At 39.2% G+C, this 72,089-nt stretch overlaps 1 protein-coding gene and 1 pseudogene across 3 annotated transcripts; one reads left to right on the top strand and one right to left on the bottom strand.

Moving 5' to 3' along the window:
- Nucleotides 1–13,215: 13,215 nt before the first annotated feature.
- On the bottom strand, nucleotides 13,216–15,011 carry LOC309870653 (tyrosyl-DNA phosphodiesterase 1 pseudogene; annotated as a pseudogene). The gene has a single exon. The product of its transcript is annotated as a tyrosyl-DNA phosphodiesterase 1 pseudogene (transcript).
- Nucleotides 15,012–37,275: 22,264 nt separating this feature from the next.
- DEFB129 (defensin beta 129) lies at nucleotides 37,276–39,566 on the top strand (the record flags this gene model as incomplete). 2 transcript variants are annotated; one of them, XM_082743825.1, is made up of 2 exons in its annotated part: nucleotides 37,276–37,333; nucleotides 39,064–39,566. In XM_082743825.1, 2 exons carry the CDS (start codon nucleotides 37,276–37,278, stop codon nucleotides 39,549–39,551), a joined length of 546 nt encoding a protein of 181 aa, XP_082599951.1. In that variant the 3' UTR covers nucleotides 39,552–39,566. The 2 variants fall into 2 exon arrangements, 1 of the variants encoding a protein (XP_082599951.1); XR_014315056.1 differs by lacking the exon at nucleotides 37,276–37,333 and adding an exon at nucleotides 38,603–38,720 and having other exon boundaries at nucleotides 39,064–39,141.
- Nucleotides 39,567–72,089: the final 32,523 nt, after the last annotated feature.

The raw sequence follows: 72,089 nt of genomic DNA, 5'->3' as shown, positions 1-72,089 counted from the left end.
AAAAATATCATTGAACAGAAATATAGAGACAATCTACAGAAAGAAAGACAGACTTCATAGGTAACACGATGTCAATAAAAATGTATCTATCAATAATCAATCTCAATGTGGATGGCCTAAATGCCCCCATAAAACGACACAGGGTTGCAGACTGGATAAAACGACAGAACCCATCCCCATGTTGTCTACATTTTGAACCTAAAGATACACCCAGGCTGAAAGTGAAGGGATGGAGAAGCATCTTTCATGCCAATGGGCCTCAAAAGAAGGCTGGGGTAGTGATTCTCATATCAGATAAATTAGATTTTAAACTAAAGACTGTAGTCAGAGATACAGAATGACACTACATAATCCTTAAAGATGATCTAACAATTGTAAATATGCACACCCCCAACATGGGAGCAGCCAATTACATAAGAAAACGATTAATCAAGATAGACATATTGATATGAATACATTAATAGTAGGAGATCTTAACACGCCTCTCTCAGTAGTAGACAGATCATCAAAGCAGAAAATCAATAAAGAAACAAGAGCATTGAATGACACATTGGACCAGATGGACTTCACAGATATATACAGAACATTCCACCCTAAAACAACAATACTCATTCTTCTCAAGTGCACATGGAACCTTCTCCAGAATAGACCACATACTGGGTCACAAATCAGGACTCAACTGATACCAAAAGACTGAGATTATTCCCTGCATATTCTCAGATCACAATGCTTTGAAACTGGAGCTCAATCACAAGGAAAAGTTTGGAAGGAACTCAAACACCTAGAACCTAAAGACCACCTTGCTTAAGAATGCTTGGATCATACAAATTTTAGGATTATTTGCTCCAACTCTTCCAGTTCTTTGAAAAACACCGGTGGTATTTTGATTAGAATGGCATTAAAAGTATAGATTGCTCTAGGCAGTACAGACATTTTGATAATGTTTATTCCGATCCAAAAGCATGGAATGGTCTTCCATCTTTTTGTGTCTTCTTCAATTTCTTTCATGAGTGTTCTATAGTTCCTCGAGTACAGTTCCTTTACCTCTTTGGTTAGGTTTATTCCCAGGTATCTTATGGTTCTTGGTGCTATAGTAAATGGAATTGATTCTCTAATTTCCCTTTCTGTATTTCCATTGTTAGTGTATAAGAAAGCCACTGATTTCTGTACATTGACTTTGTACCCTGCCACGTTGCTGAATTGCTGTGTGAGTTCTAGTAGTTTGGGGGTGGAGTCTTTGGGGTTTTCCATATAAAGAATCATGTCATCTGTGAAGAGAGAGAGTTTGACTTCTTCACTGCCAATTTGGATACCTTTTATTTCTCTTTGTTGTCTGATTGCTGTTGCTAGGACTTCTAATACTATGTTGAACAAGAGTGGTGAGAGTGGGCATCCTTGTCGAGTTCCTGATCTCAACGGGAAGGCTGAAAGCTTTTTCCCATTGAGGATGATATTTGCTGTGGGTCTTTCATAGATAGATTTTATGAAGTTCAGAAATGTTCCCTCCATCCCTATACTTTGAAGCATTTTAATCAGGAACGGATGCTGGATTTTGTCAAATGCTTTTTCTGCATCAATTGAGAGGACCATGTGGTTCTTCTCTCTTCTCTTATTAATTTGTTCTCTCACATTGATTGATTTGTAAATGTTGAAACATCCTTGTAGCCCAGGGATGAATCCCACCTGGTCATGGTGGATAATCTTTTTAATGTGCTATTGGATCCTGTTTACTAAGATCTTATTGAGAATCTTAGCATCCATATTCATCAGTCATATTGGTCTGAAATTCTCCTTTTTGGTAGGGTCTTTGCCTGGTTTGGGGATCAGGGTAATGCTGGCTTCTGGAAGTTTTCCTTCTGCTTCAATCTTCTGAAACAGCTTCAGGAGAATAGGTGTTATTTCTTCTTTGAAAGTTTGGTAAATAAAACTGGGGACATCACGTTACCTGATTTCAATCTTTACTAAAAAGCTGTGATCGCCAAGACAGCATGGTACTGGCATAAAAACAGACACATAGACTAGTGGAACAGAGTAGAGAACCCAGATATGGACCCTCAACTCTACAGTCAAATAATCTTTGACAAAACAGGAAAAAATATTCAGTGGAAAAAAGACAGTCTCTTCAATAAATGGTGCTGGGAAAACTGGGCAGCTATAAGTAGAAGAATGAAACTCGACCATTCTCTTACACTGTACACAAAGATAAACTCAAAATGGATAAAAGACCTCAATTTGAGACAGGAATCCATCAGAATCCTAGAGGAGAACATAGGCAGTAACCTCTTCGATATCAGCCACAGCAACTTCTTTCAAGATATGTCTCCAAAGGCAAAGGAAACAAAAGCGAAAATAAACTTTTGGGACTTCATCAAGATCAAAAGCTTCTGCACAGCAAAGGAAACAGTCAACAAAACAAAGAGGCAACCCATGGAATGGGAGAAGATATTTGCAAATGACAGTACAGACAAAAGGTTGATATCCAGGATCTATCAAGAACTCCTCAAACTCAACACACACAAACAGACAATCATATCACAAAATGGGCAGAAGATATGGACAGACACTTCTCCAATGAAGACATACAAATGGCTATCAGACACATGAAAAAATGTCCATCATCACTAGCCATCAGGGAGATTCAAATTAAAACCACATTGAGATCCCACCTTACACCAGTTAGAATGGCCAAAATTAGCAAGACAGGAAACAACTTGTGTTGGAGAGGATGTCGAGAAAGGGGAACCCTCTTAACACTGTTGGTGGGAAGTTGGTACACTGCAAGTTGGTGCAGCCACTTTGGAGAACAGTGTGGAGATTCCTCAAGAAATTAAAAACAGAGCTTCCCTATGACCCTGCCATTGCACTCCTGGGTATTTACCCCAAAGATACAGATGTAGTGAAAAGAAGGGCCATCTGTACCCCAATGTTTATAGCAGCAATGGCCACGGTCGCCAAACTGTGGAAAGAACCAAGATGCCCTTCCACAGATGAATGGTTAAGGAAGATGTGGTCCATAGACACTATGGAGTATTATGCCTCCATCAGAAAGGATGAATACCCAACTTTTGTAGCAACATGGACGGGACTGGAAGAGATTATGCTGAGTGAAATAAGTCAAGCAGAGAGAGTCAATTATCATATGGTTTCATTTATTTGTGGAGCATAACAAATAGCATGGGGAGATGGAGAGGAGAAGGGAGTTGAGGGGAAATTGGAAGGGGAGGTGAACCATGAGAGACTATGGACTCTGAAAAACAACCTGAGGGTTTTGAAGGGGCGGGGGGTGGGAGGTTGGGGGAACTAAGTGGTGGGTATTAGGGAGGGCACATATTGCATGGAGCACTGGGTGTGGTGCAAAAAACAATGAATACTGTTACGCTGAAAATAAATTTTAAAAATATATGTGAATAAAAGAAAAAATACACACACACACACACACACACACACACAAATAAAGATAGGTTTTGTGCAAACTCTGGGTGATATTCTGTGTGTCTGCCAGTCATTAATTGCATGTTACTTAAAATGTTTTTTTGAAGATGGAGGTAACTTTCTATTCTTAACCAAAGGATATAGATACATTGCTAAATTTATATTTTATTACTTCAAATTGGTTAACTATATTTTACTTTCACTACAAATTATAATTTAATTTGTAGAAGTTACAAAAAATTCACCTTCCAACTTTTACCCGATTGAAAGTAAAAAAAAAAAAAAAAATGCTCAAAGAGAGCTATCATATCATTTCTGTGCTTCCATTTTTCCATTAGATAGGGATTTCAGATGTGCCTAAGTCTTACGCAACCTGATTCTTGGACTCAGGAAATACTATTTAAAGACATCTGGGCTTTTCATATTTATCTGACATGCACTATTTGGAAGGGTTTTTTTTTTAAACATCTGAGTTATTATCCCTTATAATTACTTTCCACTAACCCAATTGTGTTTCCCAATATTTATTAGCTATTTTTTAAAAGTTTGAAAAGTACCAAAATGAGGTAATAAGTACCTACATATTCCTAAGTGTCTCCAAGTAAATGAAGCTAACTTAGAACTTATATGTGAATACAAAATATCATCATAAAGTTGCTTTGAACATGGCCTCTGTTAAGTACCTGGGAATTTCTAAAACTAGTTGTTGAAGTGGGTCTGAATCACTGCCACTGTCATTATCCTATTCTTCACTAATTAATTTTTACTAATGAGCAAACCCTGTTTGTACCTCTGTGCCTGAAAACTTGCCCTACATATAATTTTCATATCTGAGATATGAGGTCATAGGAAACATATACCAACTCAAGCCCATTTTAGAAAAGAAGGACCTAATTATAAGAAATTTTAGCAAATACATGAAGCCTAAAGGACTAGAACCAGTAACTAGAAATCTCTCTCCCTCTCCCTCTTTCCTTCTCTCTCCCTCCCTCTCGCTTTCCTTCACTCCTTCTCTCTTTCCCTCCATCTTCTCCTATTCATCAGTTTACCAGGACCCAACTTGGAAAACTGAAGAAGTTCAATCTCTATGTACACATCTGTCATCCATCCCGGTCCAGTTACTTGTAGCCAAAATAATAAGCTTTTCTGGCCTTCAACTCTCTTGCTGGAGCCCATTGAAATAAGCTCCCTGAGAAAGGCTGAGCAAATTTTCTAAGAAGGTGTGAGTGTGGATATAAAATAACTAATTTAATCTCCAGCACCTTTCATGAGCATTATCCAAGACCCCCAAAGAGGTGGGTGGTACCAACTGCTGCGACTTAGTAGAAAAATCTATCTGAAACATTCCAGCAATTTCAAAATGTCCAATGAATAAGATTTTGAAGGATGTCCTAAAACAGATTTGAGAAAAATAACCAATAATACTGCCTGTGCCAGAAAGGTATATAATAAAAATATAGGATTTCAATTTAAATTTGTGTATAAAAATAAAGTCAACCAAAAAAACATGTGCCTATCAATACTGACCACATTCACTCTTCTATGAGTATGAAGGGGGTATAGAAAGGATAACAAGGAAAAGTCAAAGCAAAGATTAGTTCCACCCATTCAAAGCAGAATTCAAAGCTTAATTTGTTTGTTCCTTTCATTATACCTCTCTCCCTGACTCTGCAACACTTTACTGGTTGATCTCATACTAACTAAGCCAAAATGGATTCTTTTATCTAATTTATCAAGGAACTCGTATAGAGTAGAGGACACATGTAAATTAAAGACAGTGAGAAAGACCCATCTTCATATCATAGTGACAAAATGGACGCTACTTTAAAATGCCTCTGGTAACCCATAGAGATAGAAGACTGAAAAAGAGGAGCTTATGAAGTGTTGCAATAAAGAAAGGGCTTTCTTATGTGAGTATCTTGATAATTAGACTGAAATAGTCCTAGATTAGTTTCCATGGTGAATTCATCAACAAAGTAATTTCTAATTCTATTATTTAGTCTGGTCCTTGTTTCCTATACACTTCTCCAAGATTCTTAAAAGCCACAACTACTAAAAGGAAGGTCTTTATAGGCTCTTAAAATGTTACCATAGTGATCTAAATATTTGTCTCCCTGTCCTCCCAGTGAAATGAGATGCACATGGTGAGCTGTACGTGGAGGAATAAGGCCCATTGAGTTCTTTATCTCAGATGACCAAAAGGTAGCTCCACAAAGGTTATTTATGACCAGTACCTTAACCAAGCAACATCAGTGGATGGTACCACAAAATGTTCTGTTCTGTTCATCTAGAGAGCATCATGACTTACCAAGATTTTATCTAGCTCATGAGGAGCTTCTTAAATTTCATAGTATTTTATTTATTTATTTACTTTTCAGCTTCACTGAGGTATAACTGACTCACAAACTTTAAGATATTTAAAAGATACATCATGGTGTTCTGATATATGTGTATGTCATGAAAGGACTCCCTCCCCATCTAGTTAATTAACACACTCATCACCTCCCATATTTACTTGGTGGTTTTTGGTTTTCTTTTTGTGTGTGTGTGAGAACATTTAAATTCTATTGTCCTAGCACATTTTAATTACACAATACAGTGTTCTAAACCATGGTCATTGCACTTCACATTAGATCTTCAGATTTTATTATAACTGAAAGTTGCAGATTTCACACTATTAACAAACAAACAACTGAATATGTAATGTTTTCAAGATTCTAAGGGTAATATTGTCTAAAACTTGTGTCGACTGAGTGGTCTGATTGCTATTAAAAAGGAAATGGAGGACACACATTAAATAAGCTTCATATGATGTATAGATATCCCCTGCTTTTTTAAAGTTTGTAGTTACATCACTTCACTTTTACAAAAGACCCACATTAGTACCTTTTTTCATTACCTTCAAGAAATCTGAAGAAGATACTGTCTTTTGCATAAAAAGCCAAAAAGCAAAAATGGCACTCAGTGTATGTTTTGCAGCAAACCATTACAGAGGCCATGGGTACTCTGAGCAGCAAGAGTGGCCTCACCAAGCTCCTTCCCCAGGACTGTACTCAGCATCCCAGCACCAAGCCACCATAGCTTTGAGCTGTGTCTGTGAGCATCATTGCTTTATCTTGACTTACTTCGGGCATCCCTTAGCAAGATGTGTCCTAAGGTATTAAAAAAGCCTAAGAGGTTATTTTTCGGGTCTGGAACACTCAAAAATTTTTCCATTATATAAATTCATGGTAAGTGCTTCTTCATTTTACACAATTCTGGCCTATAAAGGTTCTCAAAGAATCACTCTACTTTTGGATAGTAGGGGAAACCTGTATTGGAATTATCACTAGGTGTCATCACTGCCCATTAGAGCTGGCTAATAAACGTTATGAAATGTTCCAATGACTTGCCTTCCTTTAATGAATTCTCAGTTGTTAGCAATACCCTTCTTCATCCTACACACACAAAGTTGGGACATTTAGATGTGCTTACACCCAAGAAACTTCATTTAAAAGAGGAGTAGTACTTGAAATGCTATGAAATATAGAAAATGGAGGAGATAACTCCCACTTATACCAACATTTTCATTTCATCTCTGTATCACCCATCTTACCAGTATAATGCCTGGAACATGATTATCCATTTATAGTTAAAGTGTTTTTTTAAAAATGAGTGAATACATTAATAAATAAATCCAGAGAAAAGCATAAAATTTTATTACATGGAGAATCAAGTTCACAGAAGTAGATAAATTTCTTACTCCTGGCTGTCAAAGGAGGTGGTACTTTTGATTTAGGAAGAGTGGAGACCAGTGAAGCAAATGCTCAATTTATAGTTGCACTGTGAGAAGTGTGGTGGTGGGTAAAATGACATAGTCTATCTTCCCATCAGGCTGTGGTAAAGAGAAGGGTGACTCTGGGGCTTTCTTGTGTTTTTTTATTTTGACTTCATTTACACAACATAATTTCCCATTTAGACATGCCACTTCATATATTTCCCCCATTTCACATTTCTTCCAGCAGTAGCCTATTATATTACTAAAGCATTTTCTGGGGCATGCTGTATCTGTGCACAGGAAACATTGAAAGAAGATTAGTTTCTAAGACAGAGTAGAAGTAGTATGTGGTACCCACAGGTTTGGCCTCCTGTGCTTCCGAAGTGAACCTTATGCTGATAAGAGAAAATTAAGAGCCTCCTCCTTGAAAATCATCCAACAAGGGTGCCTGGGTGGCTCAGTGGGTTGAAGCCTCTGCCTTCGGCTCGGATCATGATCTCAAGGTCTAGGATTGAGCCCCACATCAGGCTCTCTGCTCAGCAGGGAGCCTGCTTCCCCTTCTTTCTCTGCCTGCCTCTCTGCCTACTTGTGATATCTCTCTCTCTCTCTTCTCTTTCTCTTTCTGTGTCAAATAAATAAATAAAAATCTTAAAAAAAAAAAAAAGAAAGAAAATCATCCAACAAATTAAGAACATCAAAAGTCCATGCTCCTAGCCGAAACTCAGTTGGCTCTGAGGACATTAGTACTTACATGACAAAAAGGAAGAGAGAACAATTCATGGTTATCAATTGGAGCTATGTCCCACTCCTGGACTCCGGAAAATCTGACTCTGTCTTCCATACTCCGGAGTCAGCACTCCCTCAGCCTTATTCTAGCTCAGTGTCCCCATAGAGTACCAACTTGCCACCACCACACTATTCAGAGACAAGTTAACTTTTAAAAAAGTACCACAAACAGGACTTCTTAAGTTAAGAGAGAAATAGGGTTTCACACTCACTGATATGAAGAGTAGAAATCTCCCTTTGCTAAGGCCAAGACTTCATGGGTCTCAGCAATAAATGCTGCTGAGAAATTCCCTTATTCAGCTTCTATGTCTTCATGACCATGATCCTCCTGGATTCAGTCTCAATCTCTCTTTCCTTCTCTCTCTCTCTCCATCCTCCTTTTTGATCTCAGATAAATGTGTTGCCCACGGATCAAACTCAATTCCATGTGTACCCATCTCCCTAGAGATCCAAACTGTCACCTATTTGGAGTATTGCACTGAGGGCCTAGATCACCTATTTCACATTCTTTATGTGCCCTTGTACACAAATTTGGACAAGCTCCTGGAACAAAGGGAAAACAAAGACATTTCCTCATATGAAATTCAATCATTATGAAACTGGGTCATTATACTCAATTGACAGATGAGAAAACTTATATTCAAAGGGAATAATCAGGGGTGCCTGGATGGCTCACTCAATTGAGCATCTAACTCTTGGTTAGGTTAACTCTAAGGGTCCTGGATTTGAACCTGTGCTGGGCTCTGCACTCAGCAGGGAGTCTACTTGAGAATTCTCTCACTTTCCCTCCACCCCTCTCCTCATGCTCTCACTCTCTCTGTAAAATAAATAAATAAATCTTTAAAAAAGGGAATAATTAGCTCAGTTCATACAATGAATCAGTGATCAAGATACATTTTAACCTCACATCTACATGATTCCAAAGCTTTTGCTCTTCTCATTACTATTGTAAAGGCAGAGTTTAAATGGAAAAACAGATGGTAGGGTTCCTGAATGAAAACCATATTCAACATTATAAAGATAATTCTAGATGCAGGGTTCATGCCTACGTTTGGAGAGGATGTCTGAAAGTACAGCCCTGATGTCTTCTTACCTCTTACCTCCCCAAATACTTTCTTCTAAGACACAGGCTTAAGGAGACTGGGTACTTTTGATGATATTGGCAAGATATCAACAATCTCAAGGGCCCTGACCCCACTCCTACAAACAGTAATATCTCCTAGGATTTCATGGTGTATTGGGACAAGTTACCTGTTGGTACCTCAAACTGCAGAATAATGAGAACCAGAAATAGCTTCATGTTTACAGACTTCCCAAGAGAAAGTGGCAGCACAATTTCTTTGTCTAGTGATCTCTGTCACACAGAGTTTTTCAAGGTGAGACAAGAGCTTTTGGTACTATCAGCATTCTGAGCTCTCATTTTAACCCACATGGGTGGACTGGAAATCAAAGTCCATACCACCTTCTTTCCCATATATGGAGGTCATAGTCACAGAAGGTTCCATTACCTTACACCTACTCTTCTTTGTTCGAGATAAGAGCTCCCAAACAAATAAAAAGAAAAAGAATAAGAGCTCCCAGAGAGCAGGAACATTGATTTCTCCACCTGGGCCATCAGCCCAATTGAATCAAGTCTGGTAGGATATGTTCTTGTTTGTGTGAATCAGTCCTAGTTTATTCCTCTCATTCCAATATCCCACCCAGTTAATGCCACCATTTACTCACAAAAGTTACCCATTTGGAAGATTAATTAAATCATGAACTAATCAAGGGAGACACATATGCACATCCAATAATAATTACATTTTTTTGAGATTTTATTTATTTATTTGAACTAGGGGGAGTTGGAGATGGAGAAGCATGCTTCCCACTGAGCACGGAGCCCAATGCTGGGCTTGATCCCAGGACCCCAGGATCATGACCTGAGCCGAAGGCAGACATTTAACGACTGAGCCACCCAGGTAACCCAATAATTACACTTTTTAATGTATGAAACTTCCAGAAAGCCCTCTGGGAGTAAGACTGCATTTAGGTTTAGCTAGATAAACTGCTATTTTTTCAGAGTCTCCCATAAAGTCTTCCCAGTTCAGCCCAATTCTACAAATGAAGTCTTTCAAAAGATCAAATCTCTTTAGCACAGTGTTCAACTCATTATGAACTGGTCCCTGCTCACCTCTCCTAGGCATTTTACAGAACCACTTAACGTTTCTACAAATTAGTGTAGACACCTCAACCCAACTTGTTACTTCCATAACCTGTTTCTTTGCACATTTAAATCCCTCTTCACAAATTTATATCATGCTCTCCCACTTATCCATTAAATTGGTCCCAGTGAGCTCCCAATTTTCCTTCAAAACTACAATCAATCATCTCCACATCTATGAAATTTCCCTTGATCCAGCTAAACAGAGCTGCAAACTCCCTTCTTTATGTCAACACTGTACCTTGTCCATATTTTTCTTGACAGTCATAATATGTCATGTTCCAATTATTTGTTCATCTGTAATAAGCTATGAGCCCCTCAAGGGCAGGCCACTGGTTTCATTCAATTTGGAGCTCTTTTGTGTGCATGTGTGTGTGTGTGTTTGTGTTTGTGTTATGTTAGTTACCACTGAGTAATATTCCATGGTATATATACACAGTCTCCTCATTTTCAAAGTCTTTTGTGACTAAGTAATAGATTTCCCCTTGAGTAGGCTAAATTGAATAATTTGCTGCATTTCAGTCATGGTCATTAAAAAAAAAATCACTCATCAACATTTGTTACGGCACATCCCACTGTGACCCACAGTCATACAAATTGCTTTTAATACCTTACTTTAAATGTGTTTCATTTCTTAGAAATAATCTCTGAATTCTAGTTAAGATGTTATCTTCCCAAACTGTTGAATAGGCTGAATCCAGGCAAGAAATAGGACTATTAATACCCTCTTATAAAGACTGGAGGAGTTAAGCAAAATTCTTTTGTTGTTCTTCATTTATGGATGTGAGGAAGCTGAATTAACATTTAATGCTAGAAAAATCAGAAACTCAGATAAACAAAAAGGTGGAAAAAACCACCCATAATCTTACCTCTGTTAACATTCTGGTGTTTAGCCTTCTAAATATTTCCCTCCAAAAGAAATTTGACAACTGTATGAGAGGTAAGATCAAAGTAGGCTTGTTTGCTTTTCAGTTACTCTGTTTAAAATAAAGTCTGCTAGTCAACACTCCCTGAGCACACATATAATAATACTCAAACAATGTCTACACTCACTCTTCCAATTCAAGAAATGGGCCGGGGCGCCTGGGTGGCTCAGTGGGTTAAAGCCACTGCCTTCAGCTCACGTCATGATCTCAGGGTCCTGGGATCGAACCCCGCATCGGACTCTCTGCTCAGCAGGGAGCCTGCTTCCCTCTCTCTCTCTCTCTCTCTCTGCCTGCCTCTCTGCCTACTTGTGATCTCTGTCTGTCAAATAAATAAATAAAATCTTTAAAAAAAAAGAAAGAAAGAAAGAAAGAAATGGGCCTACTGGCAAAAGAGACATGACCAGTACAGAGGAACCACATTCAGCTGCCTTTACTAATCCAGCATTATGCCTAAATATATGTCATCAGATAGTTTCAGGAAAATAAACAATATAAGAGAAGAACTTAAATGAACAATAAGGACAAATGACCTCAAAGGAAATAAAGCTAATAATGAGGACAGAATAGAATTATTAAAAATCACAAAATTTCGGGCACCTGGATGGCTCAGTTAGTTAGACAACTGCCTTCGGCTTGGGTCATGATCCTGGATTCCCAGGATCCAGTCCCGCATCGGACTCCCAGCTCCACAGAGAGTCTGCTTCTCCCTCTGACCTTCTCCCCTCTCATGCGCTCTCTCACTGGTTCTCTCTCAAATAAATAAATAAATAAATAATCCTTAAAATTTTTTAAATTTAAATTTAAAAATTAAAATGATAAAATTTGACTACATAAAATGCTTAACATATTAATAACAAAATGCATGCAGGAAAAGGTTCAAACCAGTAGAAGATTAAAAGATAATCAGAGTAAAATAAAACTTATAAATGCACTATATACTATAAGAGGATTAATATCCATAATTTATAAAGAATGTTTACAAATCAGTAACAAAATGACAAATGACCTAGTAGAAAACAGGCAAACAATATCATAGAAACAAAACATGTAAGCATCTCTTGCAGAAGGTTGATATAATTTAGAAATACATTATTCATTTTAAGAGTCTGTTTTTAGTCCATAAATTATCTCACAAAATAAATTCATTTGGGTAAGATTGTGGGACCCAACAGGTTGCAATTTGCTATATATTACTGTTCCTTCTCATTCCACTGTACTCTTGAGACCTTACTAGCAATGTGTCATATTTTATGAAATGTGCATTTGGATCTTTTATGTGTGTGTTTGGACAATAATTGTAAAACCCTACACAAAAAGTATATCAACGTCTCATGTGATAATTAATATTGGCTCATAAGCAATATTTTCTTAAATACTAAAGATATAAGTGCTTTAAGTAGCTTTAAATATGCCACTTAACTATTTTTCTCCTTTTTTCTCTGGAACTACTAAAAGATTAAGATATAGGAAATAAATGATGTTACGGTTTCTCTTCCTGCTGCAGTGTGTTTCAGATCATTTTATAAAATCAAAATGAATCTGGGGCACCTGGGTTGTTCAGTGGGTTAAGCCTCTGCCATCGGCTCAGGTCATGACCTCAGGGTCCTAGGATTGAGCCCCGCATTGGGCTCTCTGCTCAGCAGGGAGGCTGCTTCCAAGTCTCTCTCTCTCTGCCTGCGTCTGCCTACTTGTGATCTCTCTCTGTGTGTCAAATAAATAAATAAAATCTTTTTTTAATTTTTTTTTAATTTATTCGACCAACAGAGATCACAAGTAGGCAGAGAGGCAGGAGAGAGAGAGGAAGGAAAGCGGGCTCCCTGCTGAGCAGAGAGCCCGAAGCTGGTCTCCATCCCAGGACCCTGGGATCATGACCTGAGCTGAAAGCAGAGGCTTTAACCCACTGAACCACCCAGGCGCCCCAAATAAATAAAATCTTTTAAAAAAATCAAAGTGAATCTGAAGTTTTATTTGTTTTGTTTTTGTTTGAGCCATAGAGAGTTTTGTTAGGGGTGTAGATAAAACTTTAAGGTTGAACATCTGGTACAAATAAGAACATGTGTTATCTGGGGCTTGAAGTCTTATACCTAAATTTCACAGTTGCTTTAAGATTCTCAGAAGGGAACCCATATATTCCCATGTGTATCTGGTGCTTTGGTATAAGGAATGTTCCAAATCCATGGCCGGTCTTTTCTTCCATACAGTTCTGGAGCCAGGTCATATGGCACAGGAAAGACAGCCACTGGCTCCTTGTTCCCTGAGAAGAATTTCTGTTTTACTTTGAAGCTGTCCAGGCCAAATGCTGATGGCAGGAAAAGGACCCCAAGCTCATAGGAATGGATCATCAGCTGGGTGCTGTTCTCTAATGCTCCCCAGGTGGCCTTGGACAAATTCCTTGTGACAAGGAACCAAGCAATTTGAAGCCTGGAGAAGGTCTCATATATGTTTTAATATGTGGCATAGCATTGCTGTGGCCAAATATGTCAGCCAACCATTTGTGAAAATAGGAAGGGAGCCAATTCTGTTTTTCAGCTGTCTGGATGTTATAGGGAAGCGACATCCCGGCTGGATATCCTTCTAAGTTGGTTCACACATTTTCCACAAAAGGATAGATCCAGTGAAGAGGAATGGCACTTTTCCCTGGGGTCCTGCTTTCCTTTCCCAGCTTCACCAAGCCTCTTTAAACTCAGAACACAACCATTTCGAATCATCAGCTCCCACAGACCCAATGCTTGAAAACTGACTTACTATCAGCAAAGAATCTCCTTTAGACAAGGATGAGGCATGCTCTTTCAGAAGCTTTCTAAGCCCAAAATGTCCCCAATTATCTTTCTGACTTCCTTGAAAGCATCCTGCAGTTGATCCAATAAGATAAACATTGGTTTCAGAGAGATCATGCTTGTGGATGGTGTTTATCCACTTCTTGAGTGAAGGAGCATTATAAGCCATCAAGTAGCTGATGATACCAACTTTAAAATGTGTTCTGATTCTCCAGATCTGTGGGTTTCATGGATAATTCATGGGTGTAAGGGTCTCAACCATATTCCCTGAGTTTTCTGGTGCCAGTTAGCATGGATAAGGTTGGAGGTGTGTATGACAACCCAGAGGACTTCTTCATACAATAGTAACATCATTTTCCTGCAAGAGGGAAATGTTTTCATAAGGCCTGGCCTAGATATGTAAGTGAGCCTTAGCTTCTCATTTATCTCCATGCACAAGCAGGATTGGTTTCTGAACTCTGGTGGATACTGTTTTATGAGCCTGCCCATATCAAAGCAGTAGTTAAACTGAGCTGAAGATACAAGTGCCCCAAATAGAGGAGATAGAATATCCTTGATGTGGAGGGCTCCAGAGTTATAACTTGGCTTAATTCCAGAGACTCTAGTGAGGTAAAATTGGGAGTCCCTTTATCCAACATGTCCCAAATGTCTTGGCCTTGCCCTGAGGTTTCATACTCCTCTTTCTCCTCTTTTAATCCATGGTGGGCAGGAGGACTGTGATTTCTAGTTCTTTGGACAGCACTGTCTTTGGAAGAAGAGATGCTGCTCTCCTCTTTGACCACTATGTTTTTAGCCTGCTTCTGCTGTGTTCCTGGTTGCAGCTCATTGTCGCTGCTAGAGAGACACCAACCTAGATCTTCCTGGGAACTACTCTTCTTTTGAGAGGTGAAGACTTCTTCACATTTGGAGAGGTGAAACTTGTCAATCTGTGTTGCTGAACTTCACAAGTATTGATTTTCTTCTATAGGCAGCTTTCCTAGTCTCAGAACAGGTGTATCTTGGTTCATTTCCTGCTCCCTGCCCAGCATCGGGGAGGGGAGAAGTAGAGACTTGTCTAGTTTTGGCTTTTCCTCCTCACTTTCATCACTATTGGATATTGTCCACTTCCCATAATCACCTTCCTGAGACATATTTTTTTATATATATTTTATTTATTTATTTGACAGACAGAGATCACAAGTAGGCAGAGAGGCGGGCAGAGAGAGAGGAAGGGAAGCAGGCTCCCCGCTGAGCAGAAAGCCAGATGCGGGGCTCGATCCCAGGACCCTGGGATCATGACCTGAGCCGAAGGCAGAGGCTTTAACCACTGAGCCACCCAGGTGCCCCCCTGAGACATATTTTTAAAACTTTCAGAGCTTGGGGCACCTGGGTCACTCAGTGGGTTAAAGCCCCTGCTTTCGGCTCAGGTCATGATCCCAGTGTCCTGGAATTGAGCCCCGCATCAGGCTCTCTGCTCAGTGGGGAGCCTGCTTCCTCCTCTCTCTCTCTCTCTGCCCGCCTCTCTGCCTACTTGTGATCTCTGCCTGTCAAATAAATATATAAAATCTTTTTAAAAAATTTTTAAATAAAACTTTCAGAGCTGGTAACAGCTGAATTCGCACCTGAAATTCTGGCAACACACAGGTCTATTATTGTTATTTTTTGATAGTTAAATAGTACCATGAAAGGTGAATCTACAATAGAAGAGCTATCACCTATGACTTTGATGCGGCATTCCATAGCATGTCAAAATGAGAATTTTCTCCAGGTGAGGCCTGTGTGTGTGTGTGTGTGTGTGTGTATAGGGCTACCCATGTCTGTCTGATTCTTCCAGTCTTTTATTGATGAAAACTGTCAGGTCAGAGGAACATAAGATAAAATAAAAAGATCATATGTTATTAATGAGAAATAAATGGTAATTGATAATTAGGGACATTAGTCCTGATGATGATTTTTTTAGATATGACACAAAAAGCACAAGTAACAAAAGCAAAAACAAACAAGTGGAACTACATCACACTAAAAAACTTCTGCACAGCAAAAGTAACAATTAACAAAATGAAAAGGGATCCTATGGAATTGGAAAAAATATTTGCAAACCAGATATCCAATAAGAAATTTCACCCAAAATATATGAAGAACTCATACAACTCAACAACAACAAAATCTGACTAACAAATAGGTAGAAGAAATAGACATTTTTCCAAAGAACACACCCAAATGGTCAAAAGGTACATAAAAAGATATTCAACATCTTGGGGTGCCTGGGTGGCTCAGTGGGTTAAGCCGCTGCCTTCGGCTCGGGTCATGATCTCAGGGTCCTGGGATCGAGTCCCGCGTCGGGCTCTCTGCTCAGCGGGGAGCCTGCTTCCCTCTCTCTCTCTCTGCCTGCCTCTCCATCTACTTGTGATTTCTCTCTGTCAAATAAATAAATAAAATCTTTAAAAAAAAAAAAGATATTCAACATCTCTAAACATTAGGAAAATGCAAAAAAAAAAAAAAAACCAAACCCACAATGATATATCATCTCATATCTGTTGGAATGGCTATCAACAAAAAGATAAGAGATGACAAGTATTGGTGAGGATTTGGAGAAAAGGGAGTCTTTAAAAATTGTTGGTAGAAATGCAAATTGGTTCAGTTGCTATGGAAAACATGAAGGTCCATCAAATAAGTAAAAATAAAACTACCATATGATTCAGCAATACCTCTTCTGGGTTCATACCTAAAGGAAATGAAAATAGGATATAAAGAGAGAGGTGGCCTACAGTTTTCTGTTCCTTTAGTGTCCTTATCTGGTTTTGGTATCAGGGTAATACTAGCCTCATAGAATGAGTTTGAAAGAGTTCCTTCTTCTGTTTTTTGGAATAGTTTGAGAAGGATAGATATTAATTCTTCATTGAACGTTTGGTAGAATCTACCAGTATAGCCATTTGGTCCTGAAATTTTATAATATGTATCTATCTAAAAAACAAATACAGGGCGCCTGGGTGGCTCAGTGGATTAAGCCACTGCCTTCGGCTCAGGTCATGATCTCAGGGTCCTGGGATCGAGTCCCGCATCGGGCTCTCTGCTCGGCAGGGAGCCTGCTTCCCTCTCTCTCTGCCTGCCTCTCTGCCTACTTGTGATCTCTGTCTGTCAAGTGAATAAATAAAATCTTAAAAAAAAAAAACAAAATAAAAAACAAATACAAACACTAATTTGAAAAGATATATGCATCTCCATGTTCATTGCAGCATTATTCACAACAGCCAAGATATGGAAACAACCTAAGTGTCCAATGATGAGTAAATGGATAAAGAAATGGATAAAGAAATTGTAAATGGATAAAGAATTGTGCATATACACACACAGACACACACACACACACACATATACACAGTGGAATATTATTCAGCCATAAAAAGGAATGAAATATTGCCATTCATGACAACACGAATGGACCTTGAGGGCATTATGCTAAATGAGGTAAGTCAGACAGAGAAAGACAAATACCATATGATCTCTCTTCCATGTGGAATCTTAAAAAAAAAAAAAAAAACTCACAGATACAGAGAACAGATTGGTGGATGCCAGAGTAAAGGTGTGAGAGGTGGAAGAAATGAGTGAGGATGGTCAAAGATAAAAAGAAAAAGAAAAAAATACAGCATATCACTGACCACCATCACCACCAACAAAAAAGACCAGAGGTTTAAAAGATGAAAAGATAGGGCCATGCCAAAATCTATAAAAATATGGGGCTCCCATTCCAGTCTGGGGGTCTCATGGAATACAGATCAAAGAAAGCTCCCCAATGAATATGTATGTGTGTGTGTGTATATATATATATTTATATATATATATATAAATATATATATATATATATAAAAATAGGCCTCAAATATATATATATATGTATATATATATATATGCCTCAAAGGATGCATTAGATTGTTTTTCCATAATGAAAACAGCTTTATGCCATATGAAGGGATAAAGAAGATGTGTTTATATGTATACATACAATGGAATATTATTCAGTCATGAAAAGAAGGAAATCCTGCTATTTCTGACGATGTAAATGGACCTTGAAAGCATTACACTAAGTGAGAAAATTCCAATAGAGGGATAAAACTACTGCATGGTATCACTAAAAAAAGCCAAAGCCAAACTTGTAGAAACAGAGAGTAGAATGGTGATTACCTGGGACTGTGTGTGAGAGAAATGGATTGATAAATAAATCCTGGCGATCTACAACACAGCATATTAAGTATAGAAGAGAATACTGTATTATATACTTCAAAATTGCTGAGATTAAATCTTAATAAATGAATCTGGGTAAAGGATATGGGGTATTTTGCAGTATTTTTTTTCTATAAGTTTGAAATTGGTTTTTTTGTTTGTTTGTTTGTTTGTTTTTTAAAGATTTTATTTATTTGAGAGAGAGAGAGCGTGAGCATGAAAGGGGCAAGGGGCAGAGGGAGAAGCCGGCTCCCTGATGAGCAGAGGGCCTGATGTGGGACTTGATCCTGGGACTACCAGGATCATGACCTGAGCCGAAGGAAGTTGCCCAACCAACTGAGCCACCAGGTGCCCTAAATTGTTTTATTATAGGGGCATCTGGGTGGCTCAGATGGTTAAGCATCTGCCTTCGGCTCAGTCATGATCCCAGAGTCCTGGAATTGAATCCCTCTTTGGGTTCCCTGCTTCATGAAGAGTCTGTTTCTCCCTCCTTCTATCCCTTCCCCGACCACATGCACGAGTGCAAGCACACTCTCTCTCAAATAAAACAATAAATAATTGTTAAAAAGAAATTGTTTTATAAAAAATTAAAAATGTAAAAAAAGAGCCCAAAAATGGCAATTATAGGACAAGACAGAGGTGTTTGCTAACAGTACAGCAGTAATCATATTACAGTACATAAATGTACAATTTAAACTTATACAGTGTCACTGTACACCTTAAACTGATACAATATCAACTGCACGTCAATAAAAAATAATAATTTTTAAATATACTAAATGTTTCTCTTTCTAAAGGCCTTAAAAGATGTGTAGAAGTCTATACAACCAACTTTTAATCTCAGTGTCTTCTGAAGAGGGGGATGAGAAAGGTTTCAGGGATAAAATAACAGATCACTGGTCTGTGAATCAGTGAGGACTCAAATTCTCGACCTTGCTGGATGATCCCTGGATAATTCCCTTTTCTTTCTTTAGCTTCACTCTTCCTATCTGTAACATATAAATGTTAGACTTAGATGTCCACCAAAGTCCTTGTATTCTAAGCCAGGAGTTCAATTTATCCCCAGGGATGAAAATTTCCCTTTGTCCTTTTAGGAAAGACCTACTCTATAATTTGGGGGTACATGAGATAATTGGGAGGGGAGGTTGTGTCCACACCCACATACAATGGTAACTGGAACAGATTCCTAGATGTTTCATCCGCTGCTATTTCCTCCACTAACCACCCCAAACCCTCCACACCCATCCCCCACTCCCCAGCTCCACTTTCTGTTCTCAGATTCATTCTCCATTGTCTCCTACCTGTTCCTATGGGACTCTCTTCCCTGGCCTCCCTGTCACCCATCGTGTACTCCAACAGCCAGAGTGATTCTTTTTTTTTATAGTTTTATATATAATCCACTTTGTTTCTAAAGTGGCAAAGTTCTATATGATTTTATACAGAAACTAAACTGATCTAGAAGTTAATAACTAGAAAAGTGAAGGCCACAAACATTGCCCATAGCACTTAAGAAAATAAGATCTACAGTAAAAATGAGACTGGGACTCACCCTACAAAAAACACCGGTAAAACATCCTGTCACTCCTCCAGAGGGTGCTCTAGGACATTCAATGTGCTCCCTGATGTGATAATAGATTATGGTAAAGCATTATGTTCCTGAAGAATGCATTATACCAATCTTTTCTTTTTCATTAATTTTTTTAAAAATTATGTTATGTTAGTCACCATACAGCACATCATTAGTTTTTGATATAGTGTTCCACGGTTCATTGCTTATAACATCCAGTGCTCCATGCTATCCCTGCCCTCCTTAATAACCACCTGGTGATGGGCATTACATCATTCTATTACCAAGTACAAGAGTCCCTGATGATCTATCCTAACAAGCCGTATTATGCTGTGCAGCAGCACAGGGACTGGGTTCCTATTAGCTACACTGCAGAAAGGCACTGCCACAATTCACACACATCAGTAAGCCTCTTTCTACCTAGATCCACATCTCCCACTGTAAGGAGACCTTAACCCCGATCATTTAACAACTTCATACACCTTCTTTATGTTTCTCATAAATAGATCAATGAGATCCAGCCTGTTGGTGCCAAAGTATGGAAATACAAGGAAGTCATAGGAATGACTTAAAAGTCTTCTTTTATTTTTTTTTAAGATTTTATTTATTTATTTGACAGAGACACAGCAAGAGAGGGAATACAAGCAGGAGGAGTGCGAGAGGGAGAGGCAGGCTTCCTGCTGAACAGGGAGCCTGACACAGGGCTCGATCCCAGGAAGCTGGGATCATGACCCGAGCCAAAGGCAGAGGCTCAACCCACTGAGCTACGCAGGCGCCCTTTAAAAGTCTTCTTAAAGTCTTAATTCTTAAAAGCCTATTCCTGAAAGTGACACCAATCATTTCTCCTCATATTCCATTGGTAAGAACAAATCACATGACCACACTTAGATGCAGGGGGCATGGGACTTTGGCAACATTTCCCAAGTGACAATTATATACTATGGGGAGGGGAGGATGCATTTCAGGGGAAAGCTGGTCAGAGTCGCCACAGGTATGGCAGAGGGCTAAAAGATACAGAGAGCTACAGAAGAGTTGAGAGATGAGGAGCAGCTAAAAGAAAGTGTCACACATCTATTAGAGAAGGGCATAGACATCAGATGATATATAAGAGTCAACACTCTTCTTGTTTCACGAATAATAATCACCAAAAAGAAAGCACAACTCTTGTTATATATCCAAGCATTCAACAAGAAAAAGCATTTTTGTACCAAAGTAATTCAGAAGTCTAAATGCATTTTTCTTCAAGAGTCTAAATTTAAAAAGTAATTATGTGGCTAAGTAATCAAGACTCCATCCAGTCTGGGATTCCACAAAATGCCAAAGTATTGTACTAAAATGGTATGTTTTCTTTATATTTGCTATTACAATGCAAAAAACCATTGTTCCTTGTCCCAAAACAAAAAAACAACAACAACAACAAAAAAACTTAAAAAGCATTCAACTTGCTTTTGCTGCTATTATGTAGTTTTAGAAATCTATCTTGTTTCTGACACATACACCATTTTCTCCTCTGGGGATTTAGAAGAGCACATACTTTGCATCCACTCCACAATTACCTGTGCATATTTTCAGTAGCATGCAAGCTTCACAGGGAGTTTAGGGGAACTCTCTCCTAAAGCTTTGCTCTCTGGACCATGGCAGAAGTATAGGTATGCAAGTGGTTGCAGATCATGCTGTGCCCTGAGGTGAAGACCCATTAGTATGACTAGGAAAGATAAGTCACAGGTACAAAGAGTTTGGGATCTGTCTGCCCAGACAGAGGAGTTATCAGAGGCTCCCTGAAGATTCCATTGTACTTCCCACTTGGGACTACCTCGATCCCTGAAATCCCTACTCATGTGACCTAGATGAAGGAACTGACCTTGCTAAGCTCTCCTTCTTAAGGTCTTTTATCTTCTAGTCTCTTCAAGTTCCTTAACCTGTCTGTCCTGCCCAATTCTTTATTCCTCATCTTATTTCATGGGAGAATAACTCTGTTAGGCCTCTAACAGTAACAACAGGAGAGAAGAAAGGAATAAAAGGCGGCTTTATGGCATCAAGCAGTACTGAGCAAATATTCTGTGGACACCAACCATGTGCAGACTGCGACTTAAGTTATCACACTTAAAACTTGTAACACTTTGAGTTTGATGTCATTGCCAGCAATTTTTAATTGAGGAAAGTGAGGCTCAGAGGTTTGGTATGACTTTTCCAGGGTCTCATTAATGCATCAGCAGTGCAAGCTGAATGAAATCCATTCTGCCTAACTCTACCTTCTGTAATCACACCCAGAAACATCTTTAGCTCCCTGATTTTGTTATTATAGAAAACTTCTTGAATTCATCAAGATGTGTACTCCCTTGACCCAAATAAATTCCATGCATTTATCAGACTTTTCCTTCTTCACTTTTCTTTATCAGTGTCCATTCCATGATTCATCACTTCAATTGCTTTCTTGCCAACCTCTTAAGAATCCAAACACTATTATTTTCTGCACCTATCTGCAAAGAAAAAATTCAACCCCAGATCCTTTTTTTTTTTAAGATTTTTTATTTATTCTTTTGAGAAAAACAGAACAAGTAAGAGCACAGCATGGGGGGAGGGGAGTAGGGAGAGGGAGAAGCAATCTCGCACTAAGCAGGGAGCCCAGCATGGGGCTCCATCCTACAACCCTGGGATCATGACCCAAGCAGAAAGCAGACACTTAACCAACTGAGCCACTCAGGCACCCCAACCCCAGATCATTTTAAGTATTTACTTTCTTCACCACCAAACAAACACAAATCCCAACCCTGAAAAAAATGCTGGAGAAAATCACAAAGCTGTACAGATTAACAATATCTGAATTTGTCACTTTCAATATTTACACAGCACTCAGCAGCAGCCATTTGACTGCCATTCAAGAGAAGGCTTGATGAAAGTAAAAGTAATATCTGGTTTTGCTCATTATTTCAAACCATTTTGAATGTAAACTCCATGATGTTGGGAACTGCCTGTGGTACATACTGCCAGCCCCTAAGACATGATATATGCTTAATAAGTATCTAATGAAGACATTAAATGAAAAAGAGCCTTAAGTGGTCAACAATAGTCCAGGATTTAAACAACCTTGCATTGGAAGTTACAATTAAGCAGAGACTTGAGAGAGAAGTAGGAGTTCGCTCAGGAGAGGAGATGGAAAGCATAGTATTAAAGGGAAATTGAAAGGCATTCCTAAGGCCCCTCCTTCCTACTTTACACACAGTGTTCTAAATATTCTCTCTATTCAAAGCTCTTCTATTCTCTCCATCCCCGTTGTCACTCTTATGAACATACTCAGATTCAGTCTCTACCTTGCAACCAAATGCACTTCTGCTGTTGAAATAAGCAAGATGGTAGAATAGGAGGCTCCTGGATCAAGTCCTCCTCACAGAAATACAAATGAACAAATATCCACAAACAAGACGCCTTTTGAAAATCCCAGGACTTGGGGGTGCGGCTGAAGCATGTCCTTTGAAGCACAAAAAATAAGAAAATCTACTTTAGAAAGATAAGAGAAGTAAGTTCACTTTGACCATATCACCCCTCCCCAGGCCAACAGAATGCCACACCAAGAGTGATCTTCTGGGCCTATGATTTCTCCAGTGGAGAAAAGAGGACCAGAAGCAGACATTCAGCCTCTCCAGCATTTCAGGGTCACTCCCTGGAAGCCTACTTCTATATTGGAGAATACTGGGACAACTGAAAGACTAGGTACTTGCTTGATCATGGTACACAGTCAGGGACCTTGCCCAACCACAAAGAACAGCTAGTGACTCCACTGAACCAGAGAGCAAAGCCATCATTCCCAACCAACCACAGAGCACAACATGCAGCCCTGCCCAATTGCAGGCCACAGCCAGTAGCCCCAGCCAACTATGAAGCACAGCCTGCAACTTCACTTAAAACATAAAGTGAAATTAACTTCACTTAACATAAAATCCAGCTAGAAGCATCATTTCACAAAGTACAAATTACAACTACAGAACCCAGCCAGTGGGTGGGAGCCCAGCCAGCAGCATTACCAAAGCTCACAGCACAAGCAGAAGCTCCATCCAACCAAAGACCCTAGAGCAAGCCCCACCTGCCAGTGAAAGTATGAGCTAACCCATCCAGAACCCAGGGCTGAACTGAGTCTTGAAGGTCTTTCCATCCAAACTGAACCTGTATAGACAAAAAGAGATGACAGCTTCCTCAGATGCTTAGACACCAATACAAGGATACAAGATCACAAAGAATCAGGGAAACATGACACCCCTAAGAAAACTAAGATTCCAATGACTGATCCTTAAAAATAGAGATACGTGAACTGACTGACAAAGGATTCAGAATAATCCTCTTACAGAAGTTCAGTGAACTACAAGAAAACATAGACAACTAAACAAAACTAGGAAAACAATACTTAAAATAAGTTTTAAAAAATCACTTTTAAAAAATTCCTAGAGGCACCTGAGTTGTTCAGATGGTTAAGCGTCCAGCTCTTGATTTCAGCTCAGGCAATGATCTCTGGGTTGTGAGATCAAGCTCAGCATCAGACTCCCACACCGGGTGTGGAACGTGCTTAAGATTCTCTCTCTCCCTCTCTCCCTTTGTCACTCCCCACTCCAAAACACCCTAGAGCTGAAGTATTTCATGACTGACCAAAGGCACGATCCATGACTAAGTAATTGATAAAGAAAACTTCATTAAAATTAAAAACTTCTGCCCTGCAAAAGACAATGTCAGGAACATGAGAAAACAAGCCACAGATTGGGGAAAAATATTTCCAAAAGACACATCTGATAAAGAACTGTTATCCAAAATATACAAAGAGTTATTAAAACTAAATAATAAAAAAATAAACGACCCAAGTAAAAAAATGGGCAAAGACTTTAGCAGACATTTCAACAAAGATACACAGATGACAAATAAGCATGTGAAAAGATGTTACACGTCGTCAGGGAAATTGAAGTTAAAACAACAGCGAGATATCATTACACACCTATTAGAATGGCCAAAATCCGAGCACGGACAACACCAAATACTAATGAGGATGTGGAACAAAAGGAAACCTCATTCATTGCTGGTGGGGATGCAAAATGGCACAGCCAATTTGAAAGACAGCTTGGTGGTTTCTCACAAATTTAAACATACTCTTACTTATGATTCAGCAATTGTGCTTCCTCACAAAGGTAACCCCTACTTCCCCAAAGTTCAGTTATACCACTTAACTTGTACAAAAGACTTCTGATTGAATCATCAAACTAAAAAGCTCCTACTCAAAAAAGGAAACAATCAATGGAGTGAAGAGGCAATCTATGGAATAGGAGTAAATATTTGCGAACCACGTAATTGGATAAGAACAGTATCCATTAATACTGTTTCTACTAGGGGCGCCTGGGTGGCTCAGTGGGTTAAGCCGCTGCCTTTGGCTCAGGTCATGATCTCAGGGTCCTGGGATCGAGTCCCGCATCAGGCTCCTCCTCTCTCTGCCTGCCTCTCTGCCTACTTGCGATCTCTCTCTGTCAAATAAACAAATAAAATCTTAAAAAAAAAAAAAAATACTGTTTCCACTAACCAAAAGAAATCTTTAGAGGATTCTTACTTTTACAAAAAAAGGCAAAAAAGTGAAAATAGCTTTCAGCATTTGTTTTGCAGCAAGCTGTTAGAGAGGCGGCATGCACCCTGAGCAACGATGGCAATGCTGCCAAGCCCCTTCTCCCACATCTACAGTCAGCCTCTCAGCATCTCAGCATCAAGCTGCCAGAGCTTTAAACTGGATCCATGAGCATCTGTGCTTTACCTCAATTTCTTCTGCGCATTCATTGACAAGACGTGTCTAAAGATCTCAGAAACGCCTAAGAAAAGTTACTTCTAAGGTCTGGGAACACCCTCAAATTTTTCCATATAAATTAATGATAATTGGGGCACCTGGGTGGCTCAGGGGCTTAAAGCCTCTGCCTTCGGCTTGGGTCATGATCTCAAAGTCCTGGGATCAAGCCCCGCATTGAGATCTCTGCTCAGCAGGGAGCCTACTTCCTCCTCTCTCTCTGCCTGCCTCTCTGCCTACTTGTGATCTCTGTCTGTGTCAAATAAATAAACAAAATCCTTAAAAAAAATTAATGATAACTATCTCTTCACTTTACACCGTTTCATCTCACAAAAGGTTTCATAGAAATGCTCCAGTTTTGGAGACTAGGGGAAAACTGTGTTTACCTAAAGGAATTGAAAACTTATGCCCACACAAAAACCTGCATGTGGAAGTTTAAAGCAGCTTTATTCATAATTGCCAAAATGTGGAAACAACCAAGATATACTTTAGAAGGTAAAGGGATAACAACTGTGATATATCCTGACAATGGAATATTATTCTGTGCCAAAAAGAAATGAGCTCTTAAGCCATGAGCAGATACAGAGGAAACTTACATGCATATGACTCAGTGAAAGAAGCCAATTTCAGAAAGACACAAACTGCAAGATTACAACTGTATGACATTTGTTAAAAGGAAAAAACTATGGAAACAAAAAGATTAGTGCTGTAGGGATTGGGATGGGGGGACGGATGAGTAGGTGGAGCATAGTTAAGTATTTAAGGCAGTAAAATTATTCTATGATACTAGAATGATGAATCCATGTCAATACATTTGCCTAAACTCATAGAAAATATAACACCAAGAATAAACCGTAATGTAAACTATGGACTTTTGGTGATTATTATATACTAACTGTAGCAAGTAAAGCACTCTGTCAGAGTTTGTTGATAATGGTGGAGACTATGCACATGCAGGGGCAGGGAGTATATGACAGATCTCTGGATCTCCCCACCCCCAATAATTTTGCAATGAACCTAAAATTTAATTTAAAAAAATAAAGTCTTAGGGTCCCTGGATGTTTCAATTGGTTACATATCCAGCTCTTGATTTCGGCTCAGGTCATGATCTACAGGTCAGGAGATCAAGCCCCACATCAGGCCCCATACTCAGCATGAGTCTGCTTGAGATTCTTTCTTCCTCTCCCACTGCCCCTTCTGCTCATCCTCTCTCTTTCTCAATCTCTCTCTCTAATGAATAAATGAATGAATGAATGAATGAATGAATTTATAAATCTTTAAAAAAAAAAAAAAAAAGAAGGGGAAGAGTGGAGAGGAGCAAACAATTGCCAAAATATCAAACTAAAAAGCTCCTACTCAAGGAAACAACCAATAGAGTAAAAGGCAATCTATAAAATAGGAATGAATATTTTTGAACCATGTATCTGATAGAAAATTGATATCCAAAATATTAAAGGAGCTCCTACAACTCAGTACCAAAAAAAAAAAAAAAAATTAACCTGATTTTTAAAAATGGGTAAAAGACCTTAATAGAAATTTCTTCAAAAATATACAAATGGCCGAGAAGTATAAGAAAAGGGTGCTTGACAACACAATCATTAGAGAAACAAATGCAAATTAAAACCACAATGAGATTATCACCTTGTGCCTCTTAGGATGTCTATTATCAATAAAAGAAAGTTAACAAGTATTGGCAAGGATATGCAAAACCTTTGGAACCTTTGTACATGTTGGGAATGTGAATTGAGTCACTATAGAAAACAGTATGGAGATTCCTCAAAAAATTAAAAATAGAACTACCATAATTATCTACCAATCCTATTCCTGGATATATATCTAACGGAAGTGAAATCACTGTCTCAAAGAGATATCTGTATTCATATTCACTGCATATTATTCACAATAGCCAATGCATGGAGTAATCTAAATGCCCATTGATGAATGAATGGCTAAGAAAATATGGTATTTATATATACTAGAATATCGTTCACTCTTAATATTAAAGGAAATCCTTCCATTTGTGACAACATGGGTGAATCTGGAAGACATTATGCTAAGTGAAATAAGCCAGACATAGAACAGATGCTACCTGATCCTACTGAAATAAGGAATCCACATTAATCAATCACAAAAACAGAGTGTAAAATGGTGGTCACCAGGGACTGGAGGGAAGATGAAATGGGAGAAATTTTGGTCAGAGTGTACAAAGTTTCAGTTATGCAAACACAAGTACTGTATAGCACAATGAACATAGTTAACAATACTACAATGTACACTTAAAAATTTACTAAAACAGGGGCACCTGAGTAGCGCAGTGGGTTAAGCCTCTGCCTTTGGCTCAGGTCATGATCTCAGGGTCCTGGATGGAGCTCTACATCAGGCTTTTTGCTCAGCAGGAAGCCTGCCTCCCCCACACCCCTACCTGCCTGTCTCTCCCTGTCAAATAAATAAATAAAATCTTTTTTTAAAAATTTACTAAACCAGTATTTATTATGTTTTTAGTGTTCTTATCACTAAATAAATTTAAAAATAGATTTTAGGGGCACCTGGATGGCTCAGTTGGAGGACTGTGTGATTCGTGATCTCAGGATCTTGAGTTCATGCCCCGTGGTGGGTGTAGAGATTACTTAAATAAATAAAACTTTTTAAAAAATAAATAAAAAGTAATTTAAATTAATTAAAAATAATAAAAAATAGATTTTAAATGATAAAATACTAAATGTTCAAATGTAAAAATATAGATTTAAATGTAAGAAGATTTTAAATAACTTTTGGAGGTCATACATGGTTATGACATGATGTTGATTGTGGTGATGGTTTCATAGGTGTATACCTACCTATCTCCAAACTCATCAAATTGCATACATTAAGTTTATACACATTTTGTATGCCAATAATATCCCAATATAATGTTTTTTTTAAAGAGCCATTTTCAGATAAAGGAAAACCAGCATACCTGCTCTAAAAAAAATGCTGACGAAATTTCTTCCCAAAAAAGGTGGTGGGTGGGAGGGTGAAACAGGGGAAACTGGAACTTCAACAATGAAGGAAGAGCAACAGAAATGGTAAATATTCTGGTAAATATAATAGACTAGTCTTTACTCTCTTAAGAGCTTTAAGATATGTATAGAGTAAAGATATGTATATGAGTAAAGACTAGTCTTTAAGAGCTAATAGACTAGTCTTTACTCTCTTAAGAGCTTTAAGATATGTATAGCAACAGAGAACAATGACTATAACATGTCTCAGGGGGCTTTTATTATACATAAATGTAACACATATGACAACCTAAAGAGGGTAGTATAATGGGACTTATATAGTGGTAAGAATACTACATTCCACTTGAAATGATAAAATATTAATTCTATGTAGATTATGAAAAGATAAGTTTATACATTGTAATCCCTGGAGAAATCACCAAAATACTCTATGGTCAAAAAAAACTTAAAAATTTAAAGAGATACTAGAAACGTGTTCAAATAATCTAAAAGAAGGCAGGAAAGGTGAAATAGAGAGATTAAAAAAACAGAGAACAAACAGAAAACAAATACTAAAACAGTGGGCCAAAATCCAAATTTACTGATAATCATAGTAAAGGATTTAAAAACATAAATTAAAAAATAGATGGACTTTTTCACTAGATAATTAGTGACCCATAAAAGATCCAAGGCTTATTTTAGTATTTTTTAATTGTCATAAAGCAGACATGCTCCTTCCATAGTCACACTGAATCTACAGCTACGTACAGAACAATTTCTGCAGGAGCCTGGGACTAGCTGAATAACTCCTACACATTGGACAAATGGACCTACACACTGAAGTAGGTAGGAGAAGCTCAGACACAATCTCCCTATAAATGCCGCCCGCCCCCCAGCATGGTAGGCATCTATTTTACCACACATCCTGGGGACTACTGAAATACTCTCCAGAGACTGGAGCTGGTGAGTGCCATATTTATGTTATCCCTCTGCTTCTCTTCAGCTCACCCATATCCCCCAGAAAAGAGCTTGTATAGCATCTGCCCCCCCAGTTTTTGCTGCTGCTGCCCAGCGGACACCTCTAGACTGCCTGCCTCTAGCTGCCAGCAGGACTTACACTTACAGATCCCACAGGACAAGAAGAGAGAAAGAATTCTTAACCTACTACCAACACCAAGGCAGAGAAGACAGGCAACAGACTGAGGTGCCCAGTCTCCCTGTGAAAGGGCTCTATTAGCTTCAGAGCTGCAGCTAAGAAGCAAGTATCTAATTAAACACACATCTAAGAACCAACAGTAATCCTCTCCAGAGACCTCAAGAGAAAGGCACTTATCTTTGCTCTCTCCCTCCGCCGCTATAGAATAAATACCATTATTGCCAAGAGGGGAGTTTATACACATGAATTGTGCCTTGTTTTTACAACTGGTGCCCCAGTTTTTGTGGCTGCCACCCAGGGGACAATTCTTGATTGCCTGGCTCTGATGACCAGCAGGGCTTGTATCCATGGGCCCCATGGGATTGCAACAAATGGAGAGACAGTTCTTGGCTAGCTACCAACCCCACAGAGCACAATGCAGAGACAGCAAACTGAAACACATGCCCAGTCTTTCTGTGAAAGAAGCTTATTTCTTATCTTGGAACTTCTGGTTTGGAAAACATCTAGAGGTTTACTGAGGTGCTCTTTGGGGATAGGCTGGTGGCCTCGATCTTTTTACTTTGCCTCTGCCTCATTCTGGGTCACAAGTATCTCCAAGGGAGAAGCTTGTGTACTCACGGTGCACCCAGATTTTTGCAGCTGCCACACAGGGGACATCTCCTATCACCTGGCTCTGGCAGTCAGTGGGGCTTGTGCTCACAAGGCCTGCAGCACTGTTACAAAGGAAGAATTCTTAGCCTGTTACACCCTCTCTCCTAAAGGGCCCAGCATAGTGACAACAGACTGAAATGCATCCCCAGTCTTTCTGTGAAAAAGGCCTATTAGCTTCCTTCACAGCAATAGCCTGGAGATAGGCTTCGAATTAAACACACATCTAGGGGGCAACAGCAATCCTCACCGGAGACAGGAAGACCAGCAGGTACTATCTTCATATTCTCCCTCTGACCTGCCCCAGGTTATCAGTGTCTCAAGGAGCTTGTGTATATACATCTGTGCCACAGATTTTATGTTTGCCACCCAGAGAACACATCTCTTGAGAGCCTGGCTCTGGTGGCTGGTGAGGCTTGTGTTCACAGGTTCAGTGAGATGGTAGCAAAAAAAAAATAATAATAATAAAATAAAAGAATAGCTTTCAAATGGCCAATCACCAGCCCAGTACAGAGGGAGCAGACAGGAATGCCCATCTCCCAGTCTTCTCCTAGAAAAAGTATACTCAGATATTTTAAAAGCTGCTGCTTGAGAATCAGGCTTCCAATCAGCCTGAACCTAAGTGCTAACTGAGATCCTTCCCTTTGGAACACTAACAGGTCTTGTCACACCTCAGCTATTGGTAGCCACTAAAAATAAAGTAACCTGCTTGGACAATCATGATGATTTGAGAGTCAAAGCAAGGGTAGGTTTGAACAATAAGGATCATCTCTTACACGAGGCAAATCCTTCAAGACTGGGAGAGGCGGGTGTTTTATCTAAAGCAAAGAAACCAACACACAGAGTCAAGGAAAATGAAGGAACAGAGGAATATGTTCCAAACAAAGGAAGAGCATAAAACTTCAGGAAAAAGATCTTAGTAAAACACAGATAAGTGATTTACCAGATAATGAGTTCAAAATAATGGTCATAAAGTTGCTCACCAAGCTCAGAAGAAGACTAGATGAACAAAGTGAGAATTCCACCAAAGAAATAAAAAATATTAAAAATCACAGAGTAAAAGTCACAGAGTTGAAGAATATAATAACTGAAAAATACAATAGAGGGTCTGACAACAGACTAGATGCAGTGAAAGAAAGGATCAGTGACCACAAAGGACAGCAGAAACTCACCCAATCAGAACAGCAAAAAGAAAAAAGAATGAAAAATAAAGAAGAAAGCTTAAGGGACTTATGAGATAATATCAGGCGGACCAACATTCACATTATAAGGGTGTCAGAGAAGATAAAGACAAAAGGACAGAAAATTTATTTGAAGAAATAATGACTGAATATTTCCCTAACCCTGGGAAGGAAACAGACATCCAGATCCAGGCAGCCCAGGGAGTTCCAAAATATATGAACCCACAGAGACCCACACCAGGCACATTATAATTAAAGTTTCAAAATGTAAAGACAAGAAGAGAATCTTAAAAGCAGCAGAAGAAAATAACTTGTTATCCACAAGGACTCACCATAAGACTATGAGCAGATTTTTTTAACAGAAACTACAAACCAGAGTAAAGAGGCACAACATTTGTAAGACACTGAAAGACAAACTGCCAGCTGAGACTACTCTACCTGGCAAAATTGTCCTTCAGATTTAATGGAAATATAGAGTTTTCTAGATAAGCAAAATCTAAAGGATTCATCACAAGTAGACCACCCTTACAAGAAATGCTAAAGGGACTTCTTTAAGCTGAAATGAAAGGGAACTAATTAGTAACAGGAAAACATGAAAGTATAAATTTCACTGGTAAAAGTAAATATATAGTAAAATTCAGAACAATGTAATGTAAAGGTGATGGGTCAATTACTTATAAAGCTATATGAAGGTTAAAAAAACAAAGGTAGTAAAGTAACATAACCATAATAATTTGTTAATGGATACACAAAATAAAAAATATAAATTGTGACATCAAAAAAAACAGATAGGAAGGGGAGAGAAATTGTAGAGTCTTAGAATGCATTTGAGGACGCTTGGGTGGCTCAGTCATTAAGCATTGGCCTTCAGCCTTTGGCTCAGGTCATGATCCCAGGGTCCTGGGACTGAGCCTCACATCCGGCTCCCTACTCTGCAGGAAACATGCTTCTCCCTCCACCCACTCCCCCTGCTTGTGTTCCAGCTCTGTCTCTCTCTCTGCAAATTAATAAATAAAATCTTTTTTAAAAATGCTTTTGGGGGGACGCCTGGGTGGCTCAGTTGGTTAAGCAGCTGCCTTCGGCTCAGGTCTTGATCCCAGCGTCCTGGGATTGAGTCCCACATCGGGCTCCTTGCTCTGCGGGGAGCCTGCTTCTCCCTCTGCCTCTGCCTGCCATTCTGTCTGCCTGTGCTCGCTCTCTCCCCCTCTCTCTCTCTGATAAATAAATAAAATCTTAAAAAAAAAATGCTTTTGGGGGTGCCTGGGTGGCTCAGTGGGTTAAAGCCTCTGCCTTCAGCTCAGGTCACGATCTCAGGGTCCTGGGATCACGCCCCACATCAGGCTCTCGGCTCAGCAGGGAGCCTGCTTCCCCCTCTCTCTCTGCCTGCCTCTCTGCCTACTTGTGATCTCTCTCTCTCTGTTAACTAAATAAATAAAATCTTTTTTAAAAATGCTTTTGAATTTAAACTGTTATCAATTTAAATTGGCTGTTTTCAGATATTTTATGTAAGCTTTCATGGTAACCATGAACTAAAAACCTACAATAGATACATAAAAGATTAAGAGAAAGGAATCTAAGCATAACACTATAGAAAATCATCAAATCACAAAGGAAGAGAACAAAAGGAAAGGAATCAAGGAGTAACAAAACATTCAGAAAACAATTAACATAAAGCGCATGTCTACTGTGCTCACTTCGACAGCACATATACTAAAAAAGTGCATGCCTACTAATAATTACTTTAAATGTAAATGGACTTAATTCTCCAATCTAAAGACATAAAGTGGCTGAATGGATGCAACAATTAGACCCAACTAAATGCTACCTACAATGGACTCAATTCAGATGTAAATAAACATACTGGTTGAAAATGAAGGGATGAAAAAGAATACTTCATACTAATGGAAACCAAAGGAAAACTGGAACAGCTACACTTAGAAAAAATACACTCGAAGGCTAAAACAGTAAGAGACAAAGAAAGTAACTATATAAGATGAAGGAGTGATCCAACAAGATGACATAACGTTTCTAAATGTCTATGCACCCAACATAGCAGCACCTAATAGATAAAGCAAATGCTAACAGACTTCAAAGGAGAAATTGCAATACAATAATAGTAGGAGACTAATAAGTCACCTTCATCAATGAATAGATAATCTATATTAAAGATCAATAAGGAAACATAAGGGTCAAACCAGACATTAGACCAGACAGATTTAATATACATGTGCTGAACATTTCATCCAAAATCAACACACTATACATTCTTCTCAAACATATATAGAACATTCTCCAGGATAGATCATATGTTAGGCCACAAAATAAGTCTTAGTAAACTTAAGAAAACTGAAATTATATCAAACATCTTTTCTTTTTTTTAAGATTTTATCTATTTATTTATTTTTATTTTAGAGAAAGAGTAGAGAATGTAAGCAGAGAGAGAGGGAAAGAGAAACAAGTAGACATTCAGCAGAATGTAGAGCCTGACACAGGTCCAATCTTACACCCCAAGATCATGATCTGAGCTGAAATCAAGGGTCAGTCACTTAACGAACTCAGTCATCCCAGCTGAGACCCCCTCAAACATCTTTTCTGACTGTAATTGTATAGAAACTAGAAATTAATTACATGAAGAAAACTGGAAAATTCACAAGTAAGTATAGCTTAACCAACATGCTACTGAAAAACCAATGGGCCAAGTAAGAAATAAAAAGAGAAATAAAAAAATGCCTTGAGACAAATGAAAAGGAAAATACAACATACCAAAACATATGGGATGCTGCAAAGCAGTCCTAAAAGGAAAAATCATAATGATACAAGATTATCTTAAGAAACAAGAAAAGACAGGGCACATGGGTGGCTCAGTGGGTTAAGCTTCTGCCTTCAGCTCAAGTCATGATCTCAGGGTCCTGGGATAGAGCTCTGCATCGGGCTCTCTGCTCAGCAGGGAGCCTGCTTCCCGCCCCCCTCTCTGCCTGCCTCTCTGCCTACTTGTGGTCTCTCTCTCTGTGTCAAATAAATAAATGAAATCTTAAAAAAAAAAAAAAAGAAACAAGAAAAGTCTCAAATAAACAACCTAAGTTTACAATTCAGGGAAATAGAAAAGAAAATAACAAAGATTAGAGTAATTAAGAATTAGAGATTAGAGAAATAAGAATTAAAATAAGAATTAATTAGAGAAATAAGAATTTAAAAAATATAGAATAGATCAAAGAAATTAAGAGCTGTTTTTTGGAAACGATAATTTGTTTATGGACAAATCTTCTCACCAAGAAAAAAAGAGATTTAAATAAAATCAGAAATGGAAGAGATGTTATAACTAAAACCAAAGAAATTAGTCTGACACCAAAAGCAAAGGCAATAAAAGTAAAAATAAATAAATGGGACTACATTAAACTAAAAAGCTTCTGCACAGCAAAGGAAACCATCAACAAAAGGAAAAAGCAATCTACCAAATGGGAGAAAATACTTGAAAATCATATATCTGAGAGGATTTAATATCCAAAATATACAAAGAACTCATACAACTCAACAAAAACAAATGTGATTAACAAATGGGTAGAGAATCTGAATATATATTTTCCTAAAGAAGATGTACAAAGGGCCAGGAAGTTCATTAAAAGGTGCTCAATATCACTAATTATCAGGGAGATGCAAATCAAAATCACAATGAAATATCACCGCACACCTGTTAGAATGGCTATTATCAAAGAGACAAGAAATAACAAGTGTTGGTGAGGATATGGAAAAAACAAGGCCCTTGTGTACTTTTGGTGGGAATGCTAATCGAGGCAACTGCTATGGAAAATGGCATGGAGATTCTTCAAAAAATTACAAACAGATCTATCACATGATCCAGAAATTCCACTTCTGGGTACTCTTCTGAAAAAAAAAACAAAAACATTAACTCAAAAACATAGAGATTATGCTGAGTGAAATAAGTCAAACAGAGTGAGTCAATTATCATATGGTTTTTGCTTATGTGTGGAGCATAAGAAATAACACGGAGGACATGGGGAGATGGAGAGGAGAAGGGAGTTGGGGGAAATTGGAGGGGGAGACGAACCACGAGAGACTGTGGACTCTGAAAAGCAATCTGAGGTTTTGGAGGGGCCGGGAATGGGAGGTTGGGTGAGCCTGGTGGTGGGTATTATGGAGGGTATGTATTGCATGGAGCCCTGGGTGTGGTGCATAAACAATGAATTCTGGAACACTGAAAATAAATTTTAAAAATAAAATTTTTTTTAAAATGCATGCATCCCCAAATTCATTACACCATTATTTACGATAGCAAGATATAAAAGCAATGTTTAGTGTCCATTGATGAATGAAGGACGAAGAAATATAATATATATAACAGAATACTATTTGGCCATTAGAAGGAAAACAGTGCCATTTGCAACAAAATGGATGGACACTGAGGATATGCTAAGTGAATTAAGTCAGACAAAGACAAAAACCACATGATCTCACTTATATGTAGCATCAAAATAAAAGATGAACTCACAGAGAACAGACTGGTGGTTGCCAAGGTACAGAGGAGGAGCGAGTGGGTAAAACAGGTAAAGATCGTCAAATGGTACAAATATCCAGTTACAAAATCATTAAGTCCAGGGGTGTAATGCACTGCATGGTAACTATAGTTAATAATGCTGAATTTTATATTTGAAAGTTGCTAGAGAGTATTAAAAGTGTGGTGATGGGTGTTAACTAGACTTACAAACATAATCATTTCACAGTTTACACACATATCAAATCATTTGTTGTACACTTGAAACAAATATGTGTCAGTTATATCTCAATAAAAAAAGAAGTTAAAGTTATGCCAGGAGCTGCCTCCAACAAACTCATTCAGCATGCATGCACTGAGCTCTAATGTTGATCCAGTGCCCCTACTAAACAGTGGAGATTGCTTAGACAGAGACAATCTTCCAAAACTTGATGGTTATAGCAATTTCTATGCTTCTGACTCTCCCATGTTAAGTGCCTTGGGCATAATTAGCTGACAAATAGAAAAACAAATATATTATTCTTGCCATGCTCACTTATTGCACTCTTGGGTATTTACCCCAAAGATACAGATGTAGTGTAAAGAAGGGCCATCTGTACCCCAATGTTTATAGCAGCAATAGCCACGGTCACCAAACTGTGGAAAGAACCAAGATGCCCTTCAACGGACAAATGGATAAAGAAGATGTGGTCCATATACACTATGGAGTATTATGCCTCCGTCAGAAAGGACGAATACCCAACTTTTGTAGCAACATGGACGGGACTGAAAGAGATTATGCTGAGTGAAATAAGTCAAGCAGAGAGAGTCAATTATCATATGGTTTCACTTATTTGTGGAGCATAACAAATAGCATGGAGGACATGGGGAGTTAGAGAGGAGAAGGGAGTTGGGGTAAATTGGAAGGGGAGGTGAACCATGAGAGACTATGGACTCTGAAAAACAATCTGAAGGTTTTGAAGGGGCAGGGGGTGGGAAGTCGGGGTACCAGGTGGTGGGTATTATAGAGGGCACGGATTGCATGGAGCACTGGGTGTGGTGAAAAAATAATGAATACTGTTATGCTGAAAGTAAAAAATAAATTTAAAAAAAAAAGAAGGGATGCAAAAGGCTTACACTTTCTTTCACATCTTATATGTCTTATGTTTCCCCCAAGATCAAGAGCAGGGAATGTATTGCATAGAAGTGTTCAGGAAAGGCTGTTCTCAGACAGCATCAGTGAAAACACAACTGCTAGGAGCTTTGGCTGCACTTCACTGCTTATGGCCTAAGGCCATGAAGAGGCCAATAAAGGCTGGAGCTCAAGAACACCAACCCAGATCCAAGGCTTCCTCTCTGGCACCCAGCCATGAAGCTCCTTTTTCCTATCTTTGCCAGCCTCATGCTACAGTACCAGGTGAACACAGGTAATATGGAATCCTGCGTTTTTGAAGGGGTCGGTGTTAGGAAGCAGGGATGTGGCTGTCCATGACAATAGGAACCCAAGTAATGTTGAAAAGAGGAGATGCCCAAACTGATGGCTGAAGAGTTTAACTATTGCCTCAGTCATGCACCATCCCCCATGCATCCCATAAGCCCCAACCACCCTAGACTCTGTCTGATGGGGATACACAGGGAATTACAGAGAAAGCAGGATGTTTTCTGTGTATTCAGAAACTATCCAACATATAAAGGCTGCTTTCCTGCTGTCTATATCATTATCATCTGGGACTCAGCCAAATCTATCTCATTTCTGCTCTATTTCTAGTTTAAATCATCTTTTGAAGCAAACGTTCATATTTGTTTATACCTTGGTATAACAAGGAGGAAGTCCTTACCCTTGTGCTAAAAAAAATCTCCTCTAAGGATCCAGGAAATAGGTCTATGTTCTCCCTCACAACTTTTTCAGATTTTTACAGAGTTTCATCCTTCTTCTCAGGGTTTGTCTTCTTGGAAACCCCCAAATCACTCATCAGGGCATCTAGGAATACATTTTGGCAAAAGCCTGAAGCAGATGATTGGTCACTGTTTTTTTTAGAAAGAATAGAGAGGCAAATTCTGAGAATTTGTTTCAGAACAGAAGAATCACCCTGATATTTAGAATAACTGACAATGGGTCAGGGAAGGGAAAGTGAAAGAGTCAATATATTTCTAATGTTTTTATCTTGGGACCTTAAGAGAAGAGCAGTAACATAAGCAATTATGGCTGTGTCATCTTGGGTAAAGTCTCTTAGCCACTTTGAGCCCCTAATTCCACATGGGTGTAGCAGTTTAATCAATGTAGCTGCTTGAAATATAAGAATTTTACTATTTTGTCTCTGGAGAGAAATGAAATTAAAATGTATGTGAATATTAGGTCCTATATAAGCTTCTTGCTATTCACGGGAAATCAGTTGTTAAGATTACAGAGTGAGGGAGAACTTTCTTGATTCAGAAAAAAAGGTGAGGCACTGGGATGAAAAAAAATTCAGCAGATGCACACGAAGTACTAAAAATGAGCAGAGAATCTGGAGCTGTAGATAACCATGTGGGAGTTACCTTGATAGAGATGAGGCTAAGGCTGTGATGATAAATAAGGCCTCTGAGGAACAGAATGTCCAGAGAGACTACAAAAGATAGAACACCATGCCCCAGGAACCACAGGTCAAGCGGTTGTCAAGGAAAGTGAAGTCATGGACCACTAGGTTTGGCAAGAAGTCAGCACTGCTGAAAATCCTACTGATCCCTTTTGAAAGTCTTCCTTGGATTAGTTTTATGACAAGCTTTGTTCTTGTTGGTATTTTCTAGGATCATGAAGAGAGATAGTGATGCTCTGTAAGTGTCTAAGGGTCTAAGCTGTAGGTCTAAAATCTTATCCTGAAGAAAAAAAAAGTGTTCCTTTTCTCCTTTCCTCTATGTGCTCTAGATTTTTAAAGTTACTCAATGAGGGGGACTAGAGAGATTTATTTTGGGTTTTAGGGGTGTACAGATCCACCCCTTTGGATTTTAGGGGTATACAGAGACTTTCTTGGCCATCCAGGTGCTTCCATCAACATCCCTAAACACTGCACTTATCATTAATAAACATCCTCTTATTCTATGCCTCACCCTTCAGCAGTCTTAACATCATATATAGTTAGTAACCTTAGCCCAATAGTTTTCTCTTTTCTTTGTGCAGAGTACTTTGGCTTGAGAAGATGTTTAATGGGTTTTGGAAGATGCAAAGACCACTGTGGTGTGGATGAAAAAGAGATACAGAAATGCAAGAAGAAAAAATGCTGTATTGGACCAAAAGTGGTTCAAATGATAAAAAACTACATGCAAAATGAAATGTCCCACACACTTGGAGAGAGCTACCAAGAACACCTACAAACTACCAAGAATTTTGATGCTGAGATACAAACAAAAAATAAGATTTTACCTCTTCTCCCCCAAATCATGAGCATCAACCATTTTGCCAACATCAACACCCTCATCATTCCAAACACCACCAATGTAAACTCTGCCATCACCAGCCCTGTGTTCTCAGGAAAGATTTCATATACTGCTATTTCTACCAAGAGAGACACCAAAGAAAGCAGAAACTTAGCTGCTGACTTCCCACCACCAGCACCACCACCCTTAGACACTACCAACGACATGACTGGAGCTGGAGGAAGCAGATGAGCAGGGATGTGGGCCTTTCCCTTAAAACACCAAGTTCTTCTCTTCTTTGCTAGCTGTAACATGAAACACAGATCTGTTTCCTCTGTCATCAGTCATTCAATAAATACTATTTAAGCACTTATAGTTTATATAATGTTATCATTCTTACAGAAACATCACAGAGGAGGTGGAACTGGAGAGGAATGGAACTTTAGTTTGCATGTCCAAGAAAAAGCAAGCACCAGGAATGGTGAGGGTAGCATTGAATTTGGCTCATGGATAGCTCAGATTAGGGCTCTAACAAGGGTTTATGGTTCTCATAAGATGTGCTTTCCTTGCGGTAACAGGGGGAAAAAAAAAGAGAGAGAGACATTATTTTTTTCACAGATTTTGTAGAAAAGTCCCAAATACAAAAACAGAATGTGGGGGGTTAAGGGGGGGCAAGTCTACCTTCCCCACTAACCCAAGAGCTTAACCTAGTTCATGGAGCCACTTAAGGTAAAAATATAGGGGAAAAGTGGAAGGGAAGAGCAATAAAGGAGAAGCATACGATTTCTATCTCCAGCCCAAGCACTTCCCAAGGCACAACAGGCAATAGGCAAAGTGGTGCTTCCAAAAGATACATAATGCAGACCACAGATGCAAATCATATAGGTCATTTTGAATTTTCTAATAGCTACATTTAAAAAAGTAAAACTAGATGAAACAAATATTAATAATAAATTTTATTTGATGCAATAAATCTAAAATATTATCATTTCAACATATAATCAAATAAAAGATATTTGAGTTTTTTGCATTCTGTTTTTGCACTAAGTTTTTGCAATCTCACATGTATATTATAGCACATTTCAATTCATACTGGCCACAGTTCAAGTGCTCAATAGTCCCATGTAGCCAGTGGCGACTATACTGGACAGCATCAAGTTAGAGACTTTCAAGCATCTACTGAACTGTTAGGTGAAGGAGATGATGCTAATCAAAAGCCAGCCATGTTTCTAAGGGCTGTGGTATAGAATGTATCCATATATGAGCATCTGTTAATCATTCACAAAACAGAAATGTAAACATGGCATTATATCCCAGAATCTACTTTCTTCTATCCCACATCACACTTCTTTTATTGCCCAAATTAAAACAGCACAGACCCCTATTCCACTTTTTGAGCATGTTCCTCTCTACTACCCAGTACCTCCCTCAATTTAGAGACTACCTTTCCTTAACCTACTGATTCTTTACTACACTGTCACTCTAACCAAGGCAAAGATTTTCCTACAATCTTTTTAAAATATGTTCCTGCAGACATTTCTCCAAAGAAGACACACACAAATGGCCAACAGACACATGAAAAATGCTCCACATCACTCAGCATCAGGGAAATACAAATCAAAACCACAGTGAGATACCACCTCACACCAGTCAAAATAGCTAAAATTAACAAGTCAGGAAATGACAGATGTTGGCAAGGATCTTTTGGTGGGAATGCAAACTGGTGCAACCACTCTGGAAAACTGCATGGAGGTTCCTCAAAAGTTGAAAATAGAGCTACCCTACAACCCAGCAATTGCACTACTGAGTATTTACCCCAAAGATACAAATGTAATGATCTGAATGGGCACCTGCACCACAATGTTTATAGCAGCAATGTCCACAATAGCCAAACTATGGAAAGAGTCTAGCTTTATATCAACAGATGAATGGATAAAGATGATGTTACACACACACACACACACACACACACACACACTGGAATATTACTTGGCCATCAAAAAGAACAAAATCTTGCCATTTGCAATGCTGTCGATGGAACCAGAGGGTATCACACCAAGCAAAGTCAGAGAAAGACAAATACCATAAGATTTCACTCATATGTGGAACTTAGGAAACAAAACAGATGAACATAGAGTAAGGGAAGGAAGAATAAAATAAGATGGAAACAGAGAGGGAGAAAAACCACAAGAGACTCTTTAGGAAATAAACAGGGTTGCTAGAGAAGAGGTGGGTGGGGTAAAAAGCAACTAGGTGATGAGCATTGAGGAAGACACTTGATGGAATGAGCACTGGGTGTTTTACGCAACTGACAAATCTCTAAATTCTACGTCTGAAACTAATAATACAGTATATGTTAATTATATTGAATTTAAATGAAAAAAAATGTTTAAATAAATACAAAATAAGGGGCACCTGGATGGCTTAGTCTTTACACATCTGCCTTCAGCTCAAGTCATGATAAGCCCTGTATCAGGCTCCCTGCTCCGTGAGATGCCTGCTTCTACCTCTCCCACTCCCCCTGCTTGTATTCCCTCTCTCCCAGTCTCTCTCTGTCAAATAAATAAAATCTTTAAAGATGATAGATAGATAGATAGATGATAGAAAGAATAATAAAAAGTAAAAATAAAACATGTTCCTGGAAGTTTTTGTATAACACAAAAGAGTTGCCATATGAAGAATAATTTCAACTCTTGCTAAACATGTGTTCCCCTGAAGAAGCCCAAATATCTTACAGACATGAGATTCCCTCCCTGCTACACTACTTGCCAAACTCTTGAATATCCAGCTTACCTTCCAACAGCTGGGAGTGCCCTCTTCGTTGTCTACCCTCTGAAAGAAAAGAAATTTCTTTCCTGTCTAAATGTAAGGCCTTCTTCTGAGTCCTATCATGGAACTTACCCTTCTTCTCAGGATGAGTAATACTGGGGAATATCCTTCTCAGCAAGCTAAGAAGGAAACTACAGCAGAAATCAAGTCTGCCAATACCATGATCTTAAACTCCAGTTTCCAGAACTGTGAGAAAGTGAGAAATACATGTGAGAATGTGAGAAAATACATTTCTGTTGTTGAAGCCACCCAAACTGTGGTATTTTGTTATAGCAGCCCAAGCAGACTGATACAGCCCATAAAAGAGATGATACACTTTTCCTCCTCCTTTCTGAGCTCTAAGTAAAAAGACATAGGAACCACAGGTGTCTCTGAGAATACCCTGAGCTTTTGTTCTGGGTTTATCAGTCACTGACTTTGGACAAGGCTAAACAACCTTACTAGGATTTTTATACTCAAACCCAAGATATTAGTTTATTAAAATGGTGGTCAGATGTGACTGTTAATTATGAGAATAAAACTCACAGAACACAGAGGAAGGCAACAAGCATAGAACGATTACTTAATTGTTGTCAAATAATTTGGATTTTTGCACAAACACTGGGTTTGAGTTTACTAATAATTTGAGTTGACTAATAAATCAAATATTGCTATGCAGAGGAGGCAAGTCTGTTTGTGCTCAGTGTCCCTGTACATACTTTGCAAGCCATGAGTCTGACTTCTAATTCCAGCATAGTAGTTGAGTGGATCACAGCAGTTACCATTGCTGCTGGAACAGCTGCAATTGGTTATCTAGCTTACAAAAGATTTTGTGTTACAGATCATTGCAGCAAATCAATGGTAAGCTTTCGCATCCAGAAAGACAGTCCCAAGACAGTACATGCTTTTGACAAGGAGGATTTGGGAGATAAAACTGTACATTGCTATTACTAAAGTTCTGAAAAGCTTCTGTGATAGGGCCCCCACACAAAACATAACAGAGGCTGGAAACAACACAAGACCTCTCTAATCATCAGGAAAAAAAGAAACTGAAACAGATTTGATGTTGCAAACTGACTTGTCATGCTATTCCTGAATGCTTAATTAACATGACCACCACTACTGTCTAAGTCAACTTCCCTGTATTCTTTGAAAACTGCAACTTTCACATCACAGCATTTGCCTTATGTAAAACATTGTGGTACATATTTGCTTTTTCACAAAAGTAAGGAAAAAGACAGAATAGAGAGCCCTGAAATGGACCTGCAAATCTATGGTCAACTAATCTTCGACAAAGCAGGAAATAACATCCAATGGAAAAAAGACAGTCTCTTCAACAAATTGTGTTGGGGAAATCAGACCGCCACATGCAGAAGAATGAAACTGGACCATATCCTTAAACCACACACAAAAATAGACTCAAAATGGATGAAAGACCCCAATGTGGGACAGGAATCCATCAAAATTTATGAGGAGAACACAGGCAGATACCTCTTCAACCTCTGCCACAGCAACTTCTTCCTAGAAACATCGCCAAAGGCAAAAGAAGCAAGGGCAAAAATGAATGACTGGGACTTCATCAAGATCAAAAGCTTTTGCACAGAAAAGGAAACAGTCAACAAAACGAAAAGACAACCAACAGAATGGAAGAAAATATTTGCAAACGACATATCAGATAAAGGGCTAGTATCCAAAATCTATAAAGAAATTATCAAACTCAACACCCAAAGAACAAATAATCCAATCAAGAAATGGGCAGAAGATGGGGCACCTGGGTGGCTCAGTTCTTAAGCATCTGCCTTCAGCTCAGGTCATGATCCCAGGGTCCTGGGATTGAGCCCTATATCGGGCTTCCTGCTCAGCAGGAATTTTTCTTCTTCCTCTCCCACTCCCCCTGCCTGTTTTCCTCTCTCATTGTGTGTCTCTCTCTCAAATAAATAAAAATCTTTAAAAAAAAAAAAAAAAAGAATGGGCAGAAGACATGAACAGACATTTCTGCAAAGACATCCAAATGGCCCACAGACACATGAAAAAGCGCTCCACTCTTAATCTCACAAAACAAACAGAGGGTTGCTGGGGTGGGGGAGAGGGTCGTTGAGTTATGGACATTGGGGAAGGTATGTGCTATGGTGAGTGCTGTGAAGTATGTAAATCTGGCGATTCATAGACTTGTACCCCTGGGGCTAATAATACATAATATGTTAATAAAAAATTAAAATAAAAATAAAAAAATAAAATTTTAAGGGGCACCTGGGTAGCTCAGTAGGTTATGCATCCAACTCTTGATTTCAGCTCAGGTCATGATCAGGGTTGTGAGACTGAACTCCACAACAGGCTCCACACTCAGCAGGGAATCTGCTTGAGATTCTCTCTCTCACTTTGTCCCTCTCAGCTAGTGCATGCACACACACTCTCTCTCTAATAAATAAATCTTTTTTAAAAATAAATAAAAACAAAATCTTAAAAATATGTATATTTATGTTGAAATCCTACCCCCAATGTGACTGTAGTTGGAGGTGGGCCTTTGAGAATGTGATTAGTAACCCTACAAAAGAGACCTCAGAGAGCTCAGTCACCCCTTCCACCATCTGAAGACACAGTGAAAAGACAGCCATCTATAAACCAGAAAGCAAGCCCTCAGCAGACACTGAACTTGTCAGAGCCTTGATCTTGGACTTCCCAGCCTCCAGAAATGAGAAATAAATGTCTGTTATTTATATCACCTGTTCTATGTTATTCCATTATAGTGGCCCAAAGAGACTAAGACACCTGGTCAATTATCCCAGGATTTCCAGGTACAAAATAAAGAACTGAGTGATCAGAAGGCTAATAGAGTGCCTAAAGAAAAGTGGCCTAAAGACAAGAATGGCTACTTCAACTCAGCCAGGACTATCTGAAATATTATCTCCCTAGAGATAACATGCCTGCTAACAGACCTCAAAAAGATGCATTCCTCAGATGATAGAATGAGAAGATCACGAAATTGCAGTCCCAAATGAAACAACTGATTCAGATAAAAATCATGAACAGATACTTTAAAAATTAGCTGAAATGTTGATGGAGAACTAGGTATTTGCTTGGTGTCAAAATATTACCCCACAGATTATTAGCCAGTGACAGAGGGAGAGATGTAACTTTAGAAGGTAGAGATTCAGCAGCACCACCTTAATCCAGTGTCCAGACTTAACACGACAATTCCTGGCATATTCTTAAAATGTGTGCCCCCTAATGCGGTATGATACAAAGCACACAGAAACACCGTGAAATATTATTGTCAAAAATGTTTGACCTAAAATGAAGGAACTCTTTGCATTTAACTGCAAGTATATAGAAAATTCAGAGAAAAAAAGAACAAATTAAACAAACTCACAAGAAAATAATCAGATGAATTAAGAATCAAGTTTTCTACAAGAAAACTGTCTCAGCTCTTGAAGAGACAATGATGGGGGTGAGGGGAGGACTACTCGAGATTAAAAAGGAATGAAGAGCCATAACAATGAAATACAATGCATTGTCCTTAATTGGATCGTGGTTTGAAAAGGGAACAAAAATTATCAAAGATAATTGGGGACAATTACGGACAACTGAATATGTTGTCAGGATGTCATGTCCCCCACTAGCCCCGGGACTCCCATTTGTCCATGCTTCCTCTACAGATCTTGCCCTACTGCTTGGCTCATCCTTCTCCCGCTACCTCATAAAAAAGGATTCCTGATTTGCATCCTCTGGCTGAAGCTTCACCTTACAACATTACTGTGATTGCCTCAGTCATGGCCTCGATGCAATTCCTCCAGTCAAGGTGCCAGCCTCTCAAACACACAACCCTTAGGAGTCAGAAGGACATGAAAGTGAATTTTATTTCTGCTACTTACTCATAGTAAGACCTCTACTAACAAACTTAGAATTCCCATTGCCTCCAGTTTCTTATCTGCAAAATGGGGAGAATATTCCTTGCCTAGAATAATTCCTAAAAATACTAAATGATATCACTTATATAACACCCCTTGGACACTCTGTAGCCCACAGTTATACTCAATAGAAATGGGTTCTTTTCTTTCCATGTCATAAATCAGGGCAGGCCTGTGTTCATCCTTTATTTCTGGTCTTTCATTCATTCATTTGAGAACTATTTAATGAGGACCCAGTATGTAGGGATGGAGTAAGTGTTAAATTCTTGGGGCTCCAAAGTAAGCAAGATAAATAGAGCCTTGTTCTGATGCAGATTACATTCTAATGGCAGAAGACAGACATAAAAATTAAATTAATACAGGTGCCTATCTCAATTGGTAGGCATGCGACTCTTGATCTCAAGCTTGTGAGTTTAAAACCCACATGAGTGTGGAGAGTACATAAAATTAAACTTTCAAAAAGATTAATATATTATGACACAAAACAAACATGTCTTTTAATTGGTCCCATATATTTGGTTTACTACAGACTCAAGGTCACATGGGTTGCTATAAGATAATGTACAACACCATGTAAGGCAGTGCTTAGAATTTCCTTCCATCCCTGGGTCTCTGAATCCTTGCTCACTTGGACTAGAATTTATTTGCATGGGAGAGCTGTTCTCTTCCATTAATTCTCAGTTCCTGGTTAATTAATTCTCTACTGGAGTGTATCTGACCCTCCAGCAATGGCCATCCTACCATCCCAATTTGCATGAAGAAGTAGCAGCTTCGGGCCCCATGCCAGACTCATACAGCTTCTGTCTTTCCCTCATGGTTAAATGTGCCCTTCCTTACACCAAGCTGGCTAACAGTCAACATGAGAAAAATACCATTTCTACCCTTCAGGAACCCTCAGTCCAAGGATGGAAGAAGTCTCGTCTCTTGAGAAGTATCCAGGGAGCTATAAAGGACCACACCACATGGAGTTCACAGGTGACTGCTCCAGATACCAAAAGAAACCAACACCTCCAACAACCATGGATCTCCTGAGCTATAAAGAGAAATACATTCTTAAGTGAGAATCTAAATGCATGAGTCCAGCCTCTTTGAGCACTGCTCCCTCAAAAAACTTCCTTTCCTAATCTAGGCTACCCATCTGGACATGACCCCAGGAAACTCAGTTAAGGTAAGAAAAACACCCCAATAAGAAAAAGCATGGGAGACAGGGGAGCACACAAACCATGAGTCCCTTGGGATCTAACTATCCATAGAAAGAACAGGGCCCAAGAGAAATCTATGATCAGAAATGTTTCTTTTCAGGACAGTTCCATGGGTCTAAAGCCAAAAACTGTGTCTGATGAAGCACCCAAAGTTGTCATTAGCCCTCCAAAGTCAGCATCATCTGTAGCACCCTGCACTGTCCCCACGGGTCTCACCAGACTCCACTTGACTTTAACACGTAACAACTTTCTCCAGTAAGCAGTAGTTTTCTTCTCTGCAGATGAGCTCTCTAAGTAAACTCCTGTTCTGGGAAGGGGTGCAACTTTGACTTTGTTTAGCTTTATGTTGTTTTAATATGGGAAGAGGGAGAGTAATTTGTTGAGTGTTCTTAAAGGACTTCCTCTGAGCTCTGAAAGGGCTGCCTGGTGACAGAGACTTGGGTTTGTCCTACAGATCAGTGGTCTGTGACATCATCAACTTTGGGACTTCTCAAACTAGAGTGATAACTCTCAATCTTTCCCTCTCTAGATAACTTTTATATATGTCCACATGGGTGATTTTTAATGATCCGAGAAAGACTGAAGAAATAAATTAGAAAGAAAAGACAGGGCAAGACACATTTTAGGGGGAAAATTACATTAGGAATTATTTTGTAGGGGATAGGGAGAGAAACATGTACACTGTGGTTTTAGTTGCCGACCAAGTGATCTTTATGAGATTTAGGGGGCTACATTCTCTTCCCACTGTGCTAAGAATGTCTTGATGACTGTCATTTTTTAAAAAGTTTGTTTTTAGGGACACCTGGGTGGCTTATTCTGTTAAGCATCTGCCTTTGGCTCAGGTCATGATCCCAGGGTCCAGAGGTCTCCCTCTGCCTGCTACTTCACCTGCTCGTACTCTCTGTCAAATAAACAAATTTTTTTAAAAATCTTTGAACAATAAGCTTTATTTTTATTTATTTTTTGTTTTTATTTAACTAGACTCCATGCACAACATGGGACCCAATATGGGGCCCAAACTCACAACCCCAAGATCAACAGTCACATGCTCTACCAACTGAGCCAGCCTGGTGCCCCTATAAGATATGAAGTCACTAAATGAAAGACCTGCTACTTTGCTCTTGTTTCAAAACTATTATTATTATTGGTCTTATTATATAATTGACAAGATCAGCTTGTCAGTTTCCAAAAAAAGTCCTGCCCAAATTTTGATAGGGATTGTGTTGACTCTATAGTCAACAGAGCAATACTGAGAGATGCTCAAATACACTGGTAATCAGAGAAAAACAAATCAAACCAACGGCTCTGGTAAAATTAGAAAGCTGGATAATGGCACATGTTGGAGAAGATGTAGGGTCACAGGAACCCTCTAATACTACTTGGAGAAGTATGGATAATTCATGTTTCTGAGAACAATCTACTACTTAGTTAAATTCATTATATACTTATCTTATGACTCAAGAATTTGACTCCTCAGTATATCCCAAAAATGTTCTTGCCCAAGTCCTAAGAGGACATGTAATATGTTGTTAGTTACAGGATTATTAGTATGGGTAATCCCACTACCAATCTAAGGCAATCTGGATACCCATTCTGGAGTAGTGGATTGATAAGATTATATGGATGCATACTTTAGAATACAACTCGTAAGTTAGAAGCAATGATTCACTATACACATAGCTACATAGGTGGACATTAACTATTATAGCCCTGAGTGAAAAAAAATAAGAAACAAATGTAAAATACCATTTATGTAAACTAAAAATTCATGCAGAGAATAACACATTTAAAAGGACAAGTAAAAGATATTCATTAAGTTCGTTCAAGCAAATAAGGTATACAATGAAAGAGAAATGAATGGATAAAACAAGAGATGGGCCTTGCACAGACCAATGATTATGTGTCATGAATGCAGAAGAGTGTTTCATTCCATAGTTGTGATCTAAAACAATGGTGGGGGGGTGGTGAAAGGAACAGATAATAAGGGACAGAGTTGTTTGCACTACAGCTTAGACCAAATAGGAAACCTTTGCTCACTCTTGGCCACAGTAAAATCTTCAAGTCACGAGCCAGAGAACATTTTTTAAAATAGTATATTGAATATTTTATTTAAATTAAGACTGTAATATTTGTTCCACTGTTTCAATAAAATTTCAAATTACTTACAAATAATAATTCCTTGGGTACCATATTCCAAGTATTGCAAAGGTGTCATGGAAACATATTTCTCAAAATAAATAAACTATATTCCAAAATTTGGTATATAAATCCAGACATAATACATATTATACATAAGAAGTTTAAATAAGGATTAAAATCATTTTAAACAGAGCAATTTACCTCTCTGTAATGGCAGTTACAACACATATGCCATCTTGACATAGAAGCAATGGATGATTACACCTAGAAAAATCACTCTTTGTGAATACAATTTATCCTAGAGTACAGTTCACATAAAAACACTGTCTTTAGGGGCGCCTGGGTGGCTCAGTGGGTTAAGCCGCTGCCTTCGGCTCAGGTCATGATCTCAGGGTGCTGGGATCGAGTCCCACATCAGGCTCTCTTCTCAGCAGGGAGCCTGCTTCCTCCTCTCTCTGCCTGCCTCTCTGCCTGCTTGTGATCTCTCTCTGTCAAATAAATAAATAAAATCTTTAAAAAAAAAAAAAAAACACTGTCTTTAAAACATGCTCTGTTTTAGAAAAAAAAATAAATGTGGGCCAAGTACTTTTCAAACTGCAAGTTCTTTTAATTAAATTCATCCAATTTTAAGTTATTTCTCCTAATTTACCTAATGACATCATTAACAAGGTTTCATTCATGAGCTTGCCCTTAACCTTAAAAAATAAATTTGTTTACATTTCACACTTGAAAGAATTTCAGCCTTCAATTTAAAAGATGTATTTTTTACAAGTCCAAAGTAACAATTCTGCTTCTTCCCTGCAATGTTTTTATTTGATAAAATCTTTTAAATCTTCAATTTAAAAGATGTATTTTTTACAAGTCCAAAGTAACAATTCTGCTTCTTCCCTGCAATGTTTTTATTTGATAAAATCTATTAAAATTTTGGGGCATCTGGGTGGCTAAGTGGGTTAAGCCTCTGCCTTTGGTCTAGGTCATGATCTCAGGGTCCTGGGATCAAGCCCCACATCGGGCTCTCTGCTCAGCAGGGAGCCTGCTTCTCACTCTCTCTGCCTGCTTCTCTGCCTACTTGTGATCTCTCTCTCTCTGTCAAATAAGTAAATAAAATATTTTTTAAAAAACTATTAAAACCTTGACCTCAGAAAATCCACTTAGATAAATACTTTTAATGAGAACATTCTCAATCTACTTCAAAAATTCAGAGGCTCAGCAAACATGTAAGTGTAAGGAGGCAAACTCTCTTTCTCTTTGGAACCAACTATGGATCTACAGCAACTCTGCTGAAGTGGAAGTCTCCATTATTTTCATAGAGTTTTGCTGTATTTCCTGGTGTATATATAGGAAGCAACTAAGCTACCAACTACTTTCTCTTCACCAGGCCCAGTCGGCACACTGTAGATCCTGTGCATCCAAGGGAGAAAAATTAAGAGAAGATGATGAGAGGGCTCTGCAGTCTCTACCAGGTGAAAACAAATTGCTCAAGAATTACATGACAAGTAATCATTAATATTGTCGGTTGCTTTTTCTCTTAAGTAAGTCTGGGCAAAGAAAGAAAACTCAGTGTGCTTCCTACTGTCTGACCTCCCATCTTGAATTTCAGCTTTGAGCGCAATCCTAGAAACAAACACATGGTGAAAGTACCATTTGATGCTAATGGTAAGATCACTTTGGCTCTAGAGATTCTATGGATATATGACAAAGAACCCCTTGTAACCCCAGATTCCTCATATCCAGAGTTTATCATTTGGTGCATTGTAACTCTTGGAGAACCTGAGAATTAAAAATCAGTCCGGGTGAACAAGATCAATAAATGGAAGTTCAATTCAAAAGCAACCCAATGAATTAATAAGTGCTCGATCATAACGCCACAGGGTGCTAGGGGAAAGATGGCAACCTGGAAGAAGATCTATAGAAAAACACTAATAATGAGAACATTTTTTTTAATTTATTTTTTATTTTCAGCATAACAGTATTCATTATTTTTCACCACACCCAGTGCTCCATGCAATTCGTGCCCTTTATAATACCCACCACCTAGTACCCCAACCTCCCACCCCCCACCCCTTCAAAACCCTCAGATTGTTTTTCAGAGTCCATAGTCTCTCATGGTTCACCTCCCCTTCCAATTTCCCCCAACTCCCTTCTCCTCTCTAACTCCCCATGTCCTCCATGCTATTTGTTATGCTCCACAAATAAGTGAAACCATATGATAATTGACTCTCTCTGCTTGACTTATTTCACTCAGCATAATAATCTCTTCCAGTCCCGTCCATGTTGCTACAAAAGTTGAGACATTTTAAGAGTTATAGAACACTTTTAAAGTGTCAGGTACAGGACTGAGGACCTTGAATACATTATCTCCTTTATCCTAACAACAACCCTATACACACTATATAAATAATACAACTGAGGTTTCTGTTAAACTGCTGACGGTCACGAAGAGTAGCAGAACCAGGACTTGAATCCATGTCTGTCTAAGAACAGAGCCTCTACCCTTAGTTGCCATGCTACCTTGACTGCCAGTGGCAACAGCTTTGGAGCATGTGCCCAGTGTCAGTTACATACTGCAGCATCTATATGGATAACCTCATCTCGTACTTTTTGCAGTAGCATGGAAGAAGCTGTACAGGACTTGATTATTACACCTGCTGGTAACCCAGCATAAAGAGGAGGAGGAGGAGCAAATATGCCTGTCCTAAAGGATTTAATAAACCCCAAAACTTGGACGACTCCTGCATTTGTCAAATTCAAGACCCAGTTATTTCACACTTGGATTATTGCCTTCTCTTCTGGCTACCATACTGTAAAAGGAATTTAGAAGAAATGGCTTTAGAGCACAGGATAGGAACCATGATAATGAAAGTACTTAAAATTGCTGTTAAGAAACACACACACACACTGGGGCGCCTGGGTGGCTCAAGCCTCTGCCTTCGGCTCAGGTCATGATCTCAGGGTCCTGGGATCAAGCCCTGCATCGGGCTTTCTGCTCAGCAGGGAGCCTGCTTCCTCCTCTCTCTCTCTCTGCCTGCCTCTCTGCCTCCTTGAGATCTCTGTCAAATAAATAAATAAAATCTTAAAAAAATGAAAAGAAACACACACACTTTTTAAGTAACAAATTCAGTGGTAATACTATATGGGCCATATCTGGGCTCTCTACTCTGTTCCACTGGTCTATGCGTCTGTTTTTGTGCCAGTACCATGCTGTCTTGGTGATCAGCTTTGTAGCAAAGCTTGAAATCCAGCAATATGATGCCCCCAGTTTTGTTTTTCTTTTTCAACATTTCCTTAGCAATTCAGGGTCTCTTCTGATTCCAGAAAAATTTTAGGATTGCTTGCTCCAGCTCTTTGAAAAGTGCTGGTGGAATTTTGATCACAATGGCACTGAAAGTATAGATTGCTCTAGGCAGTATAGACATTAAAACAATGTTTATTCTTCCGATCCATAAACATGGAATGGTCTTCCATCTTTTTGTGTCTTCTTCAATTTCTTTCATGAGTGTAAGGTAGTTCCTTGAATACAGATCCTTTACCTCTTTTGTGTTAATCAGGAAAGAAAGCAAATAACTGTAATACTGTGTAAGTATATTCATCTCAAAATTTTTCAAAAAACACTCTGGAAAATAGTATGGAGGCTCCTCAAAACACTAAAAATAGAAGTACCATACAATCCAGTAATCCCACCACTGGGTATTTATCCAAAGAAAACGCAAACTCTAGTTCAAAAAGATGGACCTCTATGTTTACTACAACATTATTTACAATAACCAAGATATGGAAGCAACCTAAGTGTTCATCAACAGATGATGGATAAAGAAGATGTGATCTATGCACACAATGAAATGCGACTCAGCCATAAAAAAGAATGAAATATTGCCATTTACAACATGGATGGACTAGAGGGTATAATACCAAGTGAAACAAGTCATACAGAAAAAACAAATACCATATGATTTCACTTATTTGTGGAATCTGGAAAACAAGACAAACAGCAATAGTAGAAATAGACTCATAAATATAGAGAATAAACTGGTGCTTCCCAGGGGGCAGAATGGGGGAGGAGATAGGCAATATAAGGTAAAGTGGATTAAGATATACAAACTTCCAGCTATAAAATTAATAATCATTCACAGGGATGAAAGTGTAACATAGGGAATATAGGAAATAATATTGCAACAACTACTACTCTTTGCACTGAGCTTTTTGTAATGCATATTATTGTTGAATCATTGTGTTGTATACCTGAAACGAATATACTATGTCAACTATTATTTAAAAACTTAAAAAATTAAAATAAAATAAAACAAAACAAAGAACTAAGAAAAGAAAAAAGGTTTTCAAAGAAGATGTGCTCCCGCACGAACCATGGAACACTACATCAAAAACTAATGAAGTAGGGAGGAGTCAAGATGGCAGAAGAGTAGCAGGCTGAGATGACATCAGGTAGCAGGAGATCAACTAGATAGTTTATCAAACCATTCTGAACACCTACAAATCCAACAGAAGATTGAAGAGAAAAAGAGAAACATTTCTAGAAACAGAAAATTGACCACTTTCTGAAAGGTAGGACCTGCGGAGCAGTGAATCTGAAGCAACGGGAAGATAGACCGCGGGAGGAGGAGTCAGCTCCTGGCAAGTGGTGGAGCAACAGAGCACAAAATCAGAACTTTTAAAAGTCTGCTCCACTGAGGTACATTGCTCCAGAGGCTAAGCGGGGTTGGAGCCCTCACAGGGACAGCATGGTCTCAGGTCCCATGGGGTCACAGAAGGATCAGGGGTGTCTGAGTGTCACAGAGCTCACAGGTATTAGAGCAAGGAAGCCGGCTACAGAGACAGAACTGGGGAGTGAGCTCTCAACTCAGGGTTACCTTAAACTGTGATCCGTGGCACAGTCAGACCACTGCTCTTTGAGCATGGACCCCACAAGTGGCAGATCTGGGGAGATGCCCCTGGAAGAGCAGCAGGGATCTGCTGGGTTTGGAGACTCCAGGTGGGGCTGTGTGCCAGAGACAGAGACCATCGGTCATAGGCCGGGTGAGCTTGGAGCGGGGCCAGAGATCAGGGAGCAGAAGGGATTGACTGCTTTTCTCCAAGAGTGCACTGAGGAGTGGGACCACAAGCTCTCAGCTCCTCTTCCCCAGAAACTGGGAGGCTGCCATTTTCATTCCCGTCCTCCAGAATTCTACGGAAAGCGATCAGGGAACAAAAGCTCCTGAAAGCGAACCCAAGCGGATTACTTACCCTGGCCCCTGGCAAGGGCAGAGCAATTCTGACTCAAGCAAAGATACCTGAGAATCACTACAACAGGCTCCTCGCCCCAGAAGATCAGCAAGAACATCCAGCCAAGACCAAGCTCACCGATCAAGGAGAAGAGCGAAATTCCAGAAGAGGGGAAAGCAAAACATGGAATTCATAGCTTTCTCCCCATGATTCTTTAGTCTTGCAAAGTTTATTAAATTATTTTTAATTTTTTTCTTATTCTAATTTAACTTTACCCTTTCCTCTTTTAACATTTTTTTAACGAGCTTATCTTAACAATACCTTTCTTTAAAAAAAAAATCTTTGGGGTACCTGAGTGGCTCAGTGGGTTGAGCCTCTGCCTTTGACTCAGGTCATGATCGCGGGGTCCTGGGATTGAACACCATGTCAGGCTCTCTGCTCAGCAGGAGCCTGCTTCCCCCCTCTCTCTGACTGCCTCTCTGCCTACTTGTGATCTCTGTCAAATAAATAAATAAAATGTTTTTTAAAAATCTTTTTGAACCTTCATTATTATAGTCATATTTTGTCCTTCATCATATCTAACTTTATTTTTTATATATACATAGGGTTTTTTCTTCTAAAAAATTTTGGGATACAACTTCTTCTAATAGATCAAAATATACCATAATTGTAGTACAGGGCTTTGTTCTAGTCTCCAGCCTGAGCAAATTCTCTCCACTTTCTTTTCCTTTCTTTTCCCAAGCATCTTACTTTATCAACTCCTTTTTATGAATTTTTTTTTTAATTTTCATCTTTACAGTCATATTCCATCCCTTCATCATGTTTACCCTTATTTTTGTATGTATGTATATATATAAAAGTTTGTCTTTCTTTAAAATTTTGGGAGGTAGTTTCTTCTAAGAGACCAAAATACACCCAAAATTAAGTCGATGGCTCTGTTCTATTCACCAGTCTAATATATATTTTTTTCTTTTTTCTTTTTTCTTTAACTTTTTTTTTTTTACTTCTTTTTACCCCCTTTCCTCTCCCCACGATTTGGGGGTCTCTTCTGACTTGGTTAACATACATTTTTCTGGGGTCTTTGCCACCCTTTTAGTATTTTATTCTCTCATTCATATATCCTTATCTGGATAAAATGACAAGATGGAAAAACTCACCACAAAAAAAAAAAAAGGTAGAAGAAAAAGAACAAGAAGAACAAGAGGCAATACCAAAGGCTAGGGACCTAATCAATACAGATGTTGGTAATATGTCAGATCTAGAGTTCAGAATGATGATTCTCAAGGTGCTAGCTGGGTTCAAAAAAGGCATGGAAGATATTAGAGAAATCCTGTCTGGAGAAATAAAAGCCCTTTCTGAAGAAATAAAAGAACTAAAATCTAACCAAGCTGAAATCAAAAAAGCTATTAGTGAGGTGCAATAAAAAATGGAGGCTCTTACTGCTAGAACAAATGAGGCAGAAGAAAAAATTAGTGATATAGCAGACCAAATGATAGAGAATAAAGAAGCTGAGCAAAAGAGAGACTAACAACTACTGGACCACAAGGAGAATTCGAGAGATAAGTGATACCATAAGATGAAATAATATTAGAATAATTGGGTTCCAGAAGAAGAAGAAAGAGAGAAGGGGACAGAAGGTGAATTGGTGTGAATCATTGTAAGAATTTCCCTAATACGGCAAAGAGAAAAGGCATCAAAATCCAAGAGGTGTAGAGAACCCCCCTCAAAATCAATAAGTATAGGTCCACACCCCGTCATCTAATAGTAAAATTTACAAGTCTTAGTGACAAAGAAAAAAACCCTGAAAACAGCCCCAGACAAGAAGTCTATAACATACAATGGTAGAAATATTAGATTGGCAGCAGACTTATCCACAGAGACCTGGCAGGCCAGAAAGAACTGGCATGATATATTCAGAGCACTAAACAATAAAAACATGCAGCCAAGAATACTATATGCAGCTAGGTTATCATTGAAAATAGAAGGAGATAAAAAGCTTCCAGGACAAACAAAAACTTAAAGAGTTTGTAAACTCCAAACCAGCTCTACAGGATATATTGAAAGGGGTCCTCTAAGCAAAGAGAGATTCTAAAAGTAGTAGAGCAGAAAGGAACAGAGACAATATACAGTAACAGTCACCTTACAGGTAATACAATGGCACTAAATTCATACCTCTCAATAGTTACCCTAAATGTAAATGGGCTAAAGGCCCCAATCAAAAGACACAGGGTATCAGAATGGATAAAAAACAAAACCCATCAATATGCTGTCTACAAGAAACTCATTTTAGACCCGAAGACACCTCCAGATTTAAAGTGAGGGGGTGGAAAACAATTTACCATGCTAATGGACATCAGAAGAAAGCTGGGGTGGTGATCCTTAAATCAGATAAATTAGATTTTAAGCCAAAGACTACAATAAGAGATGAGGAACGACACTGAATCATACTCAAAAGGTCTGTCCAACAAGAAGATCTAACAATTTTAAATATCTATGCCCCTAATATGGGAATAGCCAGCTACATAAACAAATTAAAAACAAAATCAAAGAAACACATTGACAATAATACAATAATAGTAGGGGACTTTAACAACCCCCTCATTGAAATGGACAGATCATCCAAGCAAAAGATCAACAAGGAAATAAAGGCCTTAAATGACACACTAGACCAGGCGCACATCACAGATATAAATCAGAACATTCCATCCCAAAGCAGCAGAATACATATTCTTCTCTAATGTACATGGAACATTCTCCAGAACAGATCACATCCTGGGTCACAAATCAGGTCTCAACCAGTATCAAAAGATTGAACACAATGCTCTAAAGCTAGAACTCAATCACAAGGGGAAATTTGGAAAGAACTCAAATACATGGAGCCTAAAGAGCATCCTACTGAAAAATGAATGGGTCAACCAGGAAATTAAAGAAGAATTGAAAAAATTCATGGAAACAAATGATAATGAAAACCCAACAGTTCAAAATCTGTGGGACACTGATATAAAATCTATGCACAGAAATCTGTTGTATTTCTTTACACCAACAAGACAGAAGAAAGAGAAATTAAGGAGTCAATTGCACCCAAAACCATAAGATACCTAGGAATAAACCTAATGAAAGAGGCAAAGAATCTGTACTCAGAAAATTATAAAGTACTCATGAAAGAAAGTGAGGAAGACACAAAGAAATGGAAAAATGTTCTATGCTCATGGATTGAAAGAACAAATATTATGGAAATGTCTATGCTACCTAAAGCAATCTACATGTTTAATGCGATCCCTATCAAAATCCCATCCATTTTTTCCAAAGAAATGGAACAAATAATCCTAAAATTTATATGGAACCAGAAAAGACCTAATAAAAGACCGAATAGCCAGAGGAATATTGAAAGCCAAAGTTGGAGGCATCACAATTCCAAACTTCAAGCTCTATTACAAAGCTGTCATCGTCAAGACAGTATGGTACTGGCACAAAAACAGACACACTTGTTTGTTTTTGATCAATGGAACAGAATAGAGAGCCCAGAAATAGACCCTCAACTCTATGGTTAACTAATCTTCGACAAAGCAGGAAAGAATGTCCAATGGAAAAAAGACAGCCTCTTCAACAAATGGTGTTGGGAAAATTGGGCAGCCACATGCAGAAAAATGAAATTGGACCATTTCCTTACACAACAAATGAAAATAGACTCAAAATGGATGAAGGACCTCACTGTGAGAAAGGAATCCATCAAAATCCTTGAGGAGAACACAGGCAGCAACCTCTTCAACCTCAGCCGCAACAACTTCTTCCTAAACGTCATCAAAAATCAAAAGCTTCTGCACAGTAAAGGAAACAGTCATCAAAACCAAAAGGCAACTGACAGAATGGGAGAAGATATTTGCAAACGACATATAGATAAAATCTATAAAGAACTTATCAAACTCAACACCCAAAGAACAAATAATCCAATCAAGAAATGGGCAGAGGACATGAACAGACATTTTCACAAAGAAGACATCCAGATGGCCAACAGACACATGAAAAAGTGCTCAACATCACTCGGCATCAAAACTACAATGATATACCACCTCACACCAGTCAGAATGGCTAAAATTATCAAGTCAGGGAATGATAGATGCTGGCGAGGATGCAGAGAAAGGGGAACCCTCCTACACTGTTGGTGACAATGCAAGCTGGTGCAACCACTCTGGAAAACAGCATGGAGGTTCCTCAAAAATTTGAAAACAGAGCTACCCTATGACCCAGCAATCACACTACTGGGTATTTACCCTAAAGATACAAATGTAGTGATCCGAAGGGGCACATGCACCCGAATGTTTATAGCAGCAACGTCCACAATAGCCAAACTATGGAAAGAACCTAGATGTCCATCAACAGATGAATGGATAAAGAAGATGTGGTGTATATATACAATGGAATACCATGCAGCCATCAAAAGAAAGGATGGAACTAGAGGGTATTATGCTGGTCGAAATAAGTCAATCAGAGAAAGATAATTATCATATGATCTCCCTGATATGAGGAAGTTGAGAGGTAACATGGGGGGTTGAGGGTATAGGAAAGGAATAAATGAAACAAGATGGGATCTGGAGGGAGACAAACCATAAGAGACTCTTAATCTCACAAAACAAACTAAGGGTTGCTGGAGGGATGGTAGGGAGAGGGTGGTTGGGTTATGGACATTGGGGAAGGTATGTGCTATGGTGAGTGCTGTGAAGTGTGTAAACCTGGCGATTCACAGACCTGTACCCTTGGGGCTAATAAAACATTATATGCTAATAAATAAATTAAAAATTTTAAAAAACTAATGATGTACTGTATGGTGACTAACATAACATAATAAAAAATTATTTAAAAGAATAAGATGTGCTTCCTATATGGAAGTAGTTTGACTTTTTTTAAGGTTTTTTTTTTTTAATTTATTTAAGAAATCTCTACATCCAAAATGGGTCTTGAACTCAAAACCCTGAGATCAATAGTTGCTTCCTCTACTGATTGAACCAGCCAGGTGCCCCAAATTGACTTTTTCTAATTATGAAGTTACACAGAGTAATTTTGGAACATTCATATAAAATATTATGAAAAATAAAACAAAAAATCACAATAACCCTTCACAAAGATAAAGAACCCTTAAAATTTGGGGTATATATCTTCCAGATTTTTTTTTTAAGATTTTATTTATTTATTTGACAGACAGAGATCACGAATAGGCAGAGAGGCAGAGAGAGAGAGAGGAGGAAGCAGGCTCCCCACCGAGCAGAGAGCTGGATGCGGGGCTCGATCCCAGGACCCTGGGATCATGACCTGAGTTGAAGACAGAGGCTTTAACCCACTGGGCCACCCAGGCGCCCCCAGGTTATTTTTTTTATACTTTAAACCCATGTATGTTTATGTATAAATATATACAATAAAGGCTAGCTCTTACTAACCCATAATTTTCCTTTCTCACTGAATATATCATTGACAGCTTTTTATCTCCTAAGTCCTCAATTATTATCACTATTTAAAGTTGGATGGAATTCTAATATGTTATGTACCATAAATCAGCAAATTCTCTGTTGATGGACATTTAGATTTTCACACCCTCATTATGAGCAATGCTAAGAAGGAAATGTAGTGCTTAGACATCTCTGTGAACTTATCCATTTATTCCATGTGTATCAGTTCTGGGTCAAAGGATAGCATAGTTCTGCTGTTTAAATTTTTTTAGACACTGAATATATATTTCAAATTCTCTCCAAAATATATTCCATTAATTTAAACACACAGAGTACACAGTTGTCCCCGTTTTGCTTCACCCTTACCAACAGTAGCTAGAAAGTATATTTCTAAAGTATATTTCTAATAGTCTTCCAGATATTCTGGTAGAACTCAGTATATGTGGGCAGTAGCCAGTGAGACAGCCTGGCCAAATCCATTTGCCCTGATGGCTGAGATTTCTGCTTTATTTTACCTTATTACTTGCTCACTGCCCAACTTTTTATCTCATCTGAAATTGTATAAAAGATAGAGCTCCAGGCAAGTGACATAGGTACCTCTGTCCATCCACCCCACTGCACTGTCCCCAGACATGTCCTCATCCTTCAGGCATGAAGTTCTTGCCTCTGGCTTTTGCTGCTCTTCTGTTCCTGGCTTCAGTGACTCTAAGTAACCTGGAATTCTCCATACCAAGAAGAGAATGATGGCAGAAAAGGAAGATGAAAACTAAAGCATTAGATATATCTATTTTTAAAACAAAAGAGGGGCACCTGGGAGGCTCAGTGGGTTAAAGTCTCTGCCTTTGGCTCAGGTCATGATCCCAGGGTCTGGGATCGAACCCCATATCGGGCTCTCTGCTCAGCGAGGAGCCTGCTTATCCCTCTCTCTCTGCCTGCCTCTCTGCCTATTTGTGATCTCTCTCTCTCTGTCAAATAAATAAATAAAATCTTTTAAAAACAAAAGAAAAATCTTAATGGACATCTACCTATAGGAGTAGGAGGACATAAAGCAGAGAAGACAGGTGTTTTGTTTTGTTTTGTTTTGTTTTGTTTTAAGCTAGACTTCTCTGAATATACCCTGTTTGGAAGATTTAACTTTGGAATCACTTAAACATTTCACCTAATATAAAAAATAAACATCTTAAAAGTAATCCTTAAAAATTAAAAACCAAAGAAATCAAATTAGTCCATGTATTGAACTGGTAGCATGACCACAAACAAAAGATCTATTTGGAGATGTCTGCACCTGGGTGCCTTAGTCAATCCAGCATCTGACTCTTGATTTCGTCTCAGGTCATGATCTCAGGGTCAAGAGATGGAGCCCCATGTCCAGCTCTGCATCGGGCTTAGTGCCAGGGCCGAGCCTGCTTAAGATTCTCTCTCTCTCTCTCTCCCCCTATGCCTACTCTCTCTCTCTCTCTCTCTCTCTCAAAAAAGAGTGAGAACTATTTGAAGTGATGGGAAATAATCATTCCCATTTTTGTAAATGGAGAAACTGAAAAAATAAAATACATGTTCATCAAAGGGTACTGTTTTTGGCTAGCTCACTATATATCCGTATGTGTAAAGTGGTATAAAATTAGAAAAGAATCATGGAGATCCACATTTTTAGGTGTGAAAAGAGCTCCTGGACATATTAAATTTTTGAAAGGAAGCTAAAGAACCCTAAGTACAGAATGATACAATTATTTTTTATAATTTGTTTACAATTACTGAGTAAATTTGGCTTTTGGTGTACAGTTCTGTTAATTTTGATAGGTTCAGATTCATGCAACTACCACCACAAACAGAACACACAATAGCTTCACTGCCTAAAAAACTCCTCTTCATATTCAAACTTTCATCCCACCACAATCCCTGACAACCACTGATCTACTTTCCATCACAATGGTTTTGATTCTCCTAGAATGGTACCTAAATAAAATGTTTTGTGACTGGCTCTCTCACTCAGCATGTCTTTGAGATTCATCCAATTTTTTGTGTACACCAGTAACTCATTCCTCTTTATTGCTGAAGAGTATTACATCCTAGCGACATAGTGCAGATTTTTTCTCCTTTCATTCATTGAGGACATTTGGGGTTTTCCAGTTCAGGTTATCACAAATAAAGTTGCTATAAACATTTGTTTACAGATTTTTGTGTGATCCTAGGTTTTCATTTCATTAGGGCAAATGCCGAGGTGTAGGATTGCTAAGTCCGATGGATGGCAAGTGTTTGTTTAACTTTATTTTTTTTTTTAAGATTTATTTACTTATTTGATAGAGACATAGCAAGAAAAGGAGCACAAATAGGGGGAGTGGGAGAGGGAGAAGCAGGCCCCCCATGGATCAGGAAGCCCAATGTGGGGCTCGATCCCAGAAACCTAGGATCATGACCCAAGCCGAAGGCAGACGCCTAACAACTGAGCCACCCACGCATCCGGCATGTTTAAAAGAAACTGACTCTTCCAGAGTGACTGCGGGATTTTGTACTCCCACCAGCAGCAACGCAGGAGATCCCAGTTTCTCCAAATCGTTGCCAGCAATTAGTGTTATTGAGAATTTTTACTTTGGCAATTCTTATCAACGTGCAGTCATACGCTCATTTGAAAAAGTCATGGAATTTTTAAAAAGTATATTATATACTATTTATGGGATTAAAACAAAACATAAACACATAAAAGGAAGATAAAAATAAGCAAATATAGTTTCTTAAACCTAAGAACCTATAGAAAGAACATCAAAATTAACTTTTTGAAATAAAAGACAGGCATATACATAATGAAAATTATTTGCCACACACCCAAATCCTCCCTAAAGCAGAGAGCAAGCAGGACAGTGTAAGGGCAAATAAAAATTTAAAATGAGGGGTGTCTGTGTGACTAAGTCAAGAAGGTGTCTGCCCTTGGCTCAGGTCATGACCTTGGGGTCCTAGGACCAAGCCCCACATTGGGATCCCTCCTTGGCAGGGAGCCTGCTTCTTCCTCTCCCTCTGCATCTCCCCCTGCTTGTGCTCTCTCTTTCTCTCTGCTACCAAAAAAAAAATAAAATCTTTAAAAATAAAATTTGAAAAATAAAATTGGGATTTTAGTGCTTGCCACCACCAGATGAAAAGTTAAGAAGCAGCCTTTCTCTGGGGAGCAAGAATAATTGTGTACAAAGTAGAGAAGCATCCAAATATGGGACAACCTCTGTGTAATAAAAATCTGAGCGAGGTTACAAAAGAGAAAGAGAGCCTTAATTCTCCCTGTTAGAGACTTAATTCACTTCTCCCTTTCCTTAGAACATTTACTTGAGAAAACTTCTAAGTTCTTTCTCCTTAAAACATGTGCAAATCTTTTAAAAATGTAAATAGATCTCTTGACCAATTTACAATCCTGAAATGTCTTTCTCAAAGACCTGGGAGCCACCTCTTTGAAATGCAGTTATCAAGAAAGATGGCACCCATCTCCCAGTCTCTGTGGATAGATAGGTGCCTAACTTCAGCAGGTTCCTAGGGCTCCTTGCTCCAAGTTTCAAGGATATGAGAATTTTGTTTTTCCTTTGGATGAAACCAATCAGCAAACACAGATAGCCACTCCAATTATCAAGTGAGTCTAGGATGTGCTGCATGTGACAAATGGTACTTTCACATCCTCATACTTGAAAGCTAGTGATTGTTTATCTTGAGAACATGTCTGTAATGAGTTGTATCTGCTTGGCTAGAGAAATGGGTAAGACTTTGGTCTCCGTAGTCTCCTAGCAGATTGTCTATGATGTGCATCACGTTCTGGTTTAATGCTCATTCAGTGACAAAACTGTTTTCTTTCTCTCCTACCTCTGTGGGGAGGTTTTATGGGTTGAGAAGGGATTTTGTTTTTAATTGTATTCTCCCCCAAAATAGCAAATACAAACACACATGTGCAAGCACACAGATGACATTATCAACAAAACTAAGTGAAGAAAAGAATAAAAAGAAGTAAAAGTGAAAAAAAAAATAGCTGACTATAAGCACAACAATAAAAGCACTAACATGTGCCCCAACAAGAATATCCTGCCTTGGGTATAAGATTAAGCCAGTTGTTCTCAAAGTGCAGTCTCCGAAAAGGGAGATTTGTGCATTGTTGGGGGAAATGTAAACTGGTGCAGCCACTATGGAAAACAATATGGAGATTTATCAAAAAAATTACAGATAGAACTACCATGGATTCACCAATCCCACTCTGAGTTGTTATCTGAAGGAAACAAAAACACTAATTTGAAAAAGTATCTTGTTCATGCAACATTATTTACCATAGTCAAGATACAGGAACAACATAAGTGTCCATTGGTGAAAGAATGGGTCGATGAAGTTTATAAATACAATGGAATGGAATACTGGCCATAATCTTTAAAAAAAAATTTTTTTTTAATTTTATTTATTTATTTGACAGACAGAGATCACAAGTAGGCAGAGAGGCAGGCAGAGAGAGAGAGAGGAGGAAGCAGTCTCCCTGCTGAGCAGAGAGCCCGATGCGGGGCTCGATCCCAGGACCCTGAGATCATGACCTGAGCCGAAGGCAGAGGCCTTAACCCACTGAGCCACCCAGGCGCCCCTCTTTAAAAAAATTTTTAAATTAAAAAAAAATGAAATCTTGCTACTTGTGTGTGTAAGCCTGGCGATTCACAGACCTGTACCCCTGGGGATAAAAATACATTGTATGTTTATAAAAAAATTTAATAAAAAAAAAATCTTGCTACTTGCAATAGCATGGATTGAGGGCATTATGCCAAGTCAGAGAAAGACAATGTAATATGATCATACTTATATGTGGAAACTAAACCAAACAAAAGCCACGTTCACAGAAACAGAGAACAGACTGCTGGTTACAGAGGTGAGAATGAGGGGTGGGCAAAATGAATGAAGGGGACCAAATGGCACAAACTTCCAGCTATAAAATAAATAAGTTATGGGAATGGACTATACAACATGGCAACTATATTTAATAATACTGTATTGCATGTTTGAAAGTTGCTAAGAGAATAAATCTGAAGTTGTTGACATAAGAAAAAGGAAACTCTGTAATTCTGTATAATAATGAGGGTTGCTGGGGGGAGGGGGTTTGGGAGAAGGGGGTGGGATTATGGACATTGGGGAGGGTATGTGCTTTGGTGAGTGCTGTGAAGTGTGTAAACCTGGTGATTCACAGACCTGTACCCCTGGGGATAAAAATATATGTTTATAAAAAATAAAAAGTTTAAAAAAAAATTTTTTTTTAATAAAAAAAAAAAATAAATAAATAAAAAATAAAATAAAATAAAATATGTTAATTTTCAAAAAAAAAAAAATAATGAGTGTGAAGTAGGCTTATGAGTCAGGTGATCATTTCTAAATCTATCAAAATTCTATACAAATATAGAAGCATTATGTTCTATACCTGAAACTAATATATTCAATTATACCTTAATTTAAGAAAAAAAAAAGTGTGGACTCCAAACCAGCAACATCAACACCACGGGTATGTTTTAGAAATGCCAATCTTAGGGGCACCTGGGTGGCTCAGTCAGTTGAGCAGCCAACTCTTGATTTCTGCTCAGGTCATGATCGCAGGGTCGTGCGATGGAGCCCTGCAGTCCAGCCCAGTGCTTAGCACAGAGTCTGCTTGGGATTCTCTCCCTCTTCCTCTACCCCTCCCCCTCCACCACCACCCCTTCCCAGTACTGGCTCATTCTCTCCCAAAAACCTGAGACCCAGTGAATCAGCAGCTCTGGGGGTAGGAGCTCAACAATCTGCATTTTCACCAATCTTCTGAGTGACTCAGATACAAGCTACAATTTGAAAACCCAAAACCAGGCAACTATATCTGAGAACCTCCTGTCAAATCTGGAGGGTCCCTACACATGAGTGGAGGCAGAAGTGCATGGAGGGGAATCACTGAACTGAACTGGCCCCTCAACAGTCTCTGAAACATCAAATTTTAAAAGACCTTACAGGGTGCCTGGCTGGCTCAGTTGATAGAGCATGCAATTCTTGATTTTCAGGATCATGAGTTCAAGCCCCATGTTGGTCGTGGAGCCTACTAAAAAATAAATAAATAAAATAAGTTTTTTTTACAAATAAAATTTAAAAGCCCTTATAAAGGGAGTACTCCAGCTGTGTGAGAAACTCAGCAGGCCCTCTTCATCCTCACCATTTCACTAGTGAAAATCATAAAAACAATCATTTAAAAGTCTCTGGGAAAAAGAAAAGACAAAAAGTTTTAAAGTTAAGTCCCTGGAAATCTCCTAAAGGTGGGTACACGGCAAATGAGGAAACACTTGTTCAAGAAAACTACTAAATCTCAGTAAAGCAGTGCAAGTCTATAACGCGGGGGCCAGCCCTTGCTCCTAATACACACACACATATACAAAACACACAGCAGGTCCATGAACCCTTGGCAGGGAAAGCTCAAAACACAGTGACTCTCTTCCCCCCAGAACCCAGTAATAGGGTTATAGTTCTACCCCAGGAGAAGTGTCTCTCATTCCACCTTTCATTCCAGTTCTATTCAAGGCAAGCACAGTCCAAAAGACTTGTTTTCCCCCACCTAACTCCCACTCCTAGGGTTGAGGTTCTACCCCAGGAGCGCCAAGCCAAGAGTACCTGGATTGTGATCTCCCTCCCTCCTCATAGGCAGAAGTTCCAAGAGGGGCAAGCCAAGAAGACAAAGGTTCCCTGACCCCCAGTACAAGCCCCTGCTTATAGGGCAGTGGTGTTACTCCAGAAGAAGCCAGTTTACTCCACGTTCCAAGAGGACAGACAAGATAGGAGCACTGATATGTCTGTAACACTTTTCTTTTCTTTTCTTTTTTTAAGATTTTATGTACTTATTTGACAGAGAGAGAGAGAGATCACAAGGAGGCAAAGAGGCAGGCAGAGAGAAGGGGAGGAAACAGGCTCCCCGCTCTGCGGGGAGCCTGATGCGGGGCTCGATTCCAGGACCCTGAGATCATAACCTGAGCCAAAGGCAGATGCTTACCCCACTGAGCAACCCAGGCACCCCCTGTAACACTTTTTAAGACAGATCTCTCTTTCTTTCTAAAACAGAAATTTAGGTATCTTATATATAGTGCAGATTTGGGCTTGCCTTATCATCTAATATGAAATTTTCAAAGTGAATGATTTAAGCATTTACATTTTTATTGATAGGGCAGATAAATATTTAATCTGAATTTTGTAATATTTTAAATTAAGTATTTTTTTATGTTTTTAAAAAGTCCTTCACCATGCAGTATATGTGAACGGTTTTCTGATATTTAGGTTGAAGACATTTAATTAGATTTAGACTTTTAAGTGGTCATCTTTATAATAATAACTTTACACAGTTCCCTTAGATTTTCTCTCTTTTTACAGTATCTACTAGTTCCCTTCTAGAATAATGATATAACTAGCATATTTTTTCTTTCTCCTCCCTTTCCAACACCATCCAATATGAATCAATAAAGTTCTCTTACTCAGTGTTATCTCTACAATGCCAAGTATGTCTATACTTTTATCATTTGCCTCTTCAGCCTTGATTGATGTTCTTTGAGTTACACCTATTGAAGACAAGGCAAACAGCAAGTTAATCCCTTTCTCTTGAGATGCTCACCTTTGAAATACAGCCACCATTCTGTAAGGAAGCCCACATGGAGAGGCCTAAATTAAGAGGACCCTCATGCCCACTGAGTTTCCAACTGACAGTCAGCAACACCTTGACAGCCATATGAGTGAGCCACCTTGGAAACAGATCCAACTCTAGTTGACCCGCCCCTATTGACACTATGTGGAGCAGAGATGAGCCTCATCTACTGAACCCTGCACAAACAGCAAATGCATGAGCTGAATGAATGACTGCTGCTGGTCTAACTGACTAAGTCAGTTTGTTATGTAGCAACAGATAATTGGAACAATAAGTAGCACCTGAAGTTTTTTCCTAAACCAGAAACTTAGGATACCCAGACCAAGCTACGAGAAGTGGTTCTAGAGTGCTAAATGGCATGCCAAATTCAACTATTGTACCTATTCCTGTGCAGGGAACCTATTATTCTAGCCCAATTAGTCAGCTGGTATCACCTAATACAAAACATGTTGGATTAGCCAATGTGAAGATGCCCTCCTGCTGCCCAACAGAGTTAAGAGAATTCTATTGTCCCTAAGATACCTAGGCCAAGGAACTCAGGCTGGTCTATCGTGCATCTAAAGTGATTTCCTGGGCGCCTGGGTGGCTCAGTGGGTTAAAGCCTCTGCCTGCAGCTCAGGTCATGATCTCAGGGTCCTGGGATCGAGTCCTGCATTGGGCTCTCTGCTCTGCAGAGAAGAGAGCCTGCTTCCTCCACCTCTCTCTCTCTCTGCCTGCCTCTCTGCCTACTTGTGATCTCTGTCAGTCAAATAAATAAATAAAATCTTTTAAAAAAAATAAATAATAATATTATATAAAAAAATAATAAAGTGATTTCCTTGGTAAATTTTGTCTAGCATGACTAACGGATTTCATACTGTTGTTTTCAGCTTAATTGCCCATTCCCCATGAATAAGGTGATATCTAAGGTTTTGGAGGGTTATATCTCTTACCCTCCCCAAGACAGTCCCTCCTTCATACCCACTCCTGACAGTAGCTATGGAAACATCGAGGTGAGTCCTAGAAGTTTTGGAATGGTTGCTGACTCCTCTAGGGTGCAAGTCATGTACCCATAGGACAAATGAGAAATGTCATGTTAAAATTAGAAGAACAGGGGCACCTGGGTGGCTCGGTCAGTTAAGTGGCTGCCTTTGGCTCAAGTCATGATCCCAGGGTCTTGAGATGGAGTCCCACATTGGGCTCCCTGCTCAATGGAGAGCCTGCTTCTCCCTCTCCCTCTGCCTACAACTCTGCCTACTTGTGCCCTTTATCTCTGTCAAATAAATAAATAAAATATTTTTAATTAATTAATTAAATAAATCAAGCAGAAGAACATCCCAGGAGGGATACAGTGACCAGTCTGGGAAATGTTCCATTTAGTCATAAGGGCCAATCGGTTAATGGCTATTATTCCTACTGGTGAACATATACATGGTATGGAAATGGACAAAGTCTACATCTGGGTTGAACTACTTCAAGGGTCTATTGCTTTACTCCCCACAAAAGACAATTAAGTAAAAACTGCTAAGTGACCTAATCAACAAAACAAAAGGTATATGATTGAAGACCTGAAGTAGCAGCAATATTAACATTACAGAAAGAACATATTTCTCTACTTCTGATTCCCAGTGGGGGAGCTAAGGGCTTAGGAGAATTACTACACCTCATACATTCTCTTCAAAGAGGATGTAGTTGCCCCTGAGCAGTGACAAGGACACTTAGCCGAGGAAGCGGGCCAGAGCTGGTTTGCAGAGGTGGTCACTGGGCTGAGAGACAGTTGCGTGAGGACATAGCCAGTGCTGCTCCTGGAGCAGCCCCTGGTGGAAAGGGTCTGGCCTGGGCTAGGCTAGAGCTTGTCTGAGAGTCACAGGACTCCGGGGCTGAATTTAAAATGGAAGACTGGAACCCAGAATGGAATTATCATTTTGTGGTATTCTTCCAACACCCTCTATTGTCAAAACCTAACACGGGACCAGTTTTCCAGGATCCAAATCCAGTATTGTCAAGCAAGACAAAGAAGAGTGGATTTGGAGCTAAGAGAGAATAAACTGGTTATCAGCACATCTACATGCTGAGGAGAGCAGAATAGAAGAATCCAAGAATGACTTCATACCACCACCAAATCACCCCCTTCCTCTTGCTGGATAAATAACAGATACTCTTATGAGTTAAGCCACTGTTAGCTGAGTTGCCCGTCTCTTGCATCACTACCTGAGACAGGAAGAATGTCGGAGTGTCCTTACTGAGCCGCTCTCTGAGTGAATGAGTCTCTGCTGTAGGTGTCAGCACGGCACAGTGTTTGATTATATTCTATATTCAATTGCATTCATGTTTTACCATCATTTAAATTGCTTTTGGTTCTCTGCTGTGGCAAACAATGTTAAGATAAACATTTTTGTGTACTTACTTGTTCAATTATTTCCATTAAACAGAAGTCCAAGAATCGTTCCTGAGGTAAAATAGAGGCATTTTTCAGGACTTCTGATGTATATTGCCAAATGGCTCTCCAAAAACAAAACAATACCCATGAGCACTCCCAGCAACAGTGAAAGAGAGTACTCATTCCCCCCACACCCTCGCCAACACTGGCTAGAAAGCATAATTTGAAAGCTGGGTGCTGTGAACTGATATTCTCTTTATTCTGCCCCTTTCCCTCCCAACAGCCTAGAATACAGGTGCTCAATAAATCAATCAAAACTCCAGACTAGTAGACATTATGATCTAATCTGACTGTTCTGGGTGGCAAACAAATCTTCCCTGGCTCACTGCCCAGTATCCTGGCATCATGTGGCTCCTATAAAGGCAGTAGCTCCAAGCATGTCACAAAGAAGGCCCAGACTCCATTAAACCACCACCTGCTCCCCAAGCCACCCCTTCAGCCATGAAGCTCCTGCTCCTGGTCTTTGCATCCTTTGGATTCCTGGGAACTCCAGGTAAAATGGATGGAGAAAGAGAGAGGAGGGCTAGGGGCCAGGAGCTCTAGCAGATCTGGTGACAGACAAACCAGGTTGGGGCTTGGAGGCACCCTAAGGTGGGGGATCTCTCAACATTCACCACCAGCCTCAATACCCTGTACCCAGTCACCACCCTATATACGACAACCTTATACAAAAACCAGTCCCCCAAGCTTTTTTCCTGTTCTAAAACAAGAGTCAGCCTCAACCTGGTACAAAATACCTTTCTTTCATTTTACGTGAGCTCCCTATATCTAAACTCCTAGGATGCTGAGAAGGCATCTCTCTCTGCCATTTTCCTCTTTTAAGATCACCCCAGGGTTAGTGCTTGGAGGAGAGACTGAGCCTGGGAGGAGATCACAGGGGTCCCATTCCTGTGCCCAACACAGTACGGGCAGGCAGAGCAAAGAGACCCCTCAGAGGGCAAGTTCACACAGGATGGCAAACAAGGTGCTCAGCTTGAGCCCTGGAGTGAAGACAGCATGCAGAGCCAGAGAGAGAGAAAACAGAAAGCCAGGCAGCACTGTGTAGAAAACCAGAGGAGGCGGGTTCTCAGAAAATGCCAGTGCTGAGGTGATGGCAAACAGAGCTGAGACAAAGCCCTCAGATTTAACCAGGAGGTGGCCCGCGGTGTCAGGCACAAATACCTGTCAGTGAATGCACAAATACCCTGTCAGTAAGCAACCACTACGTTCCCTTTAATTGCCTTGGGGAAGGATTGGGACATTTTTTTTCTTTGTCCTGGGTTGACTGATATTTAGTTTCATATTCCCTGAGAATATGAGGCAGAAACACCATGTAAGTGGAGACTGTGGGGTAAGAAGAGCCCCAATTCCCACTTTTAAGTGTTCAAGTTCCTTCCTGACATGAAAGCTGACTCCCCACGCCCTGATTTCACGCATACATTCTGCATTACTGGTGACAGCGAAAGTGCAGGCTTTAACTAGAGGCAAAGTTGCAAAGACTGGCAGAGAGAAAGCTCCTCAGAGTTCCCAGAGGCCAACAGTCAAGGCAAGTTCTTTCTCCCCTTCCCTGCCTTCTCACCTCTCACTTGCTGGCTATCTCAAGCCCCCCACTCAGAATAAAACCCCAATCACTCCTATATAGCCCTGACCCCTGGGAAGTCCTGGGACTGCTTCTACCCTCAAGTTCCACTTCTGTCCTCTCCTCTGCAGCCGGTGGGGGTGGGGCAAGTTGTGCACGCTCTTACCCCGGACGCTGCAAGATGCATTGCAACTCCCTGGAAAGATCCATATTCATGTGCGACAGGTACAAACTGTGCTGTGTCAAAGACCTCTTAAGGACCACCTCGCCACCTCCTGTCCACAAACCTAAGGACCCCTCCAGAAAATCTATAAGAAGACGAACTAAGGAGCATCAAAGGGGTATAACACCAGAACTACGGTCATTTCCAGGTATTCAATATGGCTGTGGTGTCCTTACAAAAGGTTGAGGTTCCCTCCTTCTGCGGCTCCAATTTATGACCCATCTCAAAGCTACTCTTGT

Source organism: Mustela nivalis, assembly GCF_964662115.1.
Source record: "Mustela nivalis genome assembly, chromosome: 8".
Classification (NCBI taxonomy): domain Eukaryota; kingdom Metazoa; phylum Chordata; class Mammalia; order Carnivora; family Mustelidae; genus Mustela; species Mustela nivalis.
This window is presented reverse-complemented; position numbering and strand designations above follow the sequence as displayed.